The sequence below is a fragment of the Nicotiana sylvestris genome, chromosome 12 (genome assembly GCF_000393655.2).
Source record: "Nicotiana sylvestris chromosome 12, ASM39365v2, whole genome shotgun sequence".
NCBI classification, from domain to species: domain Eukaryota; kingdom Viridiplantae; phylum Streptophyta; class Magnoliopsida; order Solanales; family Solanaceae; genus Nicotiana; species Nicotiana sylvestris.
The window spans coordinates 60,740,466-60,812,554 of record NC_091068.1 but is presented as its reverse complement, the minus strand read 5'-3'; the positions used below and the strand labels follow the sequence as shown (position 1 = coordinate 60,812,554).

The 72,089-nt window shown below is 40.2% G+C and overlaps 2 protein-coding genes across 2 annotated transcripts; both read left to right on the top strand.

The window, feature by feature from the left end:
• The first annotated feature begins 25,668 nt into the window (after positions 1–25,668).
• LOC138883103 (uncharacterized) lies at positions 25,669–26,478 on the top strand. Its single transcript, XM_070163764.1, has one exon. It carries the CDS (start codon positions 25,669–25,671, stop codon positions 26,476–26,478), a length of 810 nt encoding a protein of 269 aa, XP_070019865.1.
• Positions 26,479–28,780: 2,302 nt separating this feature from the next.
• On the top strand, positions 28,781–29,134 carry LOC138883102 (uncharacterized). The gene has a single exon (XM_070163763.1). It carries the CDS (start codon positions 28,781–28,783, stop codon positions 29,132–29,134), a length of 354 nt encoding a protein of 117 aa, XP_070019864.1.
• The last annotated feature ends 42,955 nt before the right edge of the window (positions 29,135–72,089 follow it).

Here is a 72,089-nt window from a genome sequence, read left to right as displayed (position 1 = left end):
AGCGGGACCGCATCTATGCGGAAATCGCTTGGTAGAAACATATAAATACTTGCCTTCGCGAAATTTAGCTATTTTTCACCATATTTCAAATGGGAAGAAGCTTGGGAAGCACTTTTCAAGAGGGATTTTTAGAGGAGTTCATTGAGTTAAGGTCTTTGGTCCCTAAACTCGTTATTGGAATAATTTTTATCAATTTAAGCATGAAATATTAAGGAAAATCAGTGGTAATTTGTGGGTTAGGGCTTGATTAAGTAGAGGCCTTTGAGTGATGATTTGAGAGACCAATTGAGGTCCGATTTTGGTACTCTTAGTATGACTGAACTCGTGAGAGAGTGAGGACTCTGGAATTGTAAATTTTACATGATTCCGAGATGTGGGCTCGAGAGGCATTTTGGTCATTTTACCTAGTTTCGCGTATTAGCTTAGAATTGTTTTTTTAAAATCAGTTATTTAAAGTGTTATTTACATTATGCAATTGAATTGAATAGATTTGGGCCATTTGGAGTCGAGTACTCGTGGAAAGAGCGTGGTTTCGAATTTATTTGAGCTGGTTTGAGGTAAGTGACTTGCCTAACATTGTGTGTGGGACCTTCCTCTTAGGATTTGGTATATTTGGTAATTGAGATGCCTTGTACGTGAGGTGAGAGTGCGTACTTGTGCTAATTGTTCGAAATTCGGTTTTTCATTAAGTAATTACTAGTATGTTTCCTTTCCTATTTTTATTACTTGCACTATTAAGCAAGTTGTTAGCTTAGGAAAGCATGTCTAAGTGATTTAATTGTTGTATTTGCTCAAACTGTCTTACCCGAATTCTGTGCAGCATGCTATGCTAGAATTACTTGTTTGCCTTAATATGAAATTTGATATTTCTGAATATTTTTCCTGTTGCTGCTGTGTATTTACATTGGGACTACAGATGTGGGATTTTGGTAGCTCCCTCCCCAATCTATTTACATTTGGGACTACGGAACGGGATTCCGGTAGATCCCCCTGCATAGTTATATGGAACTACGGGAATGCACCCGATAGATTCCCCTAGTACTGGGTATTTACATTTGGGGCTATGGAACGGGATTTCGGTAGATCCCCGCGCACTATGAGTTGGACTACGGGACTGGATCCCAGGAGATCCATTAGATATGTATACTGGGATTACAGGATGGTATCCTGGGAGATCCTCGGTTGTTATCTTTGTGTTGAGTTGTATCACTTTCTGTGTTTCCTCTGTCTCTGTAGTAGTTGTTGTTGTCCTTTATATCCTGTTTTACCTTTATTGTTGAACTTACTTATACTATTTTGTTCTACACTGTTGAACCTTATATTTTATTTAACCTCAGTAGGGCCCTGACCTTCCTCGTCACTATCCGACCAAGGTTAGGCTTGGCACTTACTGAGTACCGGTGTGGTGTACTCATGCCATTTCTGCGCATGTTTTTCATGTGCAGATCCAGGTACTTCGACTCAGACTTACTATCCTTGAGGCGAGGCGACCCTTCGGGGACTTCGAGGTATGTTTGTCACATCTGCAGACCTAGGAATCTTTCTCCATTCTCTCTTGTAGTTACATTCCTTCTGTATTTACTTTGTTTAGACTATTCTAGAGTTAGAGCACTATGTAGTATCCTTAGCTTGTGATTCATGGGTTTTCGGGTTTTGGGAAAATGTATCGGTTTTAAGAGTTAATATTGTGTATGCTGAGCGGTACTTTTAAACGCTGTTTATTTACTCTATTTCTGTTTTAAATAGTTTTCTTCCGCAAATTTGGTTTATCTTCCGCAATTTAGGTTTACCTAGTCATAGATACTAGGTGTCGTCCCGATGGTTCACGGAGGGCGAATTGGGGTCGTGACAATGAGGAAACTATGGACTAGAATTATACTACATGATAGTGAATATGATTTTATAAAGTGTGTATACGATAATCATTATTTAAGTGAATTGAGATAAAGAAATTAATTATGTGTATAATTGGATAAATGAGAAATTATAGTGGAAGACAAAAAAAATTGAATTATTGAATAAATGGTGTAGTGGATAACATTCCACATGTCACATAGTGGCAACAACATTAGTGACTAATCTACATCCATAAGTGGTGGTGGCATTATTACACTCAATGTCTCAAGAGAGAAGCAAAGGAGGACATGTGTAAATGGAAAGATGTTATAATTATATTTCTTGTTTCACTTGATTTGAGAATGAAATTGAAGAATAGATAGGTTCAACATAGTTAAGCAGCAAGAAAGATTAATTTCAGAGGATTTTCAGTAACATGAGCTCTAAATTTCATGAAAGCAAAGTATAATCTTTCTCAAGGACATCATACGAATTTTTCCTACTTCGATCTCACCGTTACATATTTTTTTGCGATTAACGTGTGTTGGAAGGATTGTCATGAAAATTGGATCAGGTGTTTTAAGGCTAACCCTTTCTTCTTCTGGCATGATTCAAGCAACGAAGCATAAATGTAATGTTATTCCTAAAATGATTCTACTCTTTGAAGTTAAGGATGTCTATATTATTCATTCCTATAAAATGATAGTCATAGCATGTTTAAATATGTTCCTAAGTCTCTATTGAGGCATTCAATAAAGATGTTAATGTTTATAATGTAGTGTTATATGCATCTTCATTTACCACTGAGCTATGGCCGGTTGGGCAGTCATGTATATTTATTTACCACCGAGCTACAGCCGGTTGGGCAGTCATTCATTTTCATTTACCACCGAGCTACGACCAGTTGGGTAATCATGCACCTACATTTACCGCCGAGCTACAGACGGTTGGGCAATCCTACATCTTCATTTACCATCAAGCAATGGCCAGTCGGGCAGTAATGCATTTACTACCGAGCTATGGTCGGTCGGACAATCATCCATTTACCACCATCCTACGGTCGGTCGAGCAATCATGCCTTTAATACCATGCGATGGCCGGTCGGGCAATCACGCATTTACCACCGCGCTACGACTGATCGGGAAGTTACCACTGATTAATTGGGCAGTTAATATCATGACGATGATATAGTCAAGATTATGGAATTATATATATACACACACACACGTGTTATGGCCCTTAGCGGCAAGTTATATTACAGGTTGACTCTTATCCCTCTCAATGATAGTATCTTATTGTTATGATTTATTCATGCCTTAAATACTCGGTACATTCTTCGTACTTACGTCCCTTTGTCGGGGGATGTAGTATTTCATGAGGTGTAGATAGACGAGACAAGGATCCTCCAATGTAGGCTGCATCTAGATATCAGCTTTTGGTTTGTGAGCTCCACTTCTACCTGGAGTATTGCCGATTCAGGGTTTTGTTTATCTTATTTTGGTTTAAGGGAATGCCGAGGGCCCTGTCCTGACTTATCAACTATGTTCATGTTTCCATACAGGCTTTATAGACAGTATCTTGTGTATAGTTTTAGTTATGGCATGTTAGGCTAGCATGACGGCCTTTCCGGTCCCCATATCTGTGTAAATTATTTATGAGTTGGTTATGGGAATTAAGTTTTAATGTCGTTACTTTTATATATATGTATATCGATGTGGCCTATAATGGCCCATGACGAGTCACATAGTAAAGAAGGATAAGGTACGCGGCGCTCGGTTTGAGTAGGCACATGTCACACGTCATATATATATATTCACAAACACACATAATTGTTTCCAATAGAGTCATAACCAGCATTTACATACACATCAGACACTAATCTACAAGCCTCAAAGAAATCCATAATATGTAAATTGGTCGGGAAAAAACCCCACCGTACCCAAAATAATTTATACATATACTTTGGTACCTATCAACTTCTGCACAGCTACTCCAGAGAAGTGAAGTGCGACAATCAATAGCTGAAACATGCACCTTATGGGAAGGGACGTGAGTGGGTCTAACTGTACGAATGGGCATGAACACAGTGCCCACATGCAAGCAGCGTCAGTACAAAAAATGTACTGAATATGTAAGGTGGATAATGTAGGTAAACCAAAGACATAAAATAATAGATATAAGTACATATATTTCTGACATGAATATCGAAAACAAACCACAGGGGGCGTACACAATGGGATCCATGAAGTATAAGTGTATGCATGTTTTGTAAATGTCAAGCCATACATTAAATATAATATAGTAATGTTCCACCACTCTTGGGGCGTACCATCTCATCTCATGTTCAACCACTCTTTGGGGCACAATACCGTATCCGATCCCAAAGAGGACTCGGTAAAGTCTCATGTCTTTATTAGTTTGTACACTGCTTCAGGAGGTCTCGGCCATACATGGTCTCAACAGAACTCGTCATAATTGGCCTCAAGAGGACTCAATCGAACCTGGCCTCAAGAGGTCTAGGTCTTACGGTCTCAACAGAACTCGATGTGACCGGTGTCAAAAAGACTTGGTAGTGTTTCATTTTATATCATTCCATCCCCGGCCTCGTAGAGGACTCAGTCGTACCCCACCTCAAAGGGCTCAGTTATGTCTCATATCATACCTAACTCATCAGTGGTTGCACAATACGTATCATACCCGGCCGACTATAGCGCGGTCTTTAAAGTAAAATAGATACACCCACAGCGTGCACGCGCGCACACACACATACATACATATATATATATATATATATATAAGTGCAATGCAAGATCTATTTCAAGAGATGTCAAGGTTAGACTTAAAATGAATCAAATTTTCCGACCTCAAATTTCCATCTGGGAACATCTCATACGTGAAAGAAAATTCCACTAGCAAAGAATGCACAAGAATATAAAAAACAACATCAAGAAAGTATTAGAATAGTTCAAGCTTAAAACATAAGGATCATTTATAAAGAAACGCTTATATTGTCATGCTAAGAAAGAAGGCTGCCTTACAGACTGTTTTGAAGAACTAACTCCGTTTTCTGGGTTCTTACACTTTTATAATGATTATCTTCACCTCCGTGGAATCTCCAAAATTAGTACAACAAGAAGACATGTGATACAGTGATAATCACGAGATTTTTTACATTAAACTTCGCTATATTCGCCTTTGATTTAGCCTTAAATCGTTTGAGAGTCCTTGGAGAATTTAGGAGCATTTTTGGAAAAATACTTAAAGTTAATAAGATTGCATAGAATGAAAGAGAGAGAAGTTGCGCTACTTCTTATACCAGATTCTCGAAATTCCACTGCCCTAAGTGCAAAACGGGTCACCCCACATCGTCCAATGCGCACGGTGGGGCAGCTGGCGCAATTCTAGTGAAGTGTAATCACGCCTTTGTTTCCCTAATGCGTTGCTGACTGATATATTGCACTAAAAGACACATTAATCTTCAACTTTATGTGCAGGGGAAAAGTGTGGGACTTAGGAGATTATCTGACTTGGGATTATTCTGTTTCCTTTTTACAATGGGTATTTTGTTAAGGTTGAATAATCTGCTTTAGGGTTTTGTTTGTTATGGTGTTTTTATGCCTAGCGAGCATGTTAGGCGCCATATCGTTACACCTGAGCTGGCCCTACCATCTCAAGCTGAACTGGAGTCTCGCCATTTAGAGATGTTTGAGGCTCAACTGACACTGCTCTAGCACAAGCGTGAGTAACTGGGGTTTCGTTACACGTGCTCTAGGCTGGTCTTTATCTTTGCTCTTTCCCCGGCCTCTACCTCAGGCAGTGGTTACAACATGGGGCTCTGGCTCCTGATCCGCTGCGGCTAAAGTGCGTGTCCTCATGATTTGTGAGAGAATAGAGAGAAAAGATACAAACTTTAGGATATAACAAAGTTACATGATAGAGCAAGAAAGAAAGAAAAGTTTCCTAAAAACCTTATAGCCTCTCAGAGATAAGTATAAACATCTCATTAACGATCCTCAAGACTCTACCAAGCCTACACATGACTCGTGAAATCTATGTAACCTAGGGATCTAATACCAACTTATTACGGCCCAAAATGCAAAGTAAGGAGTGGTGATTGAGCCTTTTCAAGCAAGACAAAACTTCACAATAATGAAACAAGTGAGACTAACATATTGCCGCATAATATCATATATATATATATATATATATATATATATATATATATATATATATATATATATATATGAGAGTAAAAGCTTTTTAATACATAACAATTCTAAAACCAAAACAACTATCAAAAATGCCTCCCAAGATCGGTGTCACAAAGTGCATGAGCTTTAAAGACTGCTAATACAAAGTCAAAAAGGAATATAATATTGTCTTATACAAATAATCAGTAATAGAAATAATGAAAAAATTACTCCAAGTCTTTCGGACGAGATTGCAGCACTATCTCAAGGCTTCTAACTAGTAACAGCTAAGCAACTCTGGGTAATCAGTTAGTACTAACACCTGAATATGCATAAGAAGTGCAAAAGTGTGATAGGAGTACGACTGACCCAATTTACTCAGTAAGTATCGAGCCTAATCTCGATGAGTAATGACGACGGTATAACAAGACACTTACTATATAAACCAGTACATTTAATAAGCAATATAAATAGCAAAAATAATAATAATAATAATAATAACATGAATATAGGTAGAAACTGGGAAAAGGATTCAATAAAAGGAGTAATATCACATTTCTCGAATAAAACAACCAAAATCTTTATCAACGGCTCAAACCAACGGGGATGAATCGTTATCTTTAAATATATAACTAAACCCACAAAGGAGGAAAATATCACAAACCAACACAAAAATTCATAACATATATGTTGTGACACATAATTCGATCCAACACAAAAACTATTATGGTGGCAAACTGATCCCATGGTCATACTGGTGAAATGAGCAACCTAGTTCTATCATAACAATGTTGTAGTGACAAACCTATCCAACATATCAATTCATATGAAAATACACAAAAAACAACCAAGCATAGAATATTCGATAAGATAGCTAAAAGAGGACGAATACGCATAATTTATTTAGGAAAAATAAACACAAACATGGTGTGATAGGTAATCCAATATCCAAGAACTAGTTTCACACATATATCTCAACAAGGACTCAAACAAGTCATTGACACGTAAACAATCAAGTAGTCACACAATTCAATGTAACATAAGAGAATAAGTAATGAAATGAGTGAAGGCATGAGATAAGTAAAGGAATGAACTAGTAAAGGAATGAATTAAACTAGTTCTACCTGCATGTTTTAACATGTGATAATGCATATATACTCATTACCTTGCATATACGTCACCCCCAACATATTTAGCACATAGCAAATAAGCATTTACAACCTAATTCCCTTAAGTCAAGGTTAACCATAATACTTACCTCTTTCAGAACAAAATACAATCCACAACCGATTTTCCTTTCAGATAAAGCATCCAAACAACTCGAATCTAATCAAATAATACTCAAATATGTCAAAATAAGCTTAAGCAACCCTCCTAATATTAAAAGGGTTCAATCTTTAACATATTTGAAAAAGTCAACAACAAAATCAACATTGGCCCACTTTGTCAATATTCAAAATCATGACCAAATTACAATTACCTATTCATCCTCATGTCCAAATTTGTGATTAGCTTCGAGATCCGACCTCAAATCGAGGTCTAAATCTCTAAAATACACAATCTTAGATTACTAGCAAAAAATCCTATTTCTACTTTTTAAAATCCTTTATTTAGGGATGAATTCTATGGAAAATACTAAAAATAAACCAAAACTAATTTAAAGTCACTAACCTATAAAGTTGGGAAGAAAATCCTCTCAATAATCGCCTCCTTACGTAGTCTAGGTCTAAAAATGTGGAAAAATGAGTAATCCCAAAATTTCTTATTTATCCTAGATGTAGATATCATAATTGTGAATTATTGTTCGCAATTACACAACTTGCAAATGTGAACCAGTAGTTGCAATTGCGAACAAACTCCCTAGTGGCTAAAGTCGCAATTGCGACATTGACTTTCCAATCGCAAGCACTGCAAATGCGAACCAATTGCGAAGATGGAATCCCCCTCTAGACCTTGAAAATGCGAGTTATCAATCACAAGTAAGAACCTTGCATTTGCGAGTAGCTCATCGCAAATGTGATGACTGTAGCACCAGCAACTGCAAGACTTAAAAACCATTCTGAAACTTATTTGAAACTCCCCCTAGCCCTTCAGGCCCCATTTGAATCATTCTTCAAAGCACAAAATAGCAAAATTATATCTACACTGAAGAATCAAGCATCAAAACTTGCGAATTTCAATGTCCATGAACTCAAATTTCTAATTGTTAACCACAAGAGCCAAAATAATCTCGGGTCACTCGGGACCCATACCAAACATAAGTAAAAGTCCAAAATTATCATATGAACCTGCCGAAATTATAACAACCTAGCTGGTTTTTTGAGCATTTTAGCCCTGATTCCCTATTTATTGTTTCCCCTATGTTGAATTATGGTTATGTGACTTGCCAGGGGTGTTTGGTCTTGGTTTCGGGTGAAATTTGGAGTGAAATGGGAAACATAGTCCCAAAGTTGGAGTTTTAAATTGTAAGAGTTGACCGAAGTTTAAATTTTATGTAGGCGACTCTAGAATAGAGTTTTAATAGTTCCAATAGCTCCATATGGTAATTTTGGACTTAGAAGTGTGTCCAGATGTTGATTTGGAGGTTCGTAGGTCGTTTCGTCTTAAAATTGGTGAAATTTAGAAAGTTGAAGGTTTGGGAGGTTGAAAAGTTTGACCGGGAGTTGACTTTATTGATATCAAGGTCAGATTTTAAATTTCGGAAGTTGGAATAGGTCTGTCATATCATTTATGACTTGTGTGCAAAATTAAAAGTCAATTGGAGTTATTTTAGTATGAATCGACATTAGTTTTTAAAATCGGAAGTTCATGTTTTCAATAGGCTTGAATTGGGTTGAAATTTGTAGAATCGATGTTGCTTGATATGATTTTTGACCTCGAGTTGGTCCTTAATATTTTGGTACTTGTTGGTATATTCAGACGGGGTCTCGGGGGCCCCGGGTGCAATTCGGATTGAATCTGGCTTAAATCTGGATTTGTGTGATTGCTAAAGCTGGGTTGTATCTAGCGCAATCGCACCTGTGCACCTTGGGCTGCAGGTGCGGTACCAAAAAAGCGGTGCTCGAGCCACAGAAGCGGATTTTGGCATGCCCAGATGGGATCACAGAAGAGAACAACGTCCGCAGAAGCCTTTTCTCCGCAGAAGCGCGTTTTGTCTGCAGAAGCGAAAAGTCATGATTTAAGTGGGAAATGCACCTGCGATGGTTTTTCTGTAGGTGTGGCATCACTAATGCAACATCTTTCCTACAGAAGCGAGATCCCTGGGCAGAAATAGGGAATTTTTGAGGGGTTGGTATCATTTTTATTTTTGGACCTTGAGAGTTGGGGTTGTGGCGATTTTTTGAGAGTTTTTCAAGGAAATCATTGAGGTAAGAAATTCTAACTCGGTTTTGGATATATTACATAAATCTATTATTGTTTTCATTATATAATTAGTGTTCTGAGTTGGAAATTTGGAAAAGAATTTGTGAAACTCCTCAGGCTAAATTTTGGGGATTTGAAACGCAATTTGAGGTCAGATTTGATAATTCTTGTATGGTTGGACTCGTTATCGGATGGGTGTTCAGATTTTGTAATTTTGTTTGGGTTTCAAGGTGCGGTCCCAAGTAGACTTTTTATTTCTTTGCAAAGATCATAATTTTATTGTTCGAAATAGTTTCCTATAGTTTGTATTTATGGTATGAAGTTGTTTTAGCTAGATTTGAGTCGTTAGGAGTTGGATAATCGAGGAAAAGTCTTACTAATGGATTGAGTTAGCTTGTTTGAGGTAAGTGTATTGCCTAACTTTGTGTAGGGGAATGACCCCTTAGGATTAGTATTGTTTTGTGATAATTGTGATGTGTGGAAGCCTTGTACGCAAGGTGACGAGTGTGTACACCGGTGATATTTGACTTTTTTAGCTATGTAGATTCCTTTCATGCCTTAATTGAGTTACCTTTACATGTTATATTCTTCATCATTATTCTATATTCATGCTATATTTGCCTTATCGCCTCCTTCTTAATTCCTCTACATGTTTAGTTAAAGTTCTTGTTTCCTTATTTCATATTCATTGTTAAACCGTTGAACTCCTTACTGGAAGTTGTCATTATTGAAATATCTTGTTGTTGAAATTGATATTGAGTTACAAAATCTGGGATGCACATTGAGGCAAAGTGTTAATTTATGAAATACTATTCTTGTTGAGTTATTCAATTCCGATTGTTATTGTTGAGACTCTTGTGTACATTGTGAGCCATGGGCTATTTATTGCGAAAACACAGTTATTGTTGATTTCTTTAGTAAGTTGTGATATTGGGCACTCAAGGTGCGATTTTTGATATGTTGTGATATTGTTACATATGCAGTGGTATAAGATTTTGGGGTTGAAACACATGTGGTGAGATAAGGTAGGCTTGATACGCGTGTTGCTAGTAGGGGAACTACTTGAAGCCACATGGTGTGATAAGGTGGGCTAAAACGTGGGATGTTATTTCGGGAAAAATAATTTTTCAAAACTAAATGCAAGTCTCCCGGCATAATATAAGGAAAGATTGTGAAATGATTTATGATTTGAGACTACGAGGCTGTACCTCGGTAGTGCTCTTGTTTATACGTTTTTATTACTCTATTTGTGTTTTATTGCTTGTTTTCGTGATGAATTATTTGTCTTGTTCAGTATAGTCAATATTAATATACTTTTTACTTGTTTCATTTCCATTGTTATTATTATTACTTTGTTGATTACTCGTTCAGTTTCTTATTTATTCTAGTAGGGCCTTGACCTGAACTCATCACAACTCTACCGGGGTTAGGCTTGGCACTTACTGGTTACTGTTCTGGTGTACTTATAATGTGCTTCTGCACATCTTTTTGTGCAGATCCAAGTACATCCTACCAGTCCAGGCACTAGCGAGAGCTCAGCTTTGGAGACTTCAAGGTATACATGCCGGCGTCCGCAAGCCTCGGAGTCCCCCTCTAACTAGATTACTTTATTTCCTTATTTTTTTTTATACTGATGTATAGGGATATTCAGTACCACTTTATAAAGCTTGTGACTTGTATTCGCCGTGTTTTGGGAAGTTGTATATGCTGAGTTGTAGAGTTTATTTTATATTAGTTGCTGAGTTATTGAGACTTTAATTATTATTTAATTTATTTCTGTATGAATGTTAGGCTTACCTAGTCTTAGAAACTAGGTACCATCATGACATCCTACGGAGGAAAATTAGGACCGTAACAGAAATCGTCAAAATACTGATATGAGTACGGTTACCTAAAGTATTAGTCGTGGTCAACTCAAACAATATCAAAGCTCTAAAATCAAGATTTATTTTGTTTACCGTGAAAATGGTAACAATAATTGAATTTGTAAATGGGATTCTAAAAATACATGATCTATTTTTATGCTAGTTGTAGAGCAGATGATACTAAGAATATGAAGTTTGACGATAAAATACAAGCTAAAACAGAGCAGTGATCTAACCAAGGGGCCTGCTGCCCTGACTTCAAAATGGTCGATGGAGGACCTTGAGGTCGATATCTGGGCTTGATCTCAAACTATCGGGGGTAGTCGGGAATGGGATAACAGTTGAGCTATGATTGAACAAGGCTCTTTAGGGCCAACACCAAGCAATAAATGAAGAACAAGCGAGAGAATAGTAAATGCTAGAGCGACCTTTAGCTAATAAGGACGAGCAAGTTAGAGAGAAGAAAGAGAGAGAGAGATGTTATTGATCTTGCGGAGAAATAGTTGGAGCAACATCAGCCCCTTACAAAGTAGTGTGTGTTCCCTTTATATAGGAGGGGAACCCGGCTATAGTACAACATGTATTAATTATAAAGCATGGAGATGGGACGACGAGATGCGATGCTTCGGCATAGGCTTTGGATAGGCTAGCTCTATCAGATTTTAGCTGTGTGCCTTGGGAGCTTCCCCTTTGCTCTAGCCTCGACCTCTATCTTCTTTGAGTCGGGCCCCGACGATTCCTGAGGGAGGGGACTCGGTCGCGGCTCCATGTCCTTGGGGTCTCGAGGCATTCTTCCAAAGTGGCTTGATAGCGAGGAATTATGTCCTCTAATTTTTTCACATACAGATAGTGTCCGCGTTTCCCAGAACGTAGTGATGGGAAATGATTCTGACACCTGACTTCATAAGCTTCTTACGGCGACGTCATACCAATGATGCAACATATGGCACGAGCTTTTGTGGCAATCGGGGTGTCCCAGGGATTTGTGCATTTTGACATCATTTAATGCATTATCTATTCCCGTCCTCCAAGGTGAATGTACCGCCGCCGATTCGGTTATTCAAGAATGCAGTAATTATACTCGCTGGTCAATATTCCAAAGCCTCGATGACCGTGTCGTTACCCCCTATAAATGGGGGTGCCTTGGCGTTGTTATTTCTATCTTAGTACCTTCATTGGCTCATTTTCCCATTTCTTCTCATCATCTTCTTCTACCCTTGAACATTATTCTTGGGGATCATGGCCTCATGGTTGTTTGGCAGAGCTCCCATAGGTTGTGTTACGGCCTCCTGAAGGAGCTTCCCTTTGTCGAGCTTGACCAAGCTGTCCTATCCCTATTGTGGTTGTCGTTAAGTTTGTCGTTGTTGTTGTCATTGGCTCAAGATGATGACGAACGGGGAGTCGATTTTCCCCTTATGTAGGCAGTCATTCGGACTATGCACCGCTACTCACTCTCCTACCTAGGCCTGGTGTGGCACTTCATCCGTTGGGTTTTTCCTTTCTCAAGGGATAAAATGGCATTACCGGCTGTTGAGGATGGGGCCCGCCGAATCTTCAACCTCTGGCTTTGGCGGGCCATGTCTCTTTTCTCTACCTCCTCCATATCCCCTCTTTTTCCTCTTCTTCATCTTTTCCCTCGGCGGGGACCCCCCGAGGGATTGAGCTGGGAACCCAGAGGAGGTGGCAGCCGAAGTAATCGCCCTCGGGGATGCTGATACCGTAGATGGGCCTTTGAGAATGGATCGGGCTCTCGGGTTTCATCACTTGTACATCCTTCCGTTCCTCCATTTTTGTGTAGAGACCGTCTGTAGGCTTTTGTAATTGTATATAAGGACCCCTTGAGGGCTGTTGTACATGGATATTTATGAATATGAAGATACTTCCTTGATTTCTATTTTCGAGTCTTGCCTTATTATTGTATGCTCTCATGCCCTTCGAGGCCTTTGAATGTTTTCCTTTATCGTTGATCGATGATATCTAACTCGGACGCGAGTGTTCTTTTTTATCTTCTGCCGATTGAAACAGCTCTTTCTCGAATCCATTATCATACCTTGGACCAAGCCTGAATTGTTCTGATAGACCCAAGCTGTTGGGCCCTTCAGGTTGCATGGAGATAGTTCACTGAGTTCCAGAGCCTTTGAGAGTGGTATCTTGAGCGAGGGTCAGTTTCGGGTACCCGGAGGTCTGTTTTGAACTTGATGCGATAACCCTTTTAAAGCGTAGTGGATAGACTTCCTTTGAGGGGTTGCCTATACATAGGCGATGCCTCTAGCCCTCCTAGAGCCTTCACGATCGGAGCTTTGCGTGCTTATTTTTCTTTTTAGGAAGAAACATTATGAGATCGGGTACCGCCTCGAGTTCTATGACGACGTTGAAAGCTTCCCGAAGCCTGACTTCTTTTTTGGCTGAGATCCTCGAGGTCGGGCACTACCTCAAGACAGGAGACAATATAGTTGACTCCATAAGGCCTGACTTCTTGTTGATGGATGCCTCTAGGGGTCGGGTACCACTCTAGGATATGCATCGAGGTCGTTGGCCTCCTGGGGCTTACCCTGGATAGGCGAATCGTCGTCGCTTCCTGCATATATGTGGGGTGGATTTTGTTTCCTTGAGAGATCTCATTATTCTAGATAGTTATCCCTCCGCCTTGGCATCGAGTCCTTCGTCTCTTTAGGCGAAGAATGCGTTAGAGCACGTCTTAGCCTTAGTCTGTTAATTCCACCATAGCCATGGAAGCTACTTCGAGGTCGGCCCAGCAGGGAGGGGAGAGTCCCACTCCTAGCGTTGTGCTCCACTGGTGTTGACTCTGAAGACTGTGTCTTTGATAAGAGAGGAACATCTGGAGATGGTGAGGAGATACTGCGGATGGAGCGAGAGGATCGCGCTGCAGGTGCTTTCCCCAGATGAGAGTATTACGGACACTGCTAATGGATTCTTGAACGTATACCTATATCCCTTCGCATTTGTCCCCCTTAACAGGGTTGTACTTGACTTCTGCATGGAGTATCGGGTTACTTTGGCGTAAATACACCCGTCATTCTAGCGAGTGGTGCTGATGATGAGGTTCTTTGCAGAGAAGGCTGGGCTTGAATTCACACGCAACCACCTCGTCAGGCTGTACTGGCCCTTCCATCACCGAGGCCTGTTAACCTTGTGGTGCCGTTCATCTATGCCCTTTGTTGTCGATGATGGAGAAGATGGGGACCAAGAGTGGGTTAGTCGATTCATCCGGGTTCGGACGGCTGACATTATCCCCGTTAAACTCTTGCCATTTCCCGAGGGATGGAATTACTCACGTGAGTGGGGTGCCTTGTGCTCTTTTTGATTTGCTCATAGTAAAAGCCAGTTGGATAATCGTATCTCTTCCTATTTTGCAGAAACTTCATGGACGCCGGGAAAAGTTCTCGATCTGCCCGGCTAGGTCCAGAGGTTGGCGACCCATTCGACTTGCAATGAGCGTAGGTGGCGAGCCGTGTTCCGCAATAGATGGGGAATGAAATGCCAGGGTATGCATGTACGCTGCTCCTACCTTTGCCTTTGTATATTTGAGATAACATTTCCATCTCTCTTTGATACCGGTTTTGCCGTTGCAGGTATCAGGCGGTTCCTTGGGGTGAGGTTGCGCTCCTCCGGAGGGGGGAAGGAGTCGCTGGCCTCTGAGCTGAAGAATGATGGCGATAAATAGGATTTGCACCCGCAGTGTGATGGAGCATTGAATAGGGCTCAACGGGCCCGTGTCTTCGAGGAGAGGACATTGCCTGATCCTGCTGTCCCCAAAGTGTTTGGTTCCAAAATGGTGGTTCCTCCAAGCAAATATACTTTGCCCGGGGTTGATTCTTCCGGGGCCGAAGGGGTAGGATCGATAGAAGTGTGCTATGCTTTCGAGGAAGTCCGCCGGCTTTACTTCATGGTGAGTTTCGGTGCAGTCCTTTTGTATTTCGCGTCTTCCTTTCTTTATCGAGTTTTTCTTTTATTGGTCTTTGATAGGCTCAGGTCTGAGTTGCTCCGTCATGGAGCCATGCTTCGGAAAGCTTTGGACGAGGGTGAGTCCCTTAGGCTCCTCAGTGAGGAGAAGCAGGCTAAGTTGATGCACTGGCGATATGATGCGTGTTGGATCTCGAATTATGAGAGCTTTTTGATGGATCAGGTAACCTTCTGTAGTATACGCTTCACTCTTTTTGACCCTTAAGGTTAATCCTTTTGCCTATCTTAGCTGCAGAAAAAGACGGAGGCCTGGGAGTACCTTAAGGGCTAAGCCGGCCACGTCAGGAATGCTTGCGGTGAACTGAGGACTCAAGTGCAGGCTCAAGCTTTAGAGGAGAGAGGCTCCTTGGCCAAAGTCCCCGCCTTCGAGGCCCAACTCCTCTTGGCTCATGACAATTCTACAGTTCAAGAAGATATGATCAGGAAGCTCGAGTCCGATCCCTTGAAGATTAGGGCTGAGATAATCGATGCCCGGGTTGAAGTAGCATTAAGTCGAACTAAGGCTGATAAGGAGATGGAGATTCGTATGAAGGACGCTGCTGATGCCCAAACCGAGTTGAAACGGGCCCTTGACCGTGAGAAGAGGATCGAGGAATATGTTCGTTGAAGATCCCGAGGAGAGGTACTCGAGGAGATCGGCGCTAGAGGCTTCGTTCTCTCGGAGTAGTTGGCTCGAGCCAGGGCGGATGAGCGCGATGCTTGGTCCCTTCTTGCTGACGTTATGGAGAGTGAATCTGGGGCTGGCAGGCTGTAGCCTTCTGGAGCGGAGTGTAGATTTCGTCGCTTTTCCATTTTGTACTTTGATATTTGCAGAACATGTTTCTAGATGGAGAGCGCGCCTTTTGCGTATTTAAATAAGAGAAGACTTGAAGTTTTGTCTTTTTTGTATATATTTCTTCATTGCCTTCGACTAGGCAGGCTGGTTTTGATGTCTGGCGGGAGCCTTGTGGATCCGGAGCTTACTAGATAAGCCCGGAGGCTCTTAAGTGCGCTTTCTAACGTGAATAGGCGTCAGGGCCTTTGTGCTTTCCCCAGCTGTTTAGGCCTAGTCTCCGAGTTGGGCCTTGATTCGAGCTTACCTGTCCTCCGATCTCCCGCGCCTGTATGGGCGGATGGTGATTGTTCTTATTCCTTGCCCGTGGGCATTTGTGTTCCAACTATCTCGGGTACAGTCTCTGAGTCACGTTGCGAATCGAGCTTTAATTGACCCTCAAGTTTTTTCATGCCTGAATGGGTGGGTGACGATGGCCCTTGTGCTTCAGGTCGAAGCGGCCTTTTAGGTGTGTGGCCCGGAGGCTTGTTCGGCTGGCGACAATGGCTCTTACGCTTTTTCCCTTGAGTATTTTTTAGATAACTATTTTGGATCCAGTATCCGAATCGGGTTACGACTCGATCTCATTTTAATCCTCAAGTTTTCAATTTTTAGGCTGGCGATAGTGGCTCTTACGCTGTTTGGTCGTTGAGACCTTTTACTATGAGGCCTGGAGGCTTGTTTGGCTGGCGACAATGGCTCTTACGCTTTTGCCTGTGGGTATTTTTGTAGACTTTTTTTCCTCTCGTTAAGGTCTTTTTTTTACATAGCCTGTTGAGGTCTTACAGTTTGTGTTGCTATGTAGAACAGATCTGGTTATACCGAGTCTGCCCGCTCGGGGTCTTACAACTTCGGGTTTTCCAGTGTTCGGCGATTGGAGACAGTCTCTGAGTCATTGAGTTTGCTTCGGCTTGAAGGTCATTATTCGTGAGCTTGGAATTACCTTGATGAGTCTATATGAGCCCGGATTTCGACCATGGGGTCGTGCGGGTGCCAAATTATTGACGCTAAGTCTCCGAGTATTTCGAGACGCATTTGGCGAGGGAACCCCTATCGAAGGTGTGCTGAGATTCCTTTTCTTGGAGTGTGAGATGCTGAAAGATATTCTTTTATTGCTTGGCCTAAACACACGTCGTTTCGCTGTTGTGAGCTCGGCCAGTGCGGGCGTAGCTCCTTGGACTGTTTGGCCTGATACATGATTCCCTATTGAGGCTTAGTCTGCTGTTCCTCGGCCCTTCTGAGCGAACAACGCCTTTAAAAAAGGGGGGTGTCCTTCTTCATTTGATTGCAGAAAAAGGCATGTTATCTTGTTGGATCCTCCTCAGGGGTACGTTGCTCCGCTAAGTACCTTGCTGGCGAGACCCTCTTTGGGGCGGAAGTCTGGCCGAGGGGAAAGAGCGTGGTGGTTTCTGATAAGGCCTTGAGGTCTACGGGCAGTGTTAGAACTCCCGAACGCCCTGACCCGATTTTTACATATAGGTTAGTGAAAAATAACGAAGGAGCGAGGTAGTTTTTCTTTACCGTAGAATATGTAAGCGATGTGTCATGTGATGGGGGATTTCCCCCTATCGCATATTGCCTCCTACCGATAGTTTTAATTCCATCCCTCGTGTGGGATTTCATCATTTTGGCAAAGTAGGGGCGGACCTATCCTCGGGTGATGTGCCCGTGGTCGCCTGGATAAGCCGTCTGTGCCTTGCGCCTCCCTTGATGACATGGAACTCGATGTTCTAGCCTGGTCCAATCATGCCGTACTGAGAAAATGGTCTTTCTTCTTGTTGTAGCGATCGCCATTTAGAATCTGTCAAAGATTTGAGAGTTGGTTGTGTTTTGACCAGGTGGTCCGAGCCTCCCCATCATCCTTGGCCCGTCAGTGCTGATCAAGCCAGCTGCACTCATGTGCATATGTTTTATTTAAAATGGATCGAGTGAGGAAGAAGGTTACCAGTGCGTCATTGCGAGGTCAAGACGAGGTCTCGATACCCTCTTTGTTAGACGTAAGGGCGTCCTTGGTGGTATATCCCGAGATCTGCCTTTCTCTGGTGGCGAAAAATTTTGCTTTACCTTTTACAAGTCCTTGGAAAGGGTCATCACTTCTCTATTATTGTGGTAGTGTGCTGCGGCCCGCTTGCTTCGTTCCTCCCAGCTGCCTTCCGTACTAGGGACGGAACTCAAATTCGGTCACTCGTCAGTTCTCAGGGGTGATTTTTGTCGAGCGGCTTGGTGTCTTTCCTTCGGAACTGGTGGCTATCTTCGGCCTCACGGCCGCACTTGCTATGTAGTTCCCACGTCAGGCCGCGATTCCTTTGAGGGAAATTCGGCGGATTTGGTCTGAACCATTTGACATCCCTGATTTCGCCTACGACAAATGCGATGTTTGATATATGGATGTGGAAATTGTATTCTGACGGGCAAGGCACCCTTTCTAACCATGCGTCCTCGTCGAATATGGCTTTGTTGTCGATTCCCCGAGGATGTTGCCCTCGGGCCATTCTCCGATCGTTGCGAGGTAGCTAGCATCTCGGGGTGTCCCTCCTATCTGTGGTGCACGGGCGGTACCTTCTTCTGTTTGGCATTGGTTTCCTTGCCAGGAGCCTGTTTGAGTAAGGTGAGCTTGAGGGGGCTCCCGGATGGCCATCCACGACACTGATTTGCGACCGATGCCGGGTACGAGCACCCGACCAGATCTTGGCTAGGTACCTGATCAAGTGTTGTTTGAACTGCCTTGAGATCATAGGTCTTGGGTTGTTTAGGCTTGAGTGAAGGCCTGTGTTGCCCAGTCATCCGAGGTCGGGGGCAATCTCGTTCATTCCACCAGGGAATAAGGTATGAATTCCTGTGGCATTTCATTCTCCCTTTGTTCGGCCCTGGATGTGTCGGGCTCTCTTGTTGCTGCTTTGATGGCATCGGCGTGCATCTTAACGGAGGAATCTGCCCGTATGGTAGGCGAGTTTATGGGATCGGGCGCTAGGTTATGACGCCACATCATGGTTCCTTTCGAAAGTGTTTCCCCGAACCTCTTCGATAAGGCGGGTTCAAACTCATCATCCCGTGAGTCATTGCCTTTTCTCGTGCATGTATAGGTGGTGACGTGTTCATTTGGATCTGAGGTCCCGTTGTACTTATGGAGCTCTGGCGTTCTGGACTTCTTTGAAATGGGTTCCGGGGCCGCTTCCTCGGGTAACGGCCATTGCACGAACTTCCTCAAATCTACACCTTTCAGGACCGGGGGTGCGCCCGGGATTTGGTCAACTCTAAAGTTATAGGTTTCGACCTTCTTATCGTTGGTTGCTATTATTTTCTCCCTTGACTCGATCCTTTTGGTGAGATCCTCCTGCATATTTGCTATGGTAGGATCGGCTACCGATCCGTTACTTCTTGATCTCTCGAGTACTTGCTCAACGGGGGGAGCTGTTTCCGGCGTCGTTGTGCTGGGAGTCTTCTGATGGCTTTGTAACTGAGCGATGGCCAACTTTTGTGCCTACAACATTTCAAAAATAACATGAAGATTGTTCTTCCCGGGCTGGGGTTTTTTGGGCTTCCTATTGGTCACCATGTTGTATGCTTCCGTCGGTGTGTGAGGTTTCGTCGACCTGTTGAGCGTCCGCCGGAACCGGTCCAGATGCATTATCGGGGTTCCACGGTGGCACGTCAACGACTGGTTCAGCCATTCCGTTTTCTTCGTGGCTTTCGAGGTTGCCATTCCCGACTCTATTTACCGAGCCAGATATTTTGACCTGAAATCAAGAGATTTTGGATAAGAAAAAGTGTGAAAGATAACTTATGTTTTTGTAATGGAACCAGCAAGAAAATAATCACTATTATTTTTAGCCCCACGGTGGGCGCCAAACTATTTACCGTGAAAATGGTAACAACAATTGAATTTGTAAATCGGATTCTAAAAATACTTGATCTATTTTTATGCTAGTTGTTAGAGCAGTTGATGCTAAAACGGGGCAGTGATCTAACCAAGGGGCCTGCTGCCCTAACTTCGGAATGGTAGATGAAGGACCTCGAGGTCGATATCTGGGCTCGATCTCGAACTATCAGGGGTAATCGGGAATGGGATAATAGTTAAGATATGATTGAACAAGGCTTTTTAGGGCCAAAGCAATAAATGAAGAACAAGTGAGAGAATAGTAAATGCTAGAGCGGCCTCGAACTAATAAGGACGAGCAAGTTAGAGAGAAAAAAGAGAGTGAGAGAGAGAGAGATGTTATTGATTTTGTGGAGAAATAGTTGGAGCAACATCAGCCCCTTACAAAATAGTGTAGATTCCCTTTATATAGGAGTGGAACCCGGCTATAGTACAACATGTATTAATTGTAAAGCATGGAGATGGGACGGCGAGATGCGACGCTTCAGCATAGGCTTTGAATAGGCAGGCTCTGTCAGATTTTAGCCGTGCCCCTTGGGAGCTTCCCCTTCTGCTCTATCCTCGAACTTCGTCTTCTTCGAGTCGGGCCCCGACGATTCTCGCGGGTGGAGACTCGGTCGCGGCTCCACGTCCTTGGGGTCTCGAGGTATTCTTCCGAAGTGGCTTGATAGAGAGGAATTATGTCCTATAATTTTTCCGCATACATATTTATAAAAATACATCTAAACTTTTCAAAAATCCAAATGAATCATGCACACAAGTCATAAAATATCAAATGAAGCTATTCAAGGTCGCAAATCACAAAACGGAAATCTAGAACTCAAAATGATCTATCGGGTCGTTACATAATTACCCTTTTCATTCCAATTTAATTGGTGAAATTTGGATTTTAAGAGTCAAACAAATTATTCTTTGACCATAATACTTTTATATGCCTTTTAAATAATCTGAATTATTAGATATTGTGGTTTATAGTAATTTTACGTCATTTTAAATTACTTAAATTTTGTTTCAAAAAATTTAAAGATTCTATGTCATAATATATGTTAAAAATTAAGAAATGTGAATCTCAAAAAGAGAAAAGTGTCACATAAACTGAGACAGAGGGAGTAGTTTAAAACAATAGCTAGTCTGAGTGATAACTTAATAGGAACATGTGCTTGTTATTAATAATGATCCCTTTTTCTAGGTCAAAGTATATGCGTATCACTTGGTTGAAAATGAAGGTTCTTCGTAAAGAGTAAATTAAAATGACACAAGATTTTCAATTTATCCTCTCCTAAGTGATAGAGAATAGAGATTTTTTCTTTTGTTCAAGTTTCCCTAAGCTTTCATAATTTATGTGCTTGTTAATTTGTAAAATTTCAGTTGATTACTTTCAATCTAACAACCTCCAATCATCAAATCAAAGGAATTGACAAAAGATTATAGAGGAAGAAACTAGAGAGAAGAGAGAAGAGTTTTATTGATGAAGAAGTAAAATGAAATTTGTACTATTGACTCTGAGGGAATACTTTCCTTTTTAACTGACTAGCAACTCCACTCTAACTATCTTTATATTTTACCCCTCTGCGTTCCATTATCTTCAATTATATTCCCAGTTATTTTGTAACGATCCGGCCAGTCGTTTTAAGAATTTACGCCCTGATCCCCTATTAACTGCTTTTCCCATGTTTGTTTCAGCTATTGTGAGTTGTCGAGAGGAATTATTTGGAGTTTCGAAGGGTTTTGGGATACTTAGTCCCTAAATGAGAGATTAAGTTTTGGAAATTTGACTGTATTCGGAACAGGGTGAAGACGGCCTCGGAATGAAATTCCAATGGTTCTGTTAGCTCCGTTGGGTAACTTTGGGTTTAGGAGCGTGTTCGGATTATGTTTTGGAGGTCCATAGCTAGTTTAGGCTTGAAATACCAAAAGTTGAATTTTTGAAGTTTCCGGTTCGATAGTGAGATTTTGATTCGAGGCTCGGAATTAAATTTTAGAAGTTAGGGTATCTCTATAGTGTTGAATGTGATGTGTGTGAAAAATTTCAGGTCATTCGGACAAGGTTTGATAGACTTTTTGATCGAAAGAGTATTTTGAGAGTGTTTGAAGTTCTTAGGCTTGAATTTGATGCTAATTGGTTGATTGATGTTGTTTGAGGTGTTGTCGAGATTTGTATAAGTTTGGACAGTGGTATATGACTTGTCTGTGTTTTTGGTTGAGGTCACAAGGGCCTCGGGATGATTTCGGGTGGTTAACGGAAAGTTGGAAAGTTAGAGTTTGCAGTTGAAGTGTTTGGGCTGCTGTCATAACTGCATCTGCAGTTGAGAGGCCGCAGATGCGGAGACAAGCCGCAGAAGTGGCCCAGAGGAAAGTGAGCAAGAACCGCATAAGTGGTTCCCTTGACAGCAGAAGCGGTATCGCAGATGCGTAAATTGAGTTGCAGATGCAACTTTGTTGGACATAAAAATCAGAGTTTGTGGGTTTAGTTTCAAAAAGTTAGAAATTGACTTGGAGCACGGGAGATGGAGATTTTGGGAGGAATTCGAAGAGGAAATCAGTTGGTAACAATTCCTTAACCCTTTCTAGTTGTATTCTAATAATCTATTGTTAGTTTTGTCATTTAATTTCGGATTGGAGGTGAAAATTTGGAAGAAATTTGAAAAAAGTTCTTAGACCTAGAATTCGAATTTTGATTGGGAATTTGACCTTGGATTTGGATAATTTTGGCATGGTTAGACTCGTGAGAGTATGAGGATTCTAAAAATGTAAATTTTACCCGATTCCAAGACGTGGGCCCGGGGGTATTTTGGTCATATACCTAATTTCGCGCATTAGCTTAGAAATTCTTTGTAGAATCAGTTACTTGAAGTGTTATTTACATTATGCTATTGAATTGAATAGATTTGGGCCATTTAAAGTCGAGTACTCGTGGCAAGAACATGGTTTTGGGTTGATTTTGAGCCGGTTCGAGGTAAGTGACTTGCCTAACCTTATGTGGGGGAAATTCCCTGTAGGATTTGGTAAAATTGATAATTGAAATGCCTTGTATGTGAGGTGACGAGTGCGTAATCTTGCTAATTGTTGAAAATCCAATTTTCATTAAGTAATTACAATTATGTCTTTTTTTTTCCTGTTTATACTACTTGCAATTTAAGCTTGTTGTTAGCTTAGTAAAGCATGTCTAATTGACTTAATTGCTTTACTTGTTCAAACTGCTTTATTTGGATTACGTGCAGCACGCTAGGTTAAAAATACCTATTTTACCTTAGTATGGAACTTGAATTGAACTGTGTATTCTTCTTTTTGTTGTTGTGTGTTTACTTTGGGACTACAGAACGGAATTCCGGGAGATCCCTCTGCACATTTACATTGGAACTACGAGACTGCACCCGATAGATTTCCCTTGTACTGAGTATTTACATTTGGGACTACGGATTGGTATTCCGAGAGATCCCCTTGCATTATGAGTTGGACTACGGGACGGTATCCTGGTAAATCCACTGGATATTTACATTTGGGACTATAGGACGGTATCCTGGGAGATCCCCGGTTGTTATCTTTGTGCTGAGCTGTATCACTTTCTGCGTTTACTCTGTCTCTGTAGTAGTTGTTGTTGTCCTTTATATCCTGTTTTACCTTTACTATTGTACTTACTTATACTGTTTTGTTCTACACTGTTGAACCTTATATTTTATTTAACCTCAGTAGGGCCCTGACCTTCCTCATCACTACCCGATCGAGGTTAGGCTTGGCACTTATTGAGTAATGTTGTGGTGTACTCATGCCCTTTCTGCGCATGTTTTTCATGTGCAGATCCAGGTACCTCCACTCAGACTTATCACGCTTGAGACGAGGCGCTTGTAGAGACTCCGAGGTATATCTACCGCATCTGCAGACCGAAGAGTCCCTTTCTACTCTCCTTTTTTTTTGTATTAGCCCTTCTGTACTTTCGTTTGTTTGTTAGATATTCTGGAGTTACATGCTTGTAACCATTCAAAGGCTTGTGATCATGAGATTCCGGGTTTTGGGAAATGTTATTAGTTTTGAGAGTTGTTATTGTGGATGCCGAGCGGCATTTTAAATACTGTTTTATTTCACTATTTTGGTTTTAATTATTTCTTCCACAATTGTTGTTTACATTCCACATTATTATGATTACCTAGTCGTAGAGACTAGGTGCCATCACGATGGTTCAAGGAGGGCGAACCGGGATCGTGACAAGTTGGTATCAGAGCTCTAGGTTCATAGGAGTCATGAATCACAAGCTGGTTTATTAGAGTCTCGCGGATCGGTACGGAGATGTCTGTACTTATCTGCTAGAGGCTATGCAACTGTTAGGAAAATTCCACTTCATTTTATTTCCTTGTCGTGCGAGATTTTGACATCACAATTCTAAACTTCTGTCTTATATTCTCTCACAGATGGTGAGGACATGTGCTACCAGAGATGATTAGGCACCTGCGCCCCTTACTGCAACCGTCAGAGGTCGGGGCCGGGGTAGAGGTCGAGGACACGCACGTGGTGCAGCCAGAGCACCCACGCGAGCCGACGCCGAGGTACCACCAGCAGTTCCAGCCGGAGTCCAGGCACCTGATACGCCTACTGCTACTACTACTCTAGCTCTTCAGGAGACTCTTGCGTAGTTCATGAGCATGTACACCACTTTGTCTCAGGCAAGGTTACTTCCCCTTGCTACAGCTACATTCCAGTCCGGGGGAGGAGCACAGACTCCCGCCACCTGCACTCCTGAGCAGCGAGTGCATGTTGATCAGGTCCTAGAGATTATTCTTGTACCGCCTGCAGCCCCAGGTTAGCTAGAGGATAGGGAAGCGGATTCAGAGAATGAGCAGCGGAGGCTTGAGAGGTTCAAGAAGTATGATCCTCTTGTATTCAGTGGGTTAGCTTCAGATGATGCCTTGGGATTTCTGGAGGAGTGTCACTGTATCCTCCACACTAAGGGTATATCAGGATCGAGTGGGTTTCTTTCACTGCCTTCCAGCTTCGAGGAGCTTCCTATGAGTGGTGGCGCACCTATGAGTTAGATAGTCCGGATGAGGCAGCTTCACTAACTTGGACCTAGTTTTCAGATATGTTCCTGAGAGAATTAGTTCCTCAGAGCCTTAGGAACACTTGGAACGAGAGTTTGAGCATTTGCGCCAGGGTACTATGACTGTCTCGGAGTATGTTGTCTATTACACCAGCTTGGCTAGACAGGCCCCAACCTTGGTTTCTACTGTTCGCGAGAGGGCTTGCCGGTTAATTGAAGGGCTTATTCCCAGCATCCGATCTAGCATGGCTCGTGAGTCGGAGATGGATATTTCTTATCGGTAGGTGGTGAGCATTGCTAGAAGGATTGAGGGTATGCATGCTAGGGAGAGAGAGGAGAGGGAGGCCAAGAGGTCTCGAGCGTCGGGCCATTATTATGGTGCCTGTTCGCCAGCTGCAGTTCATCATGGTAGGGGTCATATGAGTCATCCCGTTCATTTAGCTCTTTGAGCAGCCAGTGGTATTCCAGCTCCTCCTAGGCCTCAGGAGCCTTATTATGCACCTCCAATATCTAGTGTGCCACCTACGCAGGGTGCTTTCAGTGGTTAGTCCAGCAGACCTGGCCTGAGCCAGTCACAGCCACCACGTCCTCCCAGAGCTTGTTTTAAGTGTGGTGATACACGCCATATGGTGAGGGATTGCCCCATACTTAGGAGGGGTTTACCTCCACAGACTTCTCAGCCATCGCGTGCCTCGCAGAGTTCTCAGGCTATGGTTACAGATCTAGTTGCTACCCCACCTTCTCAGCCAGCTAGAGGTGGAGCTCGGGGAGGTAGAGGTCACCCTAGAGGGGGAGGCCAGGCCAGATACTATGCCCTTCCTACCCGTACCGAGTTTGTTACCTCTGATTCTATCATCACAGGTATTATACTAGTTTGTCACAGAGATGCATCGATTCTATTCGATCTAAGCTCCACTTACTCTTATGTATTTTCTTATTTTTCCCCGCATTTGCATGTATCTCGGGATTCTTTGAGTACCCCTGTTTATGTTTCTACTCTTGTGGGAGATTCTCTTGTTGTGGACTGCGTTAATTGGTCGTGTTTGATCGCTCTTAGTGGTTTTAAGACCAGAGCCGATTTATCATTGCTCAACACGGTAGATTTTGATGTTATCTACGGCATAGACTGGTTGTCACCCCATTATTCTATTCTTGATTGTCACGCCAAAACCGTGACATTGGTTATGCTAGGTGTACCGCGTGTTGAGGGGAAGGGTGTTTTAGATCACACTCCCAGTAGACTTATTTCTTTCCTTAAGGCTCAACGTATGGTTGAGAAAGGGTGTGACGCGTATCTAGCTTATGTGAGAGATGTCAGTATTGATACCCCTTCCATTAATTCAGTCCTAATAGTATGGGATTTTTCTGATATGTTTCTAGCTGACCTTCCGGGCATGCCGCACGATAGAGATATTGATTTTGGCATTGATCTGTTGTCGGGTACTCAGTCAATTTCTATTCCTCCAAATAATATGGCTCCTCTTGAGTTGAAGGAGTTGAAGGACCAGTTACAGGCTTGATAAGGGTTTTATTCGGCCCAGTGTATCACCTTGGGGTGCTTCTGTCTTGTTTATGAAGAAGAAAGATGGTTTTATGCATATGTGCATTGATTATCGCCAGTTAAAAAAAGTTACAGTGAAGAACCGTTATCTTCTGCCTCATATTGATGGTTTGTTTGACCAGCTACAGGGTGCACGAGTGTTTTCTAAGATTGACTTGCGTTCAGGGTACCATCAGTTGAAGATTCGGGAGCCAGATATCCCGAAGACTGCTTTTAGGACTCGGTATGGTCATTACGAGTTCCTTGTTATGTCATTTGGGTTGACCAATTCCCCAGTAGCCTTTATGCATTTGATGCACAGTATGTTCCGGCCATATCTTGACTCGTTAATCATTGTCTTTATTGAGGATATTCTAGTGTATTCCCAGAGTCGGGAAGATCATGAGTAGCACTTGAGGACAGTGCTCTAGACTCTAAGGGAAAAGAAGTTATGTGCAAAGTTCTCAAAATGTGAGTTTTGGTTTCCGTGGCATTCTTAGGCTACGTGGTATTGAGTGAGGGTATTCAGGTGGATCCGAAGAAACTAGAGGCAGTGCAGAGTTGGCCCAGACCATCCTTAGCTATAGAGATCTGCAATTGTCTTGGCTCGGCGGGTTACTATCATCGTTTTATGGAGGGGTTTTCATCGATTGCAGCCCCTATGACTAGGCTGACCCAAAAGGGTGCTCCGTTCCAGTGGACGAAAGAGTGTGAGGTGAGCTTTCAAAAGCTCAAGAAAGCTTTGACTACAGCCCCAGTTTTGATATTGCCTATAGGTTAGGGGTCTTACACTGTCTATTGTGATGCCTCGAGGATTGGCCTTGGAGCAATATTGATGCAGGACAGTACGGTGATTGTCTACGCGTCCAAACAGTTGAAGGTTCATGAGAATAATTATCCTGTCCATGACCTCGAGTTAGCTACTATTGTTCATGCCTTGAAGATTTGGCGTCATTATTTATACGTTGTGCCTTGTGAGATTTATACTGATCATCGGAGCTTGCAGAACCTATTCAAGAAGAAGGACCTTAATTTGCGCTAGAGAAGGTAGTTAGAGTTGTTGAAGGACTATGATATCACTATTTTGTAACCCGGGCAAGACCAATGTGGTGGTCGATGCTTTGAGTCGTTGGGCAAGGAGTTTGGGGAGTTTGGCTTATTTACCGGTATCGGAGAGGCCTATGGCGATGGATGTTTAGGCCTTAGCCAGCCAGTTTGTGAGATTGGATCTTTCGGAGCCTAGTCGAGTTCTAGCTTGCGTGGTTTCTCGGTCTTCCTTATTTGATCGTATCAGGGAGCGTCAGTATGATAACCCTCATTTGCTTGTCCTCAAGGACAAGGTTCAGCATGGTGATGCCAGAGATGTGACTATTGGTGATGACAGGGTATTGAGGATATAGGGTTGGGTTTGTGTACCCAATGTTGATGGGATTTGGGAGTTGATTCTAGATGAGGCCCATAGTTCTCGGTATTCCATACATCCGGGTGCCGCAAAGATGTACCAGGATTTGAGGCAGCACTATTGATGGAGGAAGATGAAGAAAGATATAGTTGGATTTGTAACTCGGTGCCTCAACTATCAGTAGGTGAAGTATGAGCATTAGAGACTAGGTGGGTTGCTTCAACAGATAGAGATTCGGGAGTGGAAGTGGGTGCGGATCACCATAGACTTTGTAGTTGGGCTCCCACGGACTTTGAGAATGTTCGATGCTATTTGGGTGATTGTAGATTGACTGACCAAGTCCGCACACTTCATTCCTGTGTGTACTACTTATTCTTCGGAGCGGTTGGCGGAGATTAATATCTGGGAGACTGTTCATCTGCATGGTATCCCAGTTTCAATCATTTCAAATAGGGGTACATAGTTCACATCACGGTTCTGAAGGGCCGTTCAGCATAAGTTGGGTACTTGGGTAGAGTTGAGTACAACATTTTACCCTCAAACGGACAGATAGTCTGAGCGCACTATTTACCTTCTTGAGCATATGCTTCGTGGGTGTGTGATAGAGTTTGGAGGGCCTTGGGATCAGTTCTTGCCACTAGCGGAGTTTGCTTACAACAACAGCTATCAGTCCAGCATTCAGATGGCACCGTATGAGGCTTCATATCGTAGGCAGTGTAGATCTCTGGTGGGTTGGTTTGAGCCGGGTGAGGCCAAATTATTGGGCACAGACTTGGTTCGGGATGCTTTGGAGAAGGTTAAGGTGATTCAGGATAGACTCTATATAGCCCAGTGCAGACAGAAGAGTTACGCGAACCGGAAGGTTCTTGTTGTTTCCTATATGGTTGGAGAGCGGGTTCTGCTTCGGGTTTCGCCTTTGAAGGGCGTTATGAGATTTGGGAAGAAAGGGAAGTTGAGTCTGAGGTTTATTGGCCCTTTTGAGATATTGAGACATGTTCGGGGGGTTGCTTATGAGCTCGCCTTACCTCCCAGCTTGGCAGGAGTTCATCTGGTATTTCATGTTTCAATGCTCCGGAGGTATCACAGTGATCCGTCGCACAAGATGGATTTCATTTTAGTCCAGTTGGACAAGGATCTATCTTATGTTGACGAGCCAGTGGCGATATTGGACATGCAGGTTCGAAAGCTGAGGTCAAAGAATATTGCATTGGTAAAGGTTCAATGGCAGGGTTAGCCGATCGAGGAGGCGACTTGGGAGATCGAGCAGGATATGCGCTGTCGTTACCCTCACCTTTTTACTACTTCAGGTATGTCTCTATGCTCATTCGAGGATGAACGAATGTTTAAGTGTGGGAGGAAGTAACGACACGGCCGGTCATTTTTAAGAATTTACGCCCTGATCCCCTATTAACTGCTTTCCCCATGTTTGTTTCTACTATTGTGAGTTGTCAGGAGGAATTATTTGGAGTTTCGAAGGGTTTTGGGGCACTTAGTCCTAAATGAGAGCTTAAATTTTAGAAATTTGACCGTAGTCGGAACAGGGTGAAGACGGCCTCTGAATGGAATTCCGATGGTTCCATTAGCTCCGTTGGGTGATTTTGGGTTTAGGAGTGTGTTAGGATTGTGTTTTGGAGGTCCATAGCTAATTTAGGCTTGAAATGCCTAAGTTGAATTTTTGAAGTTTTCGGTTCGATAGTGAGATTTTGATCTGAGTGTCGGAATGGAATTTTGGAAGTTAGGGTAGCTCCTTAGTGTTGAATGTGATGTGTGTGCAATAATTCAGGTCATTCAGACGAGGTTTGATAGACTTTTGGATCGAAAGCGTATTTTGAGAGTTTTTGAAGTTCTTAGGCTTGAATCCGATGCTAATTGGTTGATTGATGTTGTTTGAGGTGTTGTGGAGATTTGTATAAGTTTGGACAGTGGTATATGACTTGTCTGTGTTTTTGGTTGAGGTCCCGGGGGCCTCGGGATAATTTCGGGTGGTAAACGGGAAGTTGGAAAGTTAGAGTTCGCAACTGAAGTCTTTGGGCTGCTGTCATAATCACATATGCGGTTGAGAGGCCACAGATGCGGAGTCAAGCCGCAAAGGCGGCCAAGAGGAGAGTGAGCAGGAACCACAGAAGCGGATGTGTTACCGCACCTGCGTGACCGCAGATGTAGCATAAGGGTCGCAGGTGCGAAGAGGGAATTTTAAGTGAGAACCACAGAAGCAGTTCCCTTGACCGTAGAAGCGGTATCGCAGTTGCGTAAATTGAGCCAGAAATGCGACTTTGCTGGACAGAAAAATCAGAGTTCGAGGGTTTAGTTTCAAAAAGTTAGAAATTGATTTTGAGCTCGGGAGAAGGCGATTTTGGGATGAATTTGAAGAGGAAATTAGTGGGTAACAATTCCTTAACCTTTTCTAGTTGTATTCCAATAATCTATTGTTAGTTTTGAAATTTAATTTCGGATTGGACGTGAAAATTTGGGAGAAATTTGAAGAAAGTTCTTAGACCTAGAATTCCAATTTTGATTGGGAATTTGATCTTGGATTTGGATAATTTTGGCATGGTTAGACTCGTGAGAGTATAAGGATTCTGAAAATGTAAATTTTACCCGATTCCGAGTTGTGGGCCCGGGGGCGTTTTGGTCATTTACCTAATTTCCCGTATTAGCTTAGAATTTCTTTGTAGAATCAGTTACATGAAGTATTATGAGCTCGCCTTACCTCCTAGCTTGGCAGGAGTTCATCCGGTATTTCATGTTTTGATGATCTAGAGGTATCATGGTGATCTGTCGCACATGATGGATTTTAGTTAAGTCCAGTTGGACAAGGATCTATCTTATGTTGAGGAGCTAGTGGCGGTATTGGACAGGCAAGTTCGAAAGCTAAGGTCAAAGAACATTGCATCGGTAAAGGTTCAATGGCGGGGTTAGCCGGTCGATTAGGTGACCTGGGAGATCGAGTAGGATATGCGCAGTCGTTACCCTCTTCTTTTTACTACTTCAGGTATGTCTCTATGCTCGTTCGAGGACGAACGAATGTTTAATGTGGGAGGAAGTAACGACCCAGCCGGTCATTTTAAGAATTTACGCCCCAATCCCCTATTAACTGCTTTGCCCATGTTTGTTTCTGCTATTGTGAGTTGTCGGGAGGAATTATTTGGAGTTTCGAAGGGTGTTGGGACACTTAGTCCTAAAAAGAGAGCTTAAGTTTTGGAAATTTGACCGTAGTCGAAACAGGGTGAAGACGGCCTCAGAATGGAATTCTGATGGTTCCTTTAGCTCTGTTGCGTGATTTTGGGTTAAAGAGCGTGTTCCGATTGTGTTTTGGAGGTCCATAGCTAATTTAGGATTGCAATACCGAAAGTTGAATTTTTGAAGTTTCCAGTTCGATAGTGAGATTTTAATCTGAGGGTTGGAATGAAATTCTGGAAGTTAGGGTAGCTCCTTAGTGTTGAATGTGATGTGTGTGCAAAATTTTAGGTCATTCAGACGAGGTTTGATAGACTTTTTGATCGAAAGCGTATTTTGAGAGTTTTTGAAGTTCTTAGGCTTGAATCTGATGCTAATTGGTTGATTGATGTTGTTTGAGGTGTTATGGAGATTTGTATAAGTTTGGAGAGTGGTATATGACTTGTCTGTGTTTTAAGTTGAGGTCCTGGGGGCCTCAGAATGATTTTGGGTGGTTAACGGGAAGTTGGAAAGTTAGAGTTTGCACCTGTAATCTTTGGGCTGCTGTCATAATCACATCTGCGGTTGAGAGGCCGCAGATGCGGAGTCAAGCCGCAAAGGCGGCCAAGAGGAGAGAGAGCAAGAACCGCAGAAACAGATGTGTTACCGCACCTGCGTGACCGCAGATGCGGCATAAGGGTCGCAGGAACGGAGAGGGCCGCAGAAGCAGTATAGCAGATGCGACTTTGCTGGACAGAAAAATCAGAGTTCGAGGGTTTAGTTTCAAAAAGTTAAAGATTGATTTGGAGCTCGGGAGAGGGCGATTTTGGGAGGAATTTGAAGAGGAAATCAGTGGGTAACAATTCCTTAACCCTTTCTAGTTGTATTCCAATAATCTATTATTGGTTTTGTCATTTAATTTTGGATTGGAGGGGAAAATTTGGGAGAAATTTGAAGAAAGTTCTTAGACCTAGAATTCCAATTTTGATTGGGAATTTGACCTTGGATTTGGATAATTTTGGCATGGTTAGACTCGTGAGAGTATGAGGATTATGAAAATGTAAATTTTACTTGATTCTGAGATGTGGGCCCGGGGGCGTTTTGGTCATTTTACCTAATTTCGCGTATTAGCTTAGATTTGTTTTTGTAGAATCAGTTACTTGAAGTGTTATTTACATTTCTTTGTAGAATTGAATAGATTTGGGCCATTTGGAGTCGAGTACTCGTGGCAAGAACGTGATTTCTGGTTGATTTTGAGTCGGTTCGAGGTAAATAGCTTGTCTAACCTTGCGTGGGGGAAATTCCCCTTAGGATTTGGTAATATTGATAATTGAAATGCGTTGTACATGAGGTGACGAGTGCTTACTTGTGCTTATTGTTAAAAATCCGATTTTCATTAAGTAATTACAATTATGTCTCTTTTTTCTTCTGTTTATACTACTTGCAATTTAAGTGTGTTGTTAACTTAGGAAAGCATGTCTAATTGACTTAATTGCCTTACTTGTTCAAACTGCTTTATTTGGATTATGCGCAGCACGCTAGGTTAGAAATACCTATTTTACTTTAGTATGGAACTTGAATTGAACTGTGTATTATTCTTGTTGTTGTTGTGTGTGTTTACTTTGGGACTACGGAACGGAATTCCGGGAGATCCCCCTGCACATTTACATTGGAACTACGAGACTGCACCCGGTAGATTTCCCCTGTATTGAGTATTTACATTTGGGACTACGGATTGGTATTCCGGGAGATCCCCTTGCATTATGAGTTGGACTACGGGACAGTATCCCGGGAGATCCACTGGATATTTACATTTGGGACTACAGGACGGTATCCTAGGAGATCCCCGGTTGTTATCTTTGTGTTGAGCTGTATCACTTTCTGTGTTTACTCTGTCTCTGTAGTAATTGTTGTTGTACTTTATATCTTGTTTTACCTTTACTGTTGTACTTACTTATATTGTTTTGTTCTATACTGTTGAACCTTATATTTTATTTAACTTCAGTAGGGCCCTGACCTTCCTCGTCATTACCCGACCGAGGTTAGGCTTGGCACTTACTGAGTACCGTTGTGGTGTACTCATGCCCTTTCTGCGCATGTTTTTCATGTTCAGATCTAGGTACCTCCACTCATACTTATCACGCTTGAGACGAGGCCCTTGTAGAGACTCCGAGGTATATATGCTGCGTTCGCAGACCGAAGAGTCCCTTTCTACTCTCCCTTTTTTGTATTAGCCATTCTGTACTTTTGTTTCTTTGTTAGATATTCTGGAGTTACATGCTTGTAAACATTCAAAGGCTTGTGATTATGAGATTTTGGGTTTTGAAAAATGTTATTAGTTTCAAGAGTTGTTATTGTGTATGTCGAGCGGCATTTTAGACACTGTTTTATTTTATTATTTTGGTTTTAATTATTTCTTCTGCAATGGTTGTTTACATTCCGCATTGTTAGGCTTACCTAGTCGTAGAGACAAGGTGCCGTCACGATGGTTCAGGGAGGGCGAACCGGGGTCGTGACATATTTACACATATGTCCCTACTTTCCTAACTCTTAATACTCCCCCTCAAGCTGGAGAGTGGAAAGATTCCAACACTCCCACCTTTGACATTAATGTTTAATTTTGAGCAATACCCAACCCTTTGGTCATTATGTCTGCTACTTTCTCTTTTGTAGGAAGGTAATGGGGCAGTATCAATGCATCCTTGATTCTTTCCCTCACAAAATAATAGTCTATCTCTATATGCTTGGTTCTTTCATGATAGATTAGGTATGCAGCTATTTGCAATGCTACATTGCTATCACAAAAAAAATCTCACTGGTGTTTGGACTGGTATACAAAGCTCCTTCATTAATCCTACTAACCAAACCAAATCAGCAACCATTGGTACCATGCTTCTGTATTCTACTTCTGTAGAACATCTTCTTAAAGTTCATTTTTTCTTTAATTTCTATGAAATTTACGAATCTCCCTACTTAATCACATACAGATCTTTTGGTATTTGGGCAAGCTGCCCAATCGAATCACAATAAGTTGTGATCTGCTTCAGTAGTCCTTTTTCAGTAATATCCCTCTACCTAGTGAGTTTTTGACATATTTAATAACACTCATTACTATATATAAATGGGAATGTTTGAGGTGTTGCATAAATTGACTTAGCACTTGCACTGCAAAATATATGACAGGCCTCGTTATAGTCAGATATATTAACTTCCCTATTAACTTATAATAGCCTCCAACATCCAGAAGCTCTTTATCTCCCTTAGTCCTAACATGCTTATCATAATCAACTATATTGATTTTTTTATTCTTCTCAAGTGGTGACTTTGCAGGTTTTGCCCCCACTCAGTCCTACCTCTAAGATGATATCTAGTACATACTTATTTTGATTGAGTAAGATTCCTTTCTTTGATCTGATGATCTCTATCACTAGGAGATATTTCATTTCACCCAACTCTTTCATCTTGAAATTCATGTGTATTATTTTCTTGACTTCATCTATCATTGTGATGTTGCTTCCACTAATCAATAAATCATCAAGATATAAAAATGATTGCTATGTCTGCTCCTACTATTTTTATGAACAATAAGTGATCATAGACACTCTTCAAGTATACTCCCTTAGTGAGACTATTTGTCAACTATATTCCATTGCCTAGATGCTTGTATGAGGCCATAGATAGATTTGCACACTTGATACTCCCCCTGCCTATGGAATCCTTTTGTTAATGCCATATACATATCTTTATAAAGGTCTCCTTGTAGGAAAAAATTGTTGACATAAATTTGGGAAAGATGCCATTCTTTGGAAGCTGCCAAGCAAATTACAGCCCTCGATATCACTATTTTCACCAGATGAGAAAAGGTTTCATGGTAATATCGCCCTGCTTGTTGTGTATAGCCTTTAGAACCAAGCATTCCTTTGAAACTTTTTACCTCACCATTGGCTTTGTATTTGACTTTTTAAATCCATTTAGAGCTAATATCGTGCTTCCCTGATGGTAAATCTACTATCTTCTAGCTGTTATTTTCTTCAAGAGCCTTTATTTCCTCCTTCTTTGATTCAACCCATCTATATCCTTAGAGGCCTCATAGAAAGATTTTGGTTCTGAGCAGGTTTAGAAGGATGTTAGATAAGGCTGATAAAGTTCAGGGAGGTATTTATAACTAACTTGGTGTGAGATAGAATATGTCACGACCTCGTTTCGCCCTCCATGAACCATCATGACGGCACCTAGTCTCTACGACTAGGTAAGCTTATCAATGCGAAAAATAAACCAAATTGCGGAAGAAATAAATAAAAAAGCAAAATAGTGGAATAAAATAGTGTTTAAAATGCCGGTCGGCATACACAATAACAACGCTCGAAACTAATAACATTTTCCAAAATCCAGAATCTCATGATCACAAGACTTTGAATGTCTACAAGGATCTAACTCCAGAATATCTAATCAAAGAAATGAAAGTATAGAAGGACTAATACAAAAAAAAGGATAGTAGAAAGGGACTCTTTGGTCTACGGACGCGGTAGATATACCTTGGAGTCTCTACAAGCGCCTCGTCTCATGAGTGATAAGTTTGAGTGGAGGTACCTGGATCTACACATGAAAAATATGCACAGAAAGGGAATGAGTACACCCCATCGGTACTCAATAAGTACCAAGCCTAACCTCGGTCGGGTAGTGACGAGGAAGGTTAGGCCCTACTAAGGTTAAATAAAATATAAGGTATGATAGTATAAGATAAAGCAGTACAATTGAAAGATAACAATAAGGATTAATATAGGATAATAAGGATAACAACAACTGAAACAGAGGCAAAAACAATCACAAGGAATACCACTTTTCACAAAGATAATAACCAGGGATCTCTCAGTATCCCGAGGATTTCTTAGTACCCTCAATATATGTCAGTGATCTCTTGGTGTCCCGAGGATCTCTTGGTATCCTCAATATATACTAGGGATCTCTTGGTATCCCGAGCATCTCTTGGTATCCTCAATATACGCTAGGGATCTCTTGGTATCCCGCACTTCAGTTCAAACCATAATTACGTACAAGGGATCTCTCGGGATGTCGTCCTGTAAACCCAAGGTAAAACACACAGCAATAGCACAAAGAATACTCAGTTAAACTCAACTTCATACGAAGGTAAAACAGGAAATTCTAACCTATCATGCTTCACGTAATACAATTAAGGAAGTTTAAGCAAATAAGACAAATAAGTCAATTAGACATGCTTTCCTAAGCTAACAGTAGGCTTAAATTCCAAGTAGTATAAACAGGAAAGGGAAAACACATTTAACTCTATTTTAGTGAAAACAAGATTCTCAACAATTAGCACAAGTACACACTCGTCACCTCACGTACAAGGCATTTCAATTATCACAATACTAAATCCTAAGGGGAAAGTCCCCAACACAAGGTTAGGCAAGCCACTTGCCTCAAACTAGCTCAAAATCAATCAAAAACCACGATCTTGCCATGAGTACTCGACTCCAAATGGCCCGAATTGATTTCCTCTTCAAATTCCTCCCAAAATCGCCTCTCTCGAGCTCCAAATCAATTTCTAACTTTTTGAAAATAAACCCTCGAATTCTGATTTTTTTTGTCCAGCAAAGTCGCATCTTTGGCTCAATTTTTGCATCTGCGATACCACTTCTGCGGTCAAGGGAACCGCTTCTGCGGTTCCTTCTCATTTTTCTCTTGGCCGCTTTTGTGGCTTGGCTCCACATCTGCGAGAGTCGCATCTGCGGCCTCTCAACCGCAGATGCGGTTATGACAGCAGCCTAAAGACTTCAGTTGCAAAATCCAACTTTCCAACTTCTCGTTAACTACCTGAAATCATCCCGAGGCTCCCGGGACCTCAACCAAAAGTACAAACAAGTCATATACAACTGTACAAACTTATACAAATCTCCACAACACCTCAAACAACATCAAATCAACCAATTAGCATCGGATTCAAGCCTAAGAACTTTAAAAACTCTCAAAATACGTTTTCGATCAAAAAGTCTATCAAACCTCGTCTGAATGACCTAAAATTTTGCACACATGCCATATTCAACACTACGGAGCTACTCCAACTTCCAGAATTCCATTCCGACCCTCGGATCAAAATCTCACTATCCAACTGGAAACTTCAAAAATTTGACTTACAGTATTTCAAGCCTAAATTAGCTTCGAACCGCCAAAACATAACCGAACACGCTCCTAAACCCGAATTCACCTAACGGAGCTAATGGAACCATCAGAATTCCATTACGAGGCCTTCTTCATATTGTTCCAACTACGATCAAATTTCCAAAACTTAAGCTCTCATTTAGGAACTAAGTGTCCCAAAACTCTCCGAAACTCCATATAATTCCTCCCGGCAACTCACAATAGCATAAACAAACACGGGAAAAGCAGTTGATAGGGGATCGGGGTGTAAATTCTTAAAATGACCGGTTGGGTCGTTACATCCTCCCACACTTAAATATTCATTCGTCCTCAAACGAGCATAGGGACATACCTGAAGTAGTGAAAAGATGAGGGTAACAGCTGCGCATATCCTGCTCGGTCTCCCAGGTCGCCTTCTCGACCGATTGACCCCGCCCCTGGACCTTTACTGATGCAATGTTCTTTGACCTCAGCTTTTGAACCTGCATGTCCAATATCGCCACTAGCTCCTCAACATAAGATAGATCCTTGTCCAACTGGACTGAACTGAAATCCAACAAGTGCGACGAATCACCGTGATACCTCCGGAGCATCGAAATATGAAATACCGGGTGAACTCTTGCCAAGCTTGGAGGTAAGGCAAGATCATAAGCAACTTCCCCAACTTGCCTCAATATCTCAAAAAGGCCAATAAACCTCGGACTCAACTTCCCTTTCCTCCCAAATCTCATAACGCCCTTCATAGGCGAAACCCGAAGTAGAACCCGCTCTCCAACTATATAGGAAACAACACGAACCTTTCGGTGCGCGTAACTCTTATGTCTAGATTGGGCTGTACGAAGTCTATCCTGAATCACCTTAACATTTTCCAAAGCATCCTGAACCAATTCTGTGCCCAGTAATCTAGCCTCACCCGGCTCAAACCAACCCACCAGGGATCTACACCGCCTTCCATATAAAGCCTCATACGGTTCCATCTAAATGCTGGACTGATAGCTGTTGTTGTAGGCAAACTCCGCCAATGGCAAGAACCGATCCCAAGACCCTCCAAACTCAATCACACATGCACGGAGCATATCCTCAAGAATCTGAATAGTGCACTTGGACTGCCCGTCCATCTGAGGGTGAAATATTGTACTCAACTCCACCCGAGTACCCAACTCATGCTGAACGACCCTCCAGAACCGTGATGTGAACTGAGTACCTCTATCTGAAATGATGGAAACTGGGATACCATGCAGACGAACAATCTCGAGGATATAAATCTCCTCCAACCACTCCGAAGAATAAATAGTACACACAGAAATGAAGTGCGCGGACTTGGTCAGCCGATCCACAATCACCCAAATAGCATCAGACTTTCTCAAAGTCCGTGGGATCCCAACTACAGAGTCCATGGTGATACGCTCCCACTTCCACTCTGAAATCCCTATCTTCTGAAGCAACCCACCCGGTCTCTGGTGCTCATACTTCACCTACTGACAATTGAGGCACCGAGAATACCGCGAGCTATGGGCCTCCTCTAAAATTAACTCCCGAAGCCCATCAACATTGGGTACACAAATCCGACCCTGCATCCTCAATACCCCGTCATCACCAATAGTCACATCTCGGGCATCACCATGCTGAACCTTGTCCTTGAGGAGTAGCAAATGGGGATCATCATACTGACGCTCCCTGATACGATCAAATAAGGAAGACCGAGGAGCCACGCAAGCTAGAACCCGACTGGGCTCCGAAAGATCCAACTCACAAACTGGTTGGCTAAAGCCTGAACATACATTACCATGGGCCTCTCCGCTTTTGGTAAATAAGCAAAACTCCCCAAACTCTCTTCCCGGTGACTCAAAGCATCAACCACCACATTGGCCTTGCCTGGGTGATACAAAATAGTGATATCATAGTCCTTCAGCAACTCTAACCTCCTCTCCTGGCACAAATTAAGATCCTTTTTCTTGAAGAAGTGTTGCAAGCTCCAATGGTCAGTATAAATCTTACAAGGCACACCGTAGAAATAATGACGTCATATCTTCAGGGCTTGAGCAATGGCAGCTAGCACGAAATCATGAATAGGGTAATTCTTCTCATGTACCTTCAACTGTCTAGACGCGTAGGCAATCACCCAACCGTCTTGCATCAATACCGCTCCAAGGCCAATCCTCGAGGCATCACAATAGACGATATAGGACCCCGAACCTATAGGCAATATGAAAACTAGGGTTGTAGTCAAAGTTGTCTTGAGCTTCTGAAAACTCGCCTCACACTCTTCCGTCCACTGGAACGGAGCACCCTTCTAGGTCAGTCTGGTCATAGGGGCTGCAATCGATGTAAATCCCTCCATAAAACGGCGGTAGTAACCCACCAACCAAGAAAACTACAGATCTCTGTAGCTGAGGATGGTCTGGGCCAACTTTGCACTGCCTCTACTTTTTTCGGATCCACCTAAATACCCTCACTCGATACCACGTGGCCTAGGAATGCCACAGAATCCCAAAAAACTCACATTTCGAGAACTTAGCATATAACCTCTTTTCCCTCAGAGTTTGGAGCACTGTCCTCAGGTGTTGCTCATGATCTTCCCGACTCCGGGAATACACCAGAATATTATCAATAAAGACAATGATGAACGAGTCAAGATATGGCCGGAACACACTGTGCATCAAATGTATAAAGGTTGTTGGGGCATTGGTCAGCCCAATGACATAACAAGGAACTCGTAATGACTATACCGGGTCCTGAAAGCAGTCTTCGGGATATTTGGCTCCCGAATCTTCAATTGATGGTACCCTGAACGCAAGTCAATGTTAGAAAACACTTGTGCACACTGTAACTGGTTAAACAGATCATCAATACGAGGAAAATGATAGCGGTTCTTCACTGTAACTTTGTTCAACTGCAATAATCAATGCACATATACATAGAACCATATTCTTTTTCACACAAAAGACAGGAGCACCCCAAGGTGATACACTAGGCCTAATAAAACCCTTATCAAGCAATTCTTGTAACTGATCCTTCAACTCAGGAGGAGTCATACGATACGGAGGAATAGAAATGGGCCGAGTGCACGACAACAGATCAATGCCAAAATCAATATCTCTATCAGGCAGCATGCCCGGAAGATCAACTGGAAACACATCAGGAAAATCCCGTACTACTAGGACTGAATCAACTGAAGGGGTATCAATACTGACATCTCTCACATGAGCTAGATACGCGTCACACCCTTTCTCAACCATACACTGAGCCTTAAGGAAAGAAATAACTCTACTGCGAGTGTGATCTAAAGCACCCCTCTACTCAACACACGGTACACCTGGCATAGCCGGCCTCACGGTTTTGGCGTGACAATTAAGAATGCATAATGGGGAAACAACCATTACATGCCCAAGATAATATCAAAACCTACCATGCTGAGCAATAATAAATCGGCTTTGGTCTCAAACTACTAAGAGCAACCAAACACGACCGATAAACACGGTCCACAACAAGAGAATCTCCCACAAGAGTAGAAACATAAACAGGAGAACTCAAAGAATCCCGAGATACACCCAAATGCGGAGCAAAATAAGAAGACACATAAGAATAAGTGGAGCTTGGATCGAATAGAACCGATGCATCTCTGTGACAAACCAGTATAATACCTGTGATGATAGAATCGGATGTAATAGCCTCGGTACGGGCAGGAAGGGCATAGTATATGGCCTGGCCTCCCCCTCTAGGGTGACCTCTACCTCTCCGACCTCTACCTCTAGCTGGTTGAGCAGGTGGGGTAGCAACTGGTGCTGTGATCATAGCCTGAGAACTCTGTGGAGCGCGCTGTGGATGAAAAATCAGTGAGGGCGCACTCCTCCCCAGTCTAGGGCAATCCCTCACCACATGGCATGTGTCATCACACTCAAAACAAGCTCTGGGAGGGCATGGCAGTTGTGACTGGCTCAGGCTAGGTCTGCTGGACTGACCTATGAAAGCACCCTGCATAGGAGGCGCACTAGATACTGGAGGTGCATAATATGGCTCTTGAGGCCTAGGAGGAGCTGGAATACCATTGGCTACTAGAAGATCTGAATGAACAGGGCGACTCATATAACCCCTACCATGACGACCTGCGGATGGGGCACGGATACCAAAATAGTGGCCCGACTCGCGAGACCTCTTGGCCTCCCTCTCCTCACTCTCCCCAGAATGCATACCCTTAATCCTCCTAGCAATGCTCACCACCTGCTGATAAGAAATATCCATCTCCAACTCACGAGCCATGCTAGACATGATGCTGGGAATAAAACCCTCAATAAACCGGCGAACCCTCTCGCGAACAGTAGAAATCAAAGCTGGGGCATGTCTAGCGAAGCTAGTGTAACGGACAGCATACTCCGAGACAGTCATAGTACCCTGGCACAAATTCTCAAACTCTGCACACCATGCATCCCTGTGGCTCTGAGGAACAAACTCCCTCAGGAACATATCCGAAAACCGAGTCCAAGTTAGTGAAGTTGCCGCATCCGGACTGTCTAACTCATAGGTACGCCACCACTCATAGGCAGCCCCTCAAAGCTAGAAGGCAGTGAAAGAAACCCCACTCGATCCTGATACACCCATAGTGCGGAGGATACGGTGACACTCTTCCAGAAATCCCAAGGCATCATCTGATGCCAACCTACTGAATATAGGAGGATCATACTTCTTGAACCTCTCAAGTCTCCGTTGCTCATCCTCCGAAGCCGCTGCCATGTCCTCGAGTTGACCTGGGACTACAGGCTGTACAGGAATAATCTATGGGACCTGATCAACATGCACTCGCTGCTCAGGAGTGCGGGCGGCGGGAGTATGTGCTCCTCCCCCGGCCTGAGATGTAACTACAGCAAGGGGAAGTAACCCTGCCTGAGCCAAAGTGGTGTACATGCTCATAAACTGTGCTAGAGTCTCCTAAAGTGCTGGCGTGGTTGTAGCAATAGGCGTATCAGGTGCTTGGGCTACGACTGGCACTGCTGGTGGCTCCTCGGTGGCAGCTTGCACGGGTGCTCTGGTTTCACCACATGCGCGTCCTCGGCCTCTACCCCGGCCGCAGCCTATGACGGCGGCAGTAAGGGGTGCGGGTGCCTGATCATCTCGGGTAGCACGTGTCCTCGCCATTTGTGAGAGAATAGAAGAAAGAAGTTCAGAACTATGATATCAAAATCTCGCACGAAAAGGAAATCAAATGAAATGTAATTTTTTCCCTAACAGTTACATAGCCTCTCGTAGATAAGTACATACGTCTCTGTACCGATCAGCGAGACTAATAAAACGGCTTATGATTCATGACTCCTATGAATCTAGAGCTCTGATATCAACTTATCACGACCCCAGTTTGCCCTCCGTGAACCATCGTGAAGGCACCTAATCTCTACAACTAGGTAAGCCTATCAATGTGGAAAATAAACCAAATTGCGGAAGAAATAAATAAAAAACCGAAATAGTGGAATAAAACAGTGTTTAAAATGATGCTCGGCATACACAATAACACGCTCGAAACTAATAATATTTTTCAAAACCCGAAATCTCATGATTACAAGCCTTTGAATATCTACAAGCATCTAACTCTAGAATATCTAATCAAAGAAACGAAAGTACAAAAGGACTAATACAAAAAAAGGGAGAGTAGAAAGGGACTCTTCGATATGCGAATGCAGCAGATATACCTCGGAGTCTCTACAAGCGTCGTCTCATGCTTAATAAGTCTGAGTGGAGGTACCTGGATTTGCACATGAAAAATATGCGTAAAAAGGGCATGAGTACACCATAGTGGTACTCAGTAAGTACCAAGCCTAACCTCGATCGGGTAGTGACGAGGAAGGTCAGGCCCTACTAAGGTTAAATAAAATATAAGGTATGATAGTATAAGATAAAGCAGTACAATTGAAAGATAACAATAAGGATTAATACAGGATAATAAGGATAACAACAACTGAAACAGAGGCAAAAACAATCACAAGGAATACCACTCTTCACAAAGATAATAACCGGGGATCTCTCAGTATCCCGAGGATTTCTTAGTACCCTCAATATATGTCAGTGATCTCTTGGTGTCCCGAGGATCTCTTGGTATCCTCAATATATACTAGGGATCTCTTGGTATCCCGAGCATCTCTTGGTATCCTCAATACACGCTAGGGATCTCTTGGTATCCCGCACTTCAGTTCAAACCATAATTACGTACAGGGGATCTCTTGGGATGCCATCCTGTAATCCCAAGGTAAAACACACAGCAATAGCACAAAGAATACTCAGTTAAACTCAACTTCATGCGAAGGTAAAACAGGTAATTCTAACCTATTATGCTTCACGTAATACAAATAAGGCAGTTTAAGCAAATAAGGCAAATAAGTCAATTAGACATGCTTTCCTAAGCTAACAGTAGGCTTAAATTCCAAGTAGTATAAATAGGAAAGGGAAAACACATTTAAAGCTACTTTAGTGAAAACAGGATTTCCAACAATTAGCACAAGTACGCACTCGTCACCTCACGTACAAGGCATTTCAATTATCACAATACCAAATTCTAAAGGGAAAGTCTCTCACACAAGGTTAGGCAAGCCACTTACCTCGAACCAGCTCAAAATCAATCTGAAACCACGCCACAAGTACTCGACTCCATATGGACCGAATTGATTTCCTCTTCAAATTCCTCCTAAAATCGCCCTCTCCTAAGCTCCAAATCAATTTATAACTTTTTGAAACCAAACCCTCGAATTTTGATTTTTCTGCCCAGCAAAGTCGCATCTGCGGCTCAATTTTTGCATCTGCTATACCGCTTATGCGGTCAAGGGAACCGCTTCTGCGGTTCCTGCTCACTTTCCTCTTAGATGCTTCTGCGGCTTGGCTCCGCATATGCGGTAGTCGCATCTACGGCCTCTCATCTGAGAAGCCCAAAGACTTCATCTGCAAACTCCAACTTTCCAACTTCCCATTAACCACCCGAAATCATCCTGAGGCCCCCGGGACCTCAACCAAAAGCACAAACAAGTCATATACCATTGGCCAAACTTATACAAGTCTCCAAAACACCTCAAACAACTTTGGATCAACCAATTAGCATTGGATTCAAGCCTAAGAACTTTAAAAACTCTCAAAATATGCTTTTGATCAAAAAGTCTATCAAACCTCGTCCGAATGACCTGAAATTTTGCACACACGCCACATTCAACACTATGGAGCTATTCCAACTTCCGGAATTTCATTCTGACCCTCGGATCAAAATCTCACTATCAAACCGGAAACTTCCAAAATTAACTTTCGGCATTTCAAGCTTAAATTAGCTTCGGACCTCCAAAACACAACTCGAACACGCTCCTAAACCCGAAATCACCCAATGGAGCTAACGGAACCATCAAAATTCCATTCTGAGTCCATCTTTACACTGTTCCAACTACGGTCAAATATCCAAAACTTAAGCTCTCATTTAAGACCGGCCGGGTGGTTACAGAATAAAAACTTTTTCTTGATGGTTTCAAGGTTGTCACATAGTCCTTGAGCCAAATAGCAGGTTTCACTCCTATAGGTGACTTTCTAGTCCCAACAGTAGAACATATAGTGTCCTTTAGTGCATTAACATAAGATTCTGTGATAGTTCAACTAGGTGTTGATCTGCTACCAATTGTACCTCATCATCAACTACATTCTCTACATCAGGAGAGTTAACCACTTCTGGGTGTTGATCTGCTAACATAAAATATTCCTATAGGTCTATACTTTCTTCTTTGAAAGGAAAGACATATTCCCCAAAGTTCGCATCCCTGATGACAAGGAAATTGATAGAGTCTAAATCAAACTACTTGTAACATTTCTGTCTCTGAGTAGCCTACTAAAATAGCTCTTGGAGCAAACTTTTCACCCGTGGGAAATGAACTGCCATAACATAAATATCGAAACACCCTCAAGTGGTCTATTTTGTGCTTTTTTCCATATAACATCTCATAAAGTGATTTTCCTTCCAAACATTCTCTCTGCAACTGTTTAATTAGATTTACTGTAGTTTTAACAGAATCACCTCAAAATCTAATAGATATATGGCTTTGAAATTTCAATGCTCGAGCCACATCCAAATGGTTTCTATCCTTCCTTTCTACTACTCTATTCGTGGAGTATAAGGATAACTATTTTGATGTACAATACCAAGAGAAATAAACAATTCATTATATTGAGTGATAAAGAACTTTGTCCCATTGTCTAATTTTAGTGTTTTAAGTATAACACCAAACTGACTTCTAATCAGAGAAAAGAAATCTTTCAATACAACAAACACGCCACTTTTTTATTGCAACAAACAAGTCCAAGTATATCTACTAATTTCATCAACTAATGTAACAAAATAATGTTTTTTGTCATATGTCACTACTTTGTATGGACCTCATACATCAACATGAACAAATTGAAACATATAGTTGACTTGCTACTACTAACAAAGAATTTTAGTCTACTTTCTTTTGATAAAGAAAATCCTTTAACTCTAGTAAATATTGCATGGTAAGGCTGCATACAATAGAATTTTGTGGTCCGACCCTTCCCCGGATCCCATACATAGCGGGAGCTTTAATGCACCGGAATACCCTTTTTTTTAGTAAATATTGCATGGCATTTGTAGAAGCATTCCCCGGTCTTTGGTGCCATAATGTGGTGTTTGCTCCTTTTTTGTGAAATGATCCTGATGCCATAATTTCTTCACTTCTAATTATATATAGACCTTTTTCCTCCTTACCAATCTCTAAAACATTGTCATTGTAAAGTCCTTGAGAGACACAAAAGTCAGGATAAAAATATTATGAACAATAGAGGTATGTGGTCAATTTTGACACTAAAAGAAGGCTGGACTTAAAATCTTGTACATGTAGGACATCCTTTATTTTCCGTTTCCCTAGAATTATTGTATCTCCTGTGTGATATTTTTTAGCTTTTCTTTGTAGGTGTCTGAACTCCATAATTTATTTATTTTTTGGTTAAAAAGGGATTGATTATATTAACAACTAAAACTAAAATTTGATACATTAGAGGGGTAGTTTGTATCCCCTGTAGTAGCCATAAATTATTCCATAGTACCATTATTACATTCCAAAACGATTCTAGGAAAAGCAGTTCCTAGGATGTCTGCTCAAAATATTTCATTTGTAAACATCGGAGGAACTGTCAACATAATTGTCCTTCTAACAAAAATTCCTTGTTCTTTCCTTTTCTAGCAGATTAGCTACCCTGGTTTGTTTCCTGTAGCTGTGTTTCACCGTTGTTCTGCCCATCCTTTAGATCAACAACCTTCATCTAGAGTTAAAAGCGTCATACTTATTATTTCCCATTTTAAGCATTCTATAGTCAGTAGCTATTTCTAGGGGTGTGAGGCATCTTTGCTCTTCGATTTGCAATCCGTTTAAGAGGGAAGTTAGCTCAACTTGGGTATTGGTGGTGTGAGCCAGGCTTCCTATGTAGCCTACGCCAGTCTCCACTGGAGGTCCTAAAGATACCTCCAATTCCTCCTTTTCCTAGGTTATCTAGTGCTGCCTCATCAATGTTCGATTTATAGTGACCCCTAGTTGGAGGATCCCACTTACCTAGATAACAACCTCTTTTCTCATTCTATCCCTGGTTATTATAATATGTATTTTGTGGCTTTTGCTATAATGTTGGGAGTAGAAATATAGTCTTTCCTTTTCTTGAATAGGTTGTGGTTCCTTGTTAGCCAGATGTGCCATAAACAGAATGGAAAGATAACCTCTCAAGACAAGTTGTTATTGAAGGGCTTCTTCCTGAAGCTGGTCCATGTGTTGGACCATGAGTGCCTTGTGAAGGTAGAGTGTTGTTATGGATAAATAGTGGCTTTTTGAGTGTTGAGGTTGTGCCAGAACAACTTAGCATTGAGACAGACAAAGAAGATGTGGACAGTTGTTTCAAGATTAGAGGAACTGAAATGACACAAAGGATTGCAATTGACACCGATTTTCCTAATGAAGGCTCCAGTAGGGAATCCATCATGATAACAGCCATAGAAAGGTTTCTAGCTTATTGTGCACTATATTTTTCCAAATCCAATTGAAGTTATTATCGTCCCTAGCTGTTGGAGGGCATGTTTTGTAGCTAAGCAAAGTATAGGCATATCTTGTGCTGAAGATGACATTGCTTGTTAGGCCCCAGATCATCTTATCATCCTTGATAGAATTATTACGAATGAAGATCAAGTTCATGATATTGCCAGGGACATTGAAAGAGAAGAAAAAGGTATTCCATTCACCATTGTTGTAAATGGTGGCCACCTTGGTTGCTTGGTCATTTATGATTAGTGGTCCCTCAATCATGTTTCAGATGAAAGTGTTATTTTGGAATCCCAACATCATTTAAGAATCTGATTCTATCCCCTTTATTGACAACCCAACTAGAAGCATGTCTACATATATTCTAGCCCTTGAGGATGCATTGTCATATTGGGGATTTAACCTTTTTGGGAATGTGATTCTAGTCGCAGTGTTCAGAAATAAGGATTTTGGCCCAGAGTAGTGTTGTATGGTGGGTTGGGCCGGGACCGGGCTCACGGTCCTAACGGGCTAAACGGGCCTGGCGGGCCGGTCCTTAATGGTGCAAAAAGCCCGGGGCGGGCCGGGTATGATAAAATAGCCCACGAGCTCGGGACCGCTAAGCCCGGGACCGGCTAGCGGGCCTGGGCCGGTCTTACCGGGCCTAACGGCTACTTTTAAAAAAAAATTAAAAAATAGCAACGGTCAAAAATTAAAAAAGTAGTCGTTGGGCTGCAATTTTGACCGTTTGGAACTTTCAAAAATAGCCATTTGGCCCCCAAATTTTATTTTAACTCTAAACTTTATATAATTACACTTTTTCCCAATTGTCAACTATAAATACCCCCTCATTCTTTAATTTTTACTCACCAATTCATCAATCTCTCTCAATCTCTCTCCTATAATTGCTTATTTTATTGTTGAAATTTTGTGAAAAATTGTGAAGTTGGTGAATTGAAGTATTCAAGTCTTCAACGATTTTCAATTTTCAAGAAGTTGTTCGGCAATTCGGTAAACGCGTTCCAACTCTTAAGTTTTAATATTATAGTTTTGTTAGTTTTATTTAGCATAATTATAATTAATATGGCATTTTCTTTGAAAAATATTTTTGGTGGCAAGGGTAAAGCTAAAACTGGTGAAAGTAGTGGCCAACCTACTACCTTTTCCCCGGCTCCCCAACCCAGACCTGGTAGATGTCCTGCTCCTCCTATTATTCTTGATAGTGATAACCCCTGTTTTCAATTTTCCGATAGTCAATTTTGCCATAATGTTGTACCAGGTCAAAATTTAGATGATGAAACTATGAATGCCCTTTATCCTAATCAAACTATCTTTGAAAATGATGAGGAAAATGAGGATGAAGATGAAATCCAACCGGATTTAGATGATACACCTACTAGTCCTTTTAATAACCCAACTAATGTACCGCCCGACCCACCTATAGAAACCCCTAGTTTTAATAGACAACCTCCTAAACGCCTAGAAACATCATTAGTTTGGAATTTTTTTACTCAAGTAAGAGAACAAAATAAGGCTAAGTGTAAAACATGTGGGAAATTACTGGCGCATAAATATACTGGAGACCGTAGCGGCACGGCTAGTTTGACTAGGCACATAAAAACACACCCTAGAGATAAAGTTAGATATTTACAAATGAAAGCGCAGCTAGAGGGGACACGTATAGATTTTGCGGATAGCCCTAGTACAGGTTCAAATCTAGTTCAACCAGGAATTAACACTGTGACCGGAGGTATTTTATATTACGATCCAAATAGAGATCGTGAAGAATTAGCAAAGATGGTTACCGTTATGTGCTTACCCTATTCTTTTCCTTCTAATCCTAATTGGGTGCATTATATTAGAAGAGTTTTTAATCCTACTTATAAAGGTTGGCCTCGCGCAACAGTTAAGAGCGATATTTATAAATATAAACATGAATATGAACAATATTTGCGGTATTTATTTACTCATATAACTAATCGGATTTCTATTACTACTGATATTGGTAGAAGTGGTAATGATTGTGATTATCTAACTGTTACAAGTCATTGGATAGATGAGGAGTGGACAATGCAAAAACGCATTATTGCGTATAGAATAATTAATTCATGTCACACAGGTAAGTTTATAGCTAACACTGTTGCAGATATTTGTAGATATTTTTGCTTTAGAGATAAAATAATGGCAATTTCTATGGATAATGCTTCTAGTAACACTAGTGCTATAGGCATACTTACAACAACATTAAATCCTGCATTTAGGAATATATTCCATGTTAGATGTATTTGTCATATTTATCATTTAATTGTCGGTGATGGTATGCGAATTTTAAATTTTGAAATTGAAAAGGTTAGAATGGCTCTTAATTGGATTTTTATTCAAACCGTAGAAGTAGACTTAGAGAATATTTTAAAAAATGTGATGAATATGGCCTTAGAGAAAGAAAGGTTCCTAAAGCTTGCTCGACTAGATGGAATTGTATGTACGAAAGTTTAGTAGTTGCATATGAATATAGAAACCCAATTAATGCAATGTTTAATGCTCGGGTAGGTGGTGAGGATGATGATGAAATGCTTACTACTCAAGATTGGACGAATGTTAAAATTCTTATATATTTTTTAGAATATTTTCAAATTGCTACAAATGCATTTTCTGGGCAATATTATCCTACTATTTCAAACTGTTTAGTTTATATTGCAGCACTATGTGATTTGTTTGTTGAATTTTTGGAGGGTGGGGAAATTTATCAACTTGCTATAAATGAAATGAAAGAAAAGTTTAAAAAATATTTTTTCCCTATCCCTCCTATTTATGGTGTTGCTGCAATGTTAAATCCTACAATGAAATTAGGAGGTCCTCATTTTTGGTACTCAAATATTTATAAGGCTTTAGATCTTTCAAATGAGGAATTTGCTACACTTGCAGATGCAAAAGCCTCAATTAAAATTAATGCTCAAACAATTTATAATGATTATCAACTTGCCTTAGAGCATGCTAGGCCAAATGTTCCAACCCCTACTTCGTCTAGTTCACAATCGTCTAAAAGAGCTGCGGGCTTAAAAGCACTTTAATCTTGGACGGAGTTTAGGGGTTCTCAAGGTGATAATTATGATGAAACTTCACATCTAAATGAGCTTCAAGTTTATTTGTCGCAGGGACTTGAAAAGGAGAATCCAGACGACACTTTTGATCTTTTGGAATGGTGGAAGGCAAAGGAAAAATATTTTCCGGTTCTTGCAAGGATGGCTCGGGATATTTTATCTATTCAAGCTTCAACTGTTGCATCAGAGAGCGCTTTCAGTCAAGCAAGACTTCAAATAGGTGATCATAGAGCGTCAATGAGGGAGAGCTTGGAAAAATCTGTACTGTTCAGAGATTGGATCCGCTCGGAAAGAAGAAACTTTGGAATTGCGGAATCACAACCGACGATAGATGAAGCTTATAAAGAAATGATGGCGGAAATTGCGGAGGATGCTGCTTCACCCGGAAGTGGTGATGAACAAGCTTCTTTTCCACCACCACCAACGCAACCTCCTCCGAACCTTGAAGGATTTATGAAATTTGTTAGAGATACAATGTAGATTATGGTGTAACTTGTACTTTGGCATATCTTCTTTTAGTTTTTTTACCTTTTAATGGTGGTATTAGTACCTTGTTGTGCTCATTCCATTGGGGGAGGAAGACTAAGAAAGATATGCCATTTTTGGTAATAAAAATTATAAGACATGCCCTTGAATATCTTTTTCAGTATTTTTTTGTCTTTAACTTGCAATTATTTATAAGCTATAATATATATACATAACATTCAATATATACTACAAGAAAATATATAAGGGAATATATATACATAACATACAATATATACTACAAGAAAATATGTAAGGTAATATATATACATAACATACAATATATACTATTAGAAAATATATAAGGGAATATATATACATAACATACAACATATACTACAAGAAAATATATAAGGTAATATATATATATATATATATAACATACAATATATACTATTAGAAAATATATAAGGGAATATATATACATAACATACAATATATACTACAAGAAAATATATAAGGTAATATATATACATAACATACAATATATACTATTAGAAAATATATAAGGGAATATATATACATAACATACAATATATACTACAAGAAAATATATAAGGGAATATATATATACATAACATACAATATATACTACAAGAAAATATATAAGGGAATATATATACATAACATACAATATATACTACAAGAAAATATATAAGGTAATATATATACATAACATACAATATATACTACAAGAAAATATATAAGGTAATATATATACATAACATACAATATATACTATTAGAAAATATATAAGGGAATATATATACATAACATACAATATATACTACAAGAAAATATATAAGGGAATATATATACATAACATACAATATATACTACAAGAAAATATATAAGGTAATATATATACATAACATACAATATATACTATTAGAAAATATATAAGGGAATATATATACATAACATACAATATATACTACAAGAAAATATATAAGGTAATATATATACATAACATACAATATATACTATTAGAAAATATATAAGGGAATATATATACATAACATACAATATATACTACAAGAAAATATATAAGGGAATATATATATACATAACATACAATATATACTACAAGAAAATATATAAGGGAATATATATACATAACATACAATATATACTACAAGAAAATATATAAGGTAATATATATACATAACATACAATATATACTACAAGAAAATCTATATATATATACTACAAAACATTATAAGAAATTATATTTGGAAATATATATACATAACATACTATATATAAGGTAATATATATATACATTATATATATAATGTATATATGGCCGTTGGTGGTCATTTGAATTTTGAATTTTGAATTTTGAAAAATCTTGTTTTGTAGTATATATATATATATATATATATATATATATATATATATATATATATATATATATATATATATATATATATATATACTACAAAACAAGATTTTTCAAAATTCAAAATGAGGGCCCCACCCCCAATGACCACCAACGGCCATATTGCACAAATAGCCGTTTTTTTTTCAATTTACAAAACTAACCTTCTCTAACACTATACATACCCCCTCCCTCTTCTTCATTTCAATACTCAATACTCATTTCTCAATCTAAATTTCTCTCAATCTCTCAATCTCCAATTTTCAAGACTTCAAGTCTCAATCTTAATTTTCAAGTTACATCATGTCTCGTTCGGAAAGAGTGCGCTTATTTGTTTCGCACTACTATGAAGTGCTTGAAGAAAATTAAGAAGGCCAAATATTAAAATGCAAGAACTGTGGAAGAGTCTTAAATTTTCGTTCAGGGTGTACCACAGGCATTTTAAGGAGGCATAGAACGTATTGTGTTGATGGTATTTATCCGCAAATTCGTCTTTAAGATTTTTCAACAATTTGTGTTATTTTAAAATTATTAGACGTATTTATGCTTCATGTTGTATTTCTTATTAATTTATTATGCATGGCAATTTAGTTTTACTATTGTTTTGTTATTTTACCTTTTCGTCAAGCACTTTAATAATTAGATTTCTACATATATATTACATATATATATTATATATAGTCATGATATGGTTTACAAGAAATTGCCTTAAACAAAAAAAAATTAAAAAAGCCCGGAAATAAAAAAGCCCGTTAGGCCCGCTAAGCCCACGAGCCCGGCCCGTTTAGCCAAGGACCATATGGGCTTAGGCCCGTCACGGGCTGGTTCCACTCATTGAGCCCACGAAGCCCGGGACCGCCAGAGCCCAGGCCCGCTAAGCCCAGGCCCGTTAAGCCTTGCCCGTTTGGCTCATTTAGGCCCGGGCCCGGCCCAGAATACAGCATTAACCCAGAGGGAGGGAGGATTATGGAATATCCTCTAGGATAGGCTAGTATGGATTGCCCTATTTTTGCACTATACTCTTTCCAAGCGTAGCCTCCCTTATTCTTTTACATAGTGACAGTTTCCTAACCTACAAGGTGCATCTTTTTCTTACAAGGGATGGTTCCCCATATGAAGTTTTTTTGAGTTCTATCGATCAACTTAGTGGTTTTGGAGGGCAGTTTGATGAACTGTATGACATGATTTGGTATGTTATTCAGGGATGCCTTAACTAATGTGGTGCTTAAGTAACTTGTTTTACACTCGGCCAACATAGATTGTATATTGTCAATGATGAATTTGAAATCATTATTGGTTGGTCTCTTATGGGAAATTGGAAAGCCCTAATATTTGCCAAAAGTCTTTCTATACACATGATGCTGAGGTAGGGGAAATGGGATTTCCTTTTCTAATATACATGGAGGGCTGGAAAGAATTAGTTTGGCCCCCATTCACTAAAAGTACAAAATCCTCAAAAATTCAACTCCAAACAGCTCGAATCTAATTAAATACAACCCAATAACGTCTAACAAAGAAATACCATGTTAATTTGTGAAATTTCAGCTGATTACTTTCAATCTAACAGCAGAAGTCATCGAATCAAAGGATTTGGAAGAAAACTCTAAAGGAATAGACTAGAGAGAAGAGAGAAGATTTTTATTGAAGAAGAAGTATGAAATTTGTACAGTTGTCTCTACTTTTTAACTAACTAACAACACTCTTTTTTCTAATATCTTCATTCAGATTCCTAGCTATTTACACATAGGTCCCTACCTTCCTAACTCTTGATAGTGCTCTTCCCTGGATGGAACAACTTAATTTTCTCACTTTTCCGTTCTTATACTCTAGCATTTTAACTGCACAAACCTTTGTCACCTACTCTATGAACATGGAGTAAAATATTTTACTAACTTAGAACTTAGTTACTTCATGTTAATAATAGCTACTCCTACTAGTTTGTATAAGTTATAACTAAATGAGGAACTCCCTTGTCATGAATTTTTCTTTCCGATCCGTCCAAATAACATTAGAATCCGTAGTCAATTTGAAACCATATTTTTGCGAGCATACTCAAATCACCTTTTCTTTACTCTTACAAGTACCTACATGCATTCCAGTTTCGGTGGAACAAATATCGGAATCTAAGTGTGGTTAGATTTATTTAACGTATTAGTTCACGCTTCTGGAATTTAAAAGCTTCCAATATGGACTCTGTATTTATGACGACAAATAAAGAAGAAGGGAGGATGATAGGAAAAACGGAGTGATAATATATACAGTACTATATAGTAAAATAAGCTTGTATAATTCTTGATCGTTTGTACACAGAGAACAAGTATTTTTAAACATTATAATTTCCACCATGCATCATGCTCCTTTCTTCAATCCTAAGCCGCTCTTTAACATGTGAAATATAGCTTGCAGCCTTAGCATCTACGTTCTTGTCGCCGCCGCTGCCGCCATTCGTATCATGAACTTTGCCTTCAGGTCTCACGAATAAATTAGTTGCTGGCTTTGTGAAAGTCACCTTAGGCTTTGTCTCAATCTTATTCTGAGCAGTTTTACTAAAAGACAATGCGAACTTGGTTGTCATAAATCCCCCCTGCTTATTGTTTCTTTTAACCTGCATAATTGTTTAATTTTCTAAATCAAGAAAGTAAATGAAATTATTTTGGTATTGGTGAATGCCCCTGAAGCTAATAGGCCACCAATATGTTATCTAAAACAAGAAAGAAAACAAATGTTGGTATCGATGAATGCCCCAGAAGCTAGTAGGCCAAGGACGCCTTTATGTAGAAATTAAAAGGCAGTTGAAGATTGAATGCTAAATTATTTTGCAGATAGAAATGAATCTTTATAGGGTGGCTTTGTGGTCCCTGGGTAGAATCTACACTGATAATATCAGTTTTATATTAATTTCCTTGAAAGCAGGAATATTTTCGTTAATTAAATTAAGTGATCTTGGAATATTTTCTTCCGAGATATATCTAAAATCAGAGGATTAGATTACTAGGTGCAGCAATTGATTCCAAAGTGGAAAAAGAAGGATTAGATTTGTGATTCTGAATTAATTATAGTAGTTTAGAAGAAGACCTACCCCTGCAAATGTTTAAAATGCCATTAATCATTATCTTCTTCCATTATTTTTTTATTAATTCCCATGTAGACTTGCCATAGTTAGAGGTACTCGTCAAAGAAAAGGATAAAAAAAAAAGAGAGAAAAAATAGAATTTAACTTTTATACATTGATCATACGAAAACTTTTTATACTATTAGGTCAACAAACAAAAAAAAACTACATGCAACCGTTAATATAGATGGAATTAATTATTTAAAAAATAAGATAGATTACCCGCTACAATAGGTTAAAATATATTAAATTCCTTACTATGCTTGTGCATACAATATTAATTCAAGAAAATAAATATTTGACCATGTTAGAAATTCCGCAAGTGTGAACTAGCTAGCGACTGTAGGATTGCTTTACCACATAATGAAGTGTCAAACGAAAAGAAGAAATGTCGGTAAAATTAAATGGATAGCCTCAGTGCCCGAGCCAATATAGGATGTTAATTACCCCTTCCGTTTTAATTTATGTTAACATATTTGACCGAATACAAAATTTAAGTAAAGAAAGAAGACTTTTGAACTTATGGTGTAAAATGAGACACATATATTTTGTGGTGCTATAAATTATTGAATAAAGATAAATTATTCCCAATTAAAGAAATGGCTATTCTTTTTTGCACGAACTAAAAAAGAAATAGATTCACATAAATTGAAACGGATGGTGTAAGTTAGGAAATCTTTCTCATTTTCTTTATCTTCTTCATTTTTGGAGGTAAAGTAATGGCTGCGGTTGGCACTTGGCAAGCCACAAGCTTCCTTTGTGGTGATTCCTTAATTTTAGAAAGTGCATGGAATAGAAGCAAAATTCAACATCTCAAAAGTCAAATCAGAGAATAAGAGAACATTGAAGAGAGAATTATGATGAAGGGAATGTAGAATAGTCAACTCATATAGCACAGAAAGTCAACCTCCCTCGCAAATATGAAATCACTCATGATAGTTAGAGAAGAAATTATGTCACTAATTAGAAGCTAAACATTCTTATAAGGATGGCAATTTGCTTCGAAGGGTTCAAGAAATTCAAAATTAACAGAATCTTTTTGATGTTACAAAGATCAAATTAGGTTTCCCGAAAGTTTAGTCCCACGTAATGCGAAGGATTTGCGCAGAGCCATTATTTACCAGTAAAACGATACAGTTGAATTTATACGTTGTTTATAGACAAGTGTATTAATTTAATCCAAAAAATAATAGATGAATTAGATAAAAATATAAGACTTAGTCTTAAAATCGAAATAGACGGCAAATATTGTGGTTCTAGGCGCAGAGCTACCGGGAGCGATAAGAACAAAACAAATAAGGAATAAAGTCAAAATTGATGGAATATATATAATGTATGGCTATCAGAAAATTCGTGTCAGTTACAATGATGATAGAGCTCACTATTTATAGTTGTACCTAGGGAACAAGGTCTTAGGATTAAGCTCCTCTTTAATGACAATTATGAGAGCTATTGAAGGATATGTAACGGTGGGCAATTGTAACGATCCAGCTGGTCATTTTGAGCATATGCATTCCATTCAGCTATTTGAAGTCTTGATCAGCATCGTATAATGTATTATGACTTGTATGAATCATCGGTTTTGGTTTTCAGGTTATTCGGAATTGATTTGGATATAAATATCATGATAGAAGCTTTAGAGTTGGAGGAGTTGGCCAACTTTGACTTTTTAGTATTTGACCTCGAATTGGATTTTTGATTGTTCCGTTAGGTTCGGATGATAATTTTGGACTCGAGTATATGCCCGAATTTGCATTTGGATATTTCTAGAAGGTTTCGGTGCTAATTGGTAAAACTTGGAAAATTTAAAGGTTTGGAAAGTTCATAAGTTTGACCGGGAGCTAACTTTGATGAAATCGGGTTCGAATTGTGGTTCCAAAAATTAAAGTAGCTTTTTTATGTCATTTGAGGCTTGTGTGCAAAATTTGAGTTCATTCCCAGTTGATTTGATAAGGTTCAACACGAGTTTAATTTGGAAGTTGAAAGATTCAAACTTCATAAAGTTCAATTTGATGTGCGATTCGTGGTTTTGATGTTGTTATACGTGATTTGAGGCCTTGAGTAAGTCTGTGTTATATTATGAGACATGTTGGAAAGTTCGGATGGGGTCCCGGCGGGCTAGGGTGAGTTTCGGATAGGTTTGAGTTGTGTTACGCTTGTTTTTTTAATGTTTCGACATCGTTTTTCAAGCATAAATGGTTACCATATTAAGTAAATGAGCTCCAATTTCTATATTCATTGAAGCATTAGATTCGTAACCATAGCAACTGGAATCATCAAATTTCTGCATCGTATGAGGAATTTATGGTCATTTTACTAAGAATTGAGTTGATAGATTTTTTTCATATTAATTACGAAATTTGCCACTGATTCGTATTTAAAAATCTGCACTATTTTTAAATATTAAAACCAACATATCTCGCTCACTATAAGGTCAAATGGAGTGATTCAAAAGCCTAACTTGACAAAAATTTCACAAAAAGTCCATTAGAAGCATCAAAAGCGAGTTTCGAGATAATTGGGCACGTGAAACAAGGTGGAACAGCTGGGCAAAAGTATTTAATATCGATGGTTTGTTCTTTTGGTCATATTTTGAGTTGGGGAGCTCGGATTTGGGCAATCTTTGAGGTGATTTTCACCATATGGATTGGGGCAAGTGTTCTCCACTCAGTTTTGATTATATTTCGGGAATCTATCTTCCTTTTTGGTAATTGGATTATGAATTTTAAAGAGAAAAGTTAGGGGTTTTGTCCAAAGGTTCATAATGTGAATTTTTGAGTTTTGAACATCAATTCTGAGTCAGATTTATGTGAAACTAGTATGGTTGGACTCATAATTAAATGATTGTCGGATTTTGTGAGTTTTATCGAATTTCGAGGTGCGGACCCGGGTTTGACCTTTTGGTTGAATATAGGATTTTCAATAAAGATTCGACCTTTATCAATTGGAATCGTTTTTTTAGGCATGATTTGATGTTATTGAGTTGATTTTGGATGATTCACGCCATTCGGAGGTCGGTAGGCGCGTGATGACATTTTTGGAGCATCATTTGGCTTGCTCAGTATTGGATTTAATTTGTTTGAGGTAAGTAACACTTTTAAACTTGGTGCTGAAGGTATAAAACCCCGAACTACATGTTATGTTTTTGGTGTTGAGGTGAGCACATGCTAGGTGATGGGTGTGTGAGCGTGAACCGTGTGAATTGTGACTCTGTTATTATTGTGGTATAGTGTAGTTACCTGATCTTATCTATGACCATGAAATCTCTATGTACTAGAGCTTTTGAGCTGTGATTCATGTTAGAAATCATGTCTAGGCTACATGTTTATTCTGTTGGGAGCCACCGAAGTCATTTCTACTGTTGAGTTATTTGCTTACATTGTAATTACATACTTGGTCATACGCATTCATTTGCATATCATATCTCAGTCTCTGTCACCATGTATTGTTACATCATATCATCATTTTTGGGCTGATTTTCATGACAATTTTAGCCCGAGAGACTGGAGAGATTGATGACTGATCGAGGCCGAGGGCATGATTGTGAGGATATTGATTTATGATGGGAGCGTACTGCACGCCGCAGCAGATGTTATTGATTCATGCCATGATTGGCTTATTATAGTGCTTGGGTTGAAGAGGCCCCTCCGGAGTCTGTACATACCCCCAATGAGCGCTGGCACTTATTGAGTGCGAGTGTCGAGTGATTGGGAGAATTGAGTGGCTGTGAGGATAGAGTAACTGCGAGGATTGAGTGACTGGGAGGACTAAGTGCATTGATGCATCGATAGTATGCATATGATTTTATCACTGCATTATATTACAGTTGGCATGCATACATTGACATGTAGGAATAGAGATGTGTTTTTCCTCATGCCATTTGAACATGAAACATTTACCTAGTGAAGTCTTTTGGGAAAAATTACACTTTTTCAAACTTATTCATATTTTTAGTGTTTATGATAAAAATTTAGGTTTTTACTGAGATACTTAAAAAGCATGCCTATTTTCCGAAACTGTGAAAGAGTTGAGCATTTTATCTCTGAGTTACTTCTTTTAGCATTATTATTATGTTATGAGTTGTTATTGGCTGATGGTGTTAGACTCCAAACTTTGTTCCAGCTCGTCACTACTTTCAACTTAAGGTTAGGTTTGTTACTTATTGAGTGCATGGGGTCGGTTGTACTCATACTATACTTCTGCACCTTGCGTGCAGATGTTGGATGTTGATGTTGATGTTGTTGTGTATGGCGGGAGATGGATCGGAAGATGTACCTACATTCATGGTAGCTCTACACTTATGAAATATCTGTTTATGTATATTTGGATAGATGGCATATTTATTTCATACTAGTTTTGTAAATTCTAAATCTTAGAAGCTCATGATTTGTATAAAAGTATTTTTATTATCATTCTTTTCTTCAAAAATCTCATTAATTTGGATAGTTGTTAATTGGCTTACCTAGCGGGTCGGGTTAGGTACCATCGCTACTAGTTGGATTTTCGGTCATGACAAGTTGGTATCAATCCCTAGGTTCATAGGTTCTGCAAGTCATGAGCAAGTTCTAGTAGAGTCTTGCGGATCGGTATGATGACATTCATACCTATCTTCGAGAGGCGACAGGGCATTTAGGATAAACTTCACATCTTTCTTTCTTTCTTTATCGTGTAGCATTGATTTAGCTTGAAGCGTAAATCTTTGAATTCTTACCACGCATTCGTATACGCATGTGAGCGCTCAGTATCAGTTGTACATCGACGACTTGTGATTATCATGGATAAAGTGTGAGATGTGATTTTGGCGTGCTGATGATGGGCCAATCTGGAGGACTTGAGGCCGGATTTTTACTGTAGCCTGAACAGAGGGATTTCGATTGTGTGAGCACGTGCTTTTGGATATATAAGTCCAGTAGTGTCCCTATTAGTGGAATTTACGGCTCGATGAGTGATTTGATGGCTATATAACGAGTATGATGTGACTGTGGGAAGTGTCCTGATCTTTTGAATGTGAAGAAAGGAGTTTGCTTGAGATGTAAAAAGGACTATTAGGTGCTTGATTTATGTCTTGATTTGATGTATAGTCTCGAGTTATGGGTGTGTTGAAGGACCTTTCATGTTGTTCAATTGCGGTGTGGAGTGAATTTTCATGTCTTGTTGTGAGTTCAGACTCAGGAAGATTAAGTAATTACATAGCAGTTGTAGCTGCGGAAGGGTATAAAGAAATGTCGGTTTGAGGCTGAGCAGGTGGGTTATAACATGTAAGGTAATCTACGGATATGTGATTTTTTTATGATATTGTGTGGAGGCTTTCTTTTTTACTAGTGGTTTATGTTTGTGCGATTTGAGTTTGGATCGGTTGTAGTAGTTGACCTGACCGTCACGAGGATGAATGCGAGATTTGCAGATGATTTGAGGTATTAGATAGGTTTGTGTTGCATGAGCTTATGAAGGGTTGGGTTGAACTTTGGTGCAGAATTATGGAAGTCATAGAGTATGGGTATTACGAGTCATCGAGCATTTTGTTCTATGGCTTTGAGCTAAGTGGAAGAGTCTGCTATCGCTGATTTGTTTATGTGGCTATGTGTTGTACTGTTTCCGTTTGAGGCATATTGATGAATCGGATATGGGTTGCAGAGATTAAGATTTAGGGTGACTCGAGTAAAGGAATTTCCGGTCACGGGTTATGTTACACTTTATGGGTATATGGGAATCGCGGGATGATTTAAGTTTGTTATTCATAACAGATGTAATGTGCACGAAGTAGGATTCACTCGGTTACCTAAGGTTTTGAGATTTGGCATTCATTGTTATGATGATTTGTGAGTTGCTATCGCACAGTGTTTGTGTAATTGTAGGATGCTTGTCTAGGTGTCAAGGTAGTGAATGACCTGAAAGGAGGTTTTATATAATGCATGATTCAGAGATTCAGTATTCTATTTCCGGTGGAGGAAAGGCAATCGAACTAGGAATGTTCAGATTTGGGTTGACGGAGTAATGAGGCTTGGTATTTTCGAGCATGGTAGAGTTCTCAATTGTGATGTGGTGTCATCTTCCTTGTTGAACGCATAAAGGTTCGCCAATGTTATGGCCTTCTTCAATTTTCCTTTGGGGCAGGGTATTGTGAAATGGTTCCTGAGATGCGGTTGTAAAAGATAAAAGAGTGTAGCAATTTAGGAATCGAATTGGTACTTCTAGTATTGATGGCTCGAGAAAGATGATCTTCTAAGAGGTTTAGAGTTGGTAGCGGCTCATTTGTTCGGGTGTTACGGAGATGAATTCGGATTTGGGGCAACAATTGGGCGACGAAGGACAGGAAGGACATGTGGGAGGTGTTTTACGGTGGTTGAATTTCTAAAATGTTAAGTGTGAAAAGTAGAAGTCGAGGAGTTAAAAGAGAGGGTTAAACCAAAGTGGGAGAGTGGCAGAGTAACATATGAGTTCTGTGGTAGGATGGTCACACGCCTTGAGGAAAGTCTGGAGCCATTTGGGAAATTCATGGTGGACAATGACTAGGTCCACGAATTTTTATTTGGGTGCAACATGACTTCGAGTTTGGAATGTGTTGTTGGACTTTTAGCTGATGCCAATAGGGAAGAAGGAACCTCGGTGGGTCTCAGGGTTATGTAATTGTAGCTTCAAGCTAAGTGGGAGAGCCCTACCGTCTATGATTGGACTGCGTGGTTGTCTACTTGTGCGGTTTCTAGTTATCGGGTACTGGTGGGTTATTACGAGTAAGGGGAAAAACATTAGTGGTAATTTGAGCAAAGGATTTGAGGAATATGGGCTATCTTTGGCCTTATCGGTTAATGTTCAGGTTTTGGGAAGATTCAGGATTTATGCTTCATGTAGAGGTGATTTACAAGAAAGGTGATTCAGCCGGGTGCTTTTTTGAGAGGGTGTTCATGTGTTAGCAAAGCCTTGGGGGTTTGATTATATTCGGGACCAAGACAGAGTGGGTGACTCTCAACAACGGTCCTAGTGGATTCAAAGGTTAGAGTGTGGTGCCTAAGGACTTCGAGTCCGTGGTATGGTTAAGTATCGAGCTTTTACAGCGGATTATGAAAGGGGCTTGGAGTGTTCTATGTTATCTTCGGTCTGCGGTATAGTATTGGAGGAATGGGAGAAAATAACTTCGGATTCATAGAAGAATTGTCAGAATAGGTGTACCAGTTGAAGACATGATTCTGCACACAATGAGGGTATAAAATGGTTCATGGGTTTTGAGACGACGTGGTCTCATGAAATCAGGCCACTCAGGATGAGTGCGGAATTGGGTTCGTGATGTTTTCAATGGGGCTATTATTATTCCTAAGTCAAGCCTAGAGTTACTTAGAAGAAGTCAAATCAGTTAGTAATGGTTGAATTGGCACGATGGTGGCAATGATTAGTTCCTTTAGCGTGATAAGTTATACATGTGCTTGGTGGCGGTATGTGCGATAAGGCCACCGTAATTGATTTTATGTGAAGGCATTCGAGTGTTATGGCCTCTTAGGATCCTGGAGGGGTTATGGTGGTTTAGATCACGACTTGAGGTTGTATTTTCTGCAGTTGTAGGAATCCAATTACGTGTTGCAATGGTTCTCTTGAAATGAGTTAAGTAAAATGTTTCTATATGGTGAAGTGTTTACCCTATTAGTGGTTCAGGAGTTATGATGGAATTCTTGTACTCTTGCGCATTGGCATGATTAAGTGCATCGAGTAACATGGGATTTGGAAGTTAAAGATCAAGGTTGGAGTTTGGTGTCGGCAAGAATGTCCAGCTCGGATGAGCAGGGGAAACGGATTCAGATGGTTAGAGTAAGAGCGTCACCTGAGATCGGTGTCCTATGTAAGAGGCTTTGAGTACTAATTTCGGATTTTTGATTCGCTTAACAGCATTAGTGCGGCCGGTGGTATGGATGTGCAGACTTGTTACCTGGTGCGAAAGGTCGTGGGAGCATGTCCCACGCGAAGATGATATAAGTGTGACATGTAGTCACTTTATTGATCGAAGATTGGAACGAAATATAGAGATTGTGGTACTATCGTTCATATGAGAATTTATGCCTGAAAGGCGCTCGGTTCATTTGGTTGTGGACTGTGGAAGTTTGTTCCAGATCGACAGTTGTCCTTGGGTGTCATGGGAAGAAGGGTTATTGTGAATCCTTGAAAGGTTACTAGCCTAGTACGGTACGATCAGAATCGGCTTGAGGTCTATGGATGAATCTAAATGTGAACGTGGGCTCTATATCAGGCCGGATATATTCACTCCAGCATAGCGCTCCTTATGGAGGAGTATTCGGACGTTGGATGTTAATTCGTCATCATCTATTTTGTGTAATATTATATTTTGCCGCGTGAGTTGTGAAACCGCTTGATAAATTTCATATATGTTGAGGTTCCACGTAGCGATGTGTTATGTGAGCCGGATGGCTCTCGAGATTCAGATCAAATATCGCACCTTAGTTGTGCTTGAGTTTGTAGCGTAGGGCGCTATCTGTCTCCTCGGCGATGGTATTATGCACTTAGCGTGCTTGTTGCTGATATTCGGATATTTTGTAGTAATGAGCATTGTAGCTTGGTGAGTATCTCCTTATTTAGATTTTATGTGTGGATCAGGTGGCACGCCGCCACGGGTATGTTGTTTGGATCGGGTTGCGCGCCGCAACAGTATGATGTTGAAAACAGTCCCCTATATCTATTTTTATGCGTTTTGTTTCCCATTTTCTGAAGAAAGTTCATAACACCTTTTCGGTTGTCTAATTAGTTATGTGGGTTAAGTAGTCCTTTTCGGAGTTTGTTTTCCTTATATATCATATTCAAGTTTGTAGCGTGTTGGAACATTGTGGCATCATATGAGACTTTTGGAAATGTCTGAGGTGGCTTATTGGTTGAGCAGCTTGTACTGAGTGAGAAAAGATTATGGGACCTGGGATCAGTGCGATCGGATTACATGAAGTAGATTAAAGAGCAAATATAGTTATTTGGTTCATACTGAGTCAATGGATCTTGTCAAGAGACTGAACTCAATGAATTATTGACTCAACATTTGGTCATGAATTTCTACATATCTCTTCCATCGTGGCGGTATTGCTAGAGTTGAATCAAGACTTATATATGTCATGATATGCGTTGGGAGCATCAAATTCGTAAAATTTCGGCTATTGTTATTAGAGGTTGTTATTATGGTCATGTAAGTTATGCAGTGCATAGTGTGGATTCAACAAGTATGCAATCATGTATTAGTGCATCGCACAGAGATTGATACGGTGTTCGTATGATGGAAGCGGGTCTGGCAGAGAATTCCGGATGTTGGAATTGGCTCTAAAGCCCATTTGGCTGAGTAAAAGAGAATATCATCATATTACCTTGAGCTAATGTGCTCAACTGAGTTGTGATAGCATGGGGTAGGTGCATGAGGTGTTAAAAAGTGATTTCAGACAACTCCAGAGCAGTCCTTACGCGTTCAAGGTCGAACGTATGTTTACGTGGGAGAGAATGTAACGACCTGACCGGCCATTTTCAGATCGAGAAAATCGTTAGGCGTTTTGAGGCCATGAGCAGCTACACTTTAGGTATTACGAGTTGTTCCCGTAGTCAGAATTGAAATTTGGGAAGTTCAGAGTTGATTTGGAAAGAGAATTCTCATTTCGGAAGCTTTAAGTTAGAAGATTCTGACTAAGGTTGGATTTTGAGTAAATGACCTCGGAATCGGGATTGAAGGTTCCAACTGGTTTGTATGATGATTTTGGACTTGGGTATATGTCCGGATCGGGTTTTGGATGATACGGGAGCATTTCGGCATCCATTGTGGAAGTTAGCATTTTGGAAAAATTTCATAAATTTGGGTTGAAGGGCATTTCAATGTTATCGATGTCCGTTTGAGATTCAGATTCTGGGATAGCTCCGTATGGTAATTCTGGTATTGGGAGCACGTCCGGAATTGGAGTCAAAGGTTTGTAGGTCATTTTGGGGTCATTTGGCGAAAGTTAGAAATTTGAAGGTTTTTGAGGAGTTTGACTGGAAGTGGGCTTTTTGATATCGGGGTCGGCTTCCGATTTCGGAAGTTTGAGTAGGTCTGTAATGTCAAATGTGAATTGTGTGCAAAATTTGAGTTTAATCGGACGTGATTTGATAGATTTTGACATCGAATGTGGAAGTTGGAAGTTCTAGAGTTCATTAAGCTTGAATTTGGGTGTGATTCATGATTTTGATGTTTTTTTATGTGATTTAAGGCCTCGAGAAGGTCCTTGTAATGTTATGGGACTGGTTTGTGTTATTGGACAGGGTCCCAGGGGCCTTAGGTGTGTTCGGAGGTGTTTGAGTTGTATCGCGCTATTATTTGATGTTTCGGCATCGTTTCTTTGGGAATAAAGGGCACTATATTGAGAAAACGACCTTTGATTTGTAATTGGATTGAACCATTAGATATGTATCGTAATTACGGAGCCATAGCAACAAGAATCGTCGAATTTCGATGTCGTAACATAATTGCTGGTTTTCTGGTGCGAAGATTTGTTCTTCGCGAACGCGAGAGAGGTTCCACGAACGCTAAGAAGGATTTATGGGTTGACCGTTCAACGCGAAAAATTGCTCTTCGCGAATGCGAAGCTCTCCCGCGAAGGCGATGAAGAAAAATCACTAGTGTTTTAAACCGAGAGTTTTAGTATTTTGGGCATATCTTGAGTTCAGGAGGTAAATATCTAACCTTTATTTTGTTGTTTCTCCATTATTATTTCTGTTTGTTTCTATTTTTTATCCGTGTTTGGATTGTAGAAATTGGGATTTTGAGCCCTAAAGTTAAAAAATAGTAAATCATTGATTTGAGGGTCGATTCATTGACGAAATTGGATGAATTTCTGGATATAGACCATATGAGTTATGGGTAATATTTATTTTCAATAATTTTTAGAATACGGGCATATGAGCCCGAGGGTTGACTTTATTGACTTTTCGAACGAAGTTGGGAGTTGTTACAAATTGATTTATTATGAGTATTAGAGTATATTTTTATTGTTTGCACATTTCTTAACTAGTTTTGGAGTGACAGACACCGGTTTGATGTGTTAGAGCGATGTTGGAGCCGGTTATGGAACATCGGAGCGAGGTAAGTCTCCTTGCTAACCTTGTAAGAGAGAATTTACCCCATATGTGAAATGATTCGATTTGTACTTCTATTTGTGGGGGCTACGTATGCATGAGGTGACGAGAGTCCGTACATAGCTACTATTCATATTTATGTCCGGGTAGTTTTAGGTTTACACCATGCTTTGTGGACACCGTTACTTGATTATATTTGTTAATTGTATCAAATGGAACTAAGTTGAGGATTTTTAAGGATTTAAAAGTTTCAAGTTGAATAGTCTTAATTTTGAAAAGAATCAAGAAAAGGGTTATGATTTAATGATAAATTTATATTTGACCGCGTCGCAAGTATGATCCGCAAGCGGGGAAACTCCTTAAATTTATATTTGACCGCGTCTCATGTATGATCTGCGAGCGGGGTAATTCCTTAAATTTATATTTGACTGCATCGCATGTATGATTCGCGAGCGGGGTAAATAGATGCATCTACGGTTCGCAATGTTTGACCCTCGGTAATGCACAGTTTAAATATTATGTTGGATCGGGTCGTATGACCTCGACATGATTTGCGCATGACTTAATTGACTGCTTTGGAATTTTTGATAATTGATATGGCCTCATTGGCCGGAGATATAAATTTTTAAAAGATGAAAATAAATTTGGAAATCTCCTATTAACAAAAGAATCGTTTACCTGCTTCATGTTATTGAGTTTACAGTCACCTTAAAGAAATTCATAATTTATCATATTATCGGTATATTATTGTTGGACATAGTAAGTGTCGGAGTCGATCTTTCGTCACTGCTTCTTCAAGATTAGACTAAATACTTACTGGGTACGCATTGTTTCCGTACTCATACTACACTTATTGTACATTTTGTTATATAGGAACATATATGTCTAGTGGCCTTGTGTGCACTGCGACGTGGTTGATATGGGGACTTAGGTACATGTATGTCTAGTGACCTTGTGGGCGCAACGACATGGTTGATATGGGGACTTAGGTGAGCTGCATCTTATGAGACGATCCGCAACCAGTAGAGTCTCCTTCAGAGTACTTGTATTTTTCTTTTATGTCCAAATTTATATTCTTTACAGTTATTGTATTTTTTAAATTCATAGTAAATTCTCATGCACTTGTGACACCGGGTTCTGGGATGATTATAGGATATTCAGTATTGAAATTGGAAAACATTATTATTATTCTGTAAAGTTAATCTTTTACTAGTTAAGTTGAAGGAAATTTATGATCTCAAACAAATAAAAATAAGAGTTTAATTAACTATTTAGTGTTGGCTTGCCTGACAGTGGTGTCGGTGCCATCACGATCTTTAATGAATTTTGGGTCGTGACAAAAACTCAACGGGATTGTTAGCTAACCCATAGCTCTGGAATATTCACTCACATTGAATTCGTCTTTAAGTTTGTTGTTGTTTTTTTTAATCTCTTAATTTGTTACTCTAGATTAATTTTAGTTAAATATTCATATGTTAGGGTTTGCTTGAATAAATTAATTGTTTAGTTTAAAATAGTCGATAGTTAATCACAAGTCCCTATGGGTATGATATATGGACTTAAAATCCTATATTACTTATCGACCACGTATACTTGCATGTGCGTTTGGGAGAAACAGGCCTGCACCGAAGAGAAGACTAGAGTTCTCAAAAGACTGAGTGAAAGAAGCCATAATAGTAAGAAGATGGTGGAGCTTTTTGAAGAAATTTGAAAGAGATGAAAGCAAAAGAAGGTTAAGTGCAGAGAAGATAATGGACTTATGAAAATTTTGGAAGTGAAAAAGGTAAAATGATGAGTATAAGTAAAGATGCAGACAACAAAAATTGTGGTCATGATTACCTCGAGAACCGGCAAAAATATTGTTGAATCATGGGGCAACACGTGTACGGGGTGTTAAATGCGAGAAAACATGTGTCTTATCAAGCGTCAGAGACTGTTTAGAAGGTTTTCAGAAGATTTCCCGCCAAAAAAAAAGATATTCACCAACTTCCCGATGGCACAAAGATATGCCATCAGCAAGTAGAGAGACTATCTATATAGGGTAAAACTATTTTACATTAAATGATCGAATGACAACATGACACATAGAACAGAAGATAGGTAGAAAGTAAATTACGTAGTAACCAGTACCGGGAACAACAACTGTGATTGACATTGGACAGACCCCGAAGGGAATATGATCAAACATGATCAGATCATATGCTTACCATCGGATAGCATTCAATAAAGAATATTCCCTAATATTAAATAGACAGTAGTTGCAGAGAATTTTGGCATTCGTGGTCTATTGTTACATATGCATCAATGGCCCCCTTATTGTCATTTAAGATGGGCTTGATTCTAGGATCTTATTCCCTATGTATAGCTATAAATAATAGTTTCAACAACCATTGTAAGGACACGAAATTACTAGCAAAACTTATGTCATATTCTATTCTCAAGCTAAATAAGATAACTTTACTTGCTCTTGCATATTGTTCTTATTTCTGTCCTCGGAAGCATCGCTCTGTGATGACCCAAAAGGTCATTTCTTGTTTTAAAAGTAAATTGTGCATTATGAGGCCTTAAAAACCTCTTTCGGCATCACCTCGATTTACATGCGCAGTCTGGCGCGTAGCCGGAAAGCCATTATGTGAAAATCTGTGAAAAATAATAAATTTTGACTTTAAAATAGATTTAAGTTGACTTCGGTCAATATTTTGGGTAAACGGACCCGGACCCGTGATTTGACGGTCCCGGAGGGTCCGTAGGAAAATATGGGACTTGGACGAATACCCGGAATCGAATTCCGAGGTCCCAAGCCCGAGAAATGAATTTTTGAAGAAAATTATTTTCTGGAATATTTATGATCTTTTGAAAGTGAAATGTGTTTAAAGTTTGATGGTATCGGGCCCGTATTTTGGTTTCGGAGTACGGTACATATCTTATATATGATTTGAGTCGAACCTGTGAAATTTGGTAAGAAATGGACTTGAAATGACGTGAATCGGACCGTATCTGAGAAAATTGGAAAATTTGAAGTTCTTAAGAAATTTCATGATTTTGATGCTAAATTCGTAGTTATTGATATTCTTTTAGTGATTTGAATGCACGAGCGAGTTCGTATGATGTTTTTAGGTTGGTGTGCATGTTTGGTTTGGAACTCCGAGGGCTCGGGTGAGTATTGGATAGGCCACGGGATGGTTTTTTGGAGTTGGAAAATTGCAGGTTTCAGTTGTTCTATTGCAGACCTGCAGGCTTCACATGCGAGGGCTGAGTCGCAAATGCGAAACAGCCCACGCCAGCCCTTCCTCGGAAATGCGATTTCGCAAATGTGATAGCTCCCCATATGGGCCTGTCTTCGCAAATGCGACCGGATGTTTGCAAATCCGACTTCACAAATGCGAGCTTATCAGAGTCTGGGTTCGCAATTGCGATACCTGCAACCTGTAAATTCATAATTTAGACGCATTTCAACTATTTTTCACACTCTTTCAAAACCAAAACACTCTAGGGCGAATTTTCAAAGATAACTTCTTCCCCAAATCGATTGTAAGTGATTTCTAACTAGTTTTCTTCAATCTTTAACATCTTTTCACATGATTTCAACTCCAGATCAATAATTTTCATGGGGGAAGTTGGGTGTTTTGGGTAGAACCTAGGTTTTTCAAAAATTGGGGATTTAGACATCGATTGGAGGTCCGATTTCAAAATAAATTATATATTTGAGTTCGTGGGGGAATGGGTAATCGAGTTTTGGTTCGAACCTCGGGTTTTGACCATGTGGGCCCGGGGGCAATTTTTGACTTTTTGAGTAAAACTTTAGAAAACTCATTTTCATGCATTATAATTGATTCATTTAGAATTTATTGATATAATTAAGTAACTTATGGCTAGATACGAGCGAATTGGTGGTGGAATCAAGACGTAAAGTGATAGTAGAGACTTTAATTGTGTTCATGGCATCGAGGTAAGTGTTTAGTCTAACCTTAGCTTGAGGGATTAGGAGTCGAGTCTTATTTTCTATGGGGTATTTGTTGAGTACGACGTATAGGCATGGTGACGAGTATCTATACGTTGGTGTCAAGCATTCCCCTGGGTCTTATATTGTGATTATTATGACTTCGTTGTATTATTCATGCCTTGGTGATGATTTCTATTATTGGGCAAAGTTCGTGGAAGTAATTATGACATTTGAACAATGAGGAGCGTTGGCTCAAGTTGTATAATGAAATGTGAAAGTATAAGTGGTAATTGAACCTTTTAGAGCATTGGCTCAAGTTGTGAAATGAGTTGTGAAGTAAAAGTGAAAAAGATAATAGAATCATTATGTTATCTCCCTAGCCGGGATGTTGATGCTTCTTATGATGTTGTTCCCTTACCGGGACTTGATTGTTGAACTATTGTTCCCTTGCTGAGATTCTTATTGTAATTTCATCTATTCCATTGCCCTATTGTTTGTGATTGTTGTTTAGGTGAGGAAGAGTGTTAAAGCACGAAGGGTGATGCCGTGTATTGTTTTGGTGAGAGAGTGTTAAAGCACGAAGGGTGATGCTGTGTATGATTTGTGAGGAAAGAGTGTAAAGCACGAAGGGTGATGCCGTGCCGCACGATGTATAATTCCGTGCCGATTATATTCATTATATGGTGAGGACGAGAGTAAAAGCATGAAGGGTGATGTCGTGCACATTTTTATTACTTGATTGCTTTGGTGAGGACGAGAGTAAAAGCACGAAGGGTGATGTCGTGCACTTTTTGATTCCTGATTCTTTTTTGATATCTGAGATATGTTATTTCTTTTAATTACCCGTTGTCTTTCTATAGTTCCCCGCAGCATGTTACCCCTCCCATACTTGACTGTATATTATTGTTCTTCTCTTTCTCTATATATAGTTAAATTGCACAGGTTTATTTGGTAGTCTGGTCCTAGCCTCGTCATTAATTCGCCGAGGTTAGGCTAGACACTTACCAGCACATGGGGCCGGTTGTGCTGATACTACACTCTACACTATTTGCAGATCCCGGAGCAGCAACTTTTGGACCGTAGATTGGGTGGCTGCCTTCAGTCCACGCAGAGATCCAAGGTAGTCCTGCAGGCATCCGCAGGCCCTGGCGTCTCCCTCTATCCCTTTACTCCTGTTTCATTTACTTAGATCAGAAACAATGTATCTTTTATCTTTCAGACTTTGTATGTAGTATTCTTAGATCGTCTGTGAAACTATGACACCAGTTCTGGGTGGTCGAGGCTCCAAAAGTTGTATTAGATACATATTTCAGATAGTTTACTGTATTTCTTCCGCTTATTGTAATTTCCGCTGTCTACACGTTATTGCTTTATAATTGTTAGAGAATATAAAATGGGTAAAAAGGTAATTTGTTCAAACAGTCGACTTGCCTAGCTCACACTAGTAGGCGCCATCACGACTCCCGAGGGTGGAAAATCCGGGTCGTGACACGCTCCCGGAGCCAGCCTGCCATTTCTTTTGATTTTAATGCTAATACTTATTTTTTATCTAGTCTATTTATCATTTTTAGATCAAATCAGTTCGTTTATCAGTAAACTACGTAACAAATTCAACTGTATCATTTTACGAGTAAATAGTTATATTTGCAATTTTGAGGTAATACAGTAGTTTAGAACAAGACTCGCCCTGCAATTGGCT

What these genes read in the sequence shown, in the direction of transcription:
- LOC138883103 (XM_070163764.1), top strand. Translation starts at nt 25,669, where the DNA reads ATGGTTACAGATCTAGTTGCTACCCCACCTTCTCAGCCAGCTAGAGGT.
- LOC138883102 (XM_070163763.1), top strand. Translation starts at nt 28,781, where the DNA reads ATGGTTGGAGAGCGGGTTCTGCTTCGGGTTTCGCCTTTGAAGGGCGTT.